The 68,590-nt window shown below is 42.8% G+C and overlaps 4 pseudogenes; 1 reads left to right on the plus strand and 3 right to left on the minus strand.

The window, feature by feature from the left end:
* Window positions 1-9,004: 9,004 nt before the first annotated feature.
* On the minus strand, window positions 9,005-13,386 carry LOC103744632 (annotated as a pseudogene).
* An 8,265-nt stretch (window positions 13,387-21,651) lies between these two features.
* LOC115072589 lies at window positions 21,652-21,750 on the minus strand (annotated as a pseudogene).
* A 9,544-nt stretch (window positions 21,751-31,294) lies between these two features.
* LOC103744633 lies at window positions 31,295-45,938 on the minus strand (annotated as a pseudogene).
* A 2,141-nt stretch (window positions 45,939-48,079) lies between these two features.
* On the plus strand, window positions 48,080-48,773 carry LOC103744634 (annotated as a pseudogene).
* Window positions 48,774-68,590: the final 19,817 nt, after the last annotated feature.

The raw sequence follows: 68,590 nt of genomic DNA on the forward strand, positions 1-68,590 counted from the left end.
TATCTTCTTGTGTCACATGAGACTAAGGCAGAAATGTCAACTGGTAAGCACAGGGTTATTTAATGGAACCCAGATGCCTCTGATATGGATTCTGTAGACTGTTCATTCAACCCTACCAAGAAGTGTATTCATTGGTATATGGCATTGGGGATTTATAACAAGAGTTATAATTCTTTCCTTATGAGTGTAGGGTAAGTAAAATTTTTCTGGGCCTCATGTTCTTAGTATTGGCTCTAGCATGAACCTAGGAATTTAGCTCTAACTTGAATCTGATTGCACCTCTTTGACTTAATCCAGTTTCTTCCTAAGTACAGATCAGCAACATGACCTTACCACCATCTTGGTTAATGCAACCATATAGCATAAACCAAAATGGCAGCACCCACAAAAATTACCAGTATTACTAATTCTCAGGGAATCATGGTACCCTGGAAATTTCCTGAACCACAGGCATTTAGTCATATGTCCCAATCCTCTTGCAATTTTTACCCATTTAGTTTTTCACCTTCTTGGATTCTTAATCGGATCATACAAATAGGAGACCCAGAGGAAACTCCAACATCAGCTCTTTGCCATGTGATCAGCTCAGTGCATTTTTATGTCAGACTGAAGAGTAATGCTAAACCCCCATGATGGGATTTTTGGATTTTGACATTGTTTTGCATGATAGTTATTGGTTTCCTAAGGGAACTTGGAGTTTTCCCAGCCACGAGTTTCTAACACTAGCCAGTTACCAAGAGCTGACAGTTTGAGATGGCTAGACCTAGGAATCTCATGTGAATTTGCAGTGGCCCAGGGCCAAATCTTGGAAGAGCACAGATTCCCAACCAGGTGCCAAAGAATGAATGTCAGATGCTAGACAAGCTGCTTCTGGTGGGCAGCTGCAGCAGCCGGAGCTGCTTGGGCAGGAGGCTGGAGATATGGGCTCCATTGGGTCTTAATGCTTGTTCTCTCTGAATTGCATCTTCAAGCTTATTTTTCTCTGAGAGGGAGGGTATTTATAAATTTTGCAGATTGTCTCCATTTACAGATATAAGCTAAATTACTATGAGTAGAATTACATATACAGATAATATTACTTTATTACATTATCCTATGCATGTAATTTGGATTCAGCTTTTTTTTTTTGGGTCTTTTTGGGACAGGGTCTCCCTGTAGCCCAGCTGTCTTGGAACTCACTATGTAGACCAGGCTGGCCTTGAACTCACAGAGATCCGCCTGCCTCTGCCTCCCAAGTGCTGGGATTAAAGGCGTGTGCCGCTATGCCTGGCTCAAGTTTGTTTTAATTAGACAATGCTGCACAGCACCACCTTCCAAGGAACACTCATCTTCACAGTTTTATCTGGGATTGCTTATAAAAGATCATCACAGCTGACCTTGTTGATGGTTGCTGTTCCTTTCTAGAAAGAATGGGTAAGTAAGGTCACTGGGCCCTCTCCTGGGTATCCATTTGCTCCACCCAGCCAATTATATGCAATTTACCCTAATTTCTGATGGCCTTATAATCCTGGGGAGGAATTAGAACCTTTATAGGCTAGGGAAGACTAGGGAGAGGGGACTCCACTCATAAGACTTTGGAGAAATCATCATTCATGCTGGGTGAAGACTTTGGAATGCAGCTGCTTTTGAGTCATCCATGTACCTCAATAATCCCTTACCCATGCTCTACAAATATCTTAATGGACTCATTAGTTACCCAGTGTTAACTTTAATGGAATCAAACATTCGTTTGTCTGTGGAACCTTATAAAGACGGATAGACATTTTTTAGTGCCCCTAGGCAGAAAATTCTCATAATAGATGAACATTTTATTTGTTAACGTTATGTCTCCTGGTATTAAGAAAGAAAACAAGTAAGTAGAACAAAATGTTTGTAAGGATGTGAAAATGTAAGTATTTTTAGTAAAAAAGAATTTTTGTACGAAAATTAAGGTAAGTGGATGTTTCCAGAATGAAAAGAAAGGTAGAAAGCTTATGCAAGTCATGAAGGTCTGAATAAGTTACTCAAGGTATATAAAAGAAAAAACTTAGAGATGATGTGTGTGTGTGTGTGTATGTGTGTGTCTGTGTAAATATATGATATTAAAATTTCTAAGGCCAAAGTTCAATCAAACCTCTACTTAAAAATATTAATTTTTGAAAAATTTTATGTGTATGAGTGTATTGCATGCTTGTGTGTAAGTGCATCAATGTCATGCAATGCCCACGGAGGTCAGAGGATGGTGTCAGATCCCCTGGAACTGAAGTTACGGGTGGTTGTTAGCTGTCATGTGGGTGCTGGGGATCAAACCTGGGTCTTCTACGAGAGCAGTTGGTGCTCTTAACCACTGAGCCATCTCTCCAGCCCCCAAACTTCTACTTAAATCAATGGAGTTATTATCTACTTTTGAGTATTTTTTTCTTTTTAAAATAATAACAAGAACTGGCTTAAAGAAAAAAAACATGTGTAATCAAGGTTTATTTAAAATTTAGCATTTGGTTTTCACTCAATCTTTAACTGAATGTTACACATTATCAGACTGGTGTATCTGACCAAATGGGTATTAAATAATCATATTTGGAGGCCTATACTAATGTGGTCAGAGAGATTAAAAGGGACAATGTTTTCCCCCCTTGCCCTTCAAGGTCAACTAGGTTCCAAGAAAGTGTGAGTCACTTCCCAAAATGTCCTGTACCTGTGGCGAGTCACCTATCCTATCATTCAGGGAAGCCATGGAGACCCCACCAGGTGGACTCTAAGCAGTGTCCAGTCTACAAAGATGAGGGCCAACACAGGAAGAAATGTCCTCAGTGCTTCCAAACAAAGCCACAGTCAAGTAAAACCTTTGACTTATTCTCACCTAAATGGAACAACTGGTAAAAGGAAGGCTAAGGAATCAGAGGCTCCTCCCAAGCTCAAGTGACCCCTGAGGATCAGATACTCAACTGCATTGACAGTAAAGAGAAAATGGCTAATTTTGGCTATCTACACGGTCTTAAACACCCAACAGGAAAGTATAATTAAAGACCAAAATGATTGTTACAACTCTTTGTCAGTCCAAATGGTCACACTCCCCGGATATTACTAAAATATATGTATATTTAGAAGCCAGGATCCCCATTTAAGATAGAGCATGTGGGGGCTGGAGAGTTGACACAGTGGTTAAGAACACTGGCTGTTCTTCCAGAAGACCCACTTTTGATGCCCAGCACCCACATGGCAGCTAAGAACTCTCTGTAACTCCAGTTCCAGGGGAATCCTTTGCCCTCTTTTGACCTCCATGGGCATTGAACAACATGGGTGCACTTATATAACATGCAGGCAATACACTCACACACATAAAATAAAAATAATAGGCAAAATACTTTTTAAAAGACAAAACAAGCATTTGAAGTTGTTCTGGACTTTTGCTGGCATAACCAACCCATTAGTACTTTACATGGGGCTTCGTGTTCTCTTTGGTTCTGTATTCTCACGTTACAGTATCCTCATGGCGAAAAGTGTCAGAGGCAGTACCACTTCATCACTCCAGCTCCTAGACAACAGGGCCTCAGTTATTATTCTTTTACAGCAGGATGGGGACAAAAGAAGCACCAGTTAATCACTGAAATGAGGATAACATTGGTTACACATCCTCTGTACTTCACAGCTATATGTGGTAGATTTGCAAGTGGACCACCACGTGAAAACACAATCTAGCTATAAACCAATTAACTTGCTTTAAAGGGCACAGTTCTTTTGGGGGGAGACAAGTACTTGCTTTTATCTGGGTTTGGTTTAAAGCCTGCTCATTCTTTAGAAGAAATCACACATACATCCATCCACACTGGCTCAGATTCTGGAGCCACTCATAACAAAGAACAAGGCACACCCAGAAGAGTGGCTGATCCTGTCCCCAGCCCTGCACTCTGGTCCTCACTTCTTATTCCCCAGAATATCTTTATATCTGTAGCCCATATTTTTCTTTAACATTGCTGAAGTTCAGAGGAAAAAAAAAGCTCTGAGATTCAGCAGGCTCTGTGTTGAAGAACCCATCCAAAGAGCATTTGACATTTTACCTGTGTCATTGTAGGTCGCATTTAACTACCTTTCCACAGTTTGAGGCCTAAGGCAGATGACACCCCCAAGAGGTGAAAGGCATGGTGAGACCATTAAAGGTGTTAAGAGTTTTTTCATATTTGAACTTAAAAAAAAAGGAAATTAAGTTGCCATTTGAGATCAAGATGCCAAAAGAATGTCGCCTTTATCAGCTGATTTCCCTCACCATCAGGAGGGCTCTGAGTGGGTTCAACAGCAACTGCCTCTCACTGTTGGGCTTCTAAGTGCACACTTTCTGAAAATCAGCCACCCTGCTGTGCAATCAGCAGTGTTTGCTGAAAACCTTTAATGCCAAAGTCAGGAGAAGGTCCTCAATGGCATGCCAGAATCTAAAGAAAAATAAAACTTTATTTGGATTTGAAAAAAAAAAAGAGAGAACATGCATTATTTGTCTACTTGAGCCTATGTACCTCACTAAATATAATGCTTTCTACGTCTATTCATTTTCCTTCAAATTTTATAATTTCATTTTTCCTTATGACTGAATAAAATTTCATTGTGTATATGTACCACATTTTGATTACCCATTCACCTGTTGATGGACATATCGGCTGGCTCTAGTTCCTTGCTTAATGAAAGAGCTACAATAAACATGGATGTACAAGTTTCTCTGTGGTAGATTTCTTCAAAGAAGATATTAATGCCTAGAATATAGAAACAACTGCAAAAATTAACAATCCCCCTCAAACTGATTATCAGTAAATGGACAAATGAAGTGAACAGACAGTTCTCAAAAAAAGAAGTATAAATTTTCAATACATATTTTTTAAAGTTTTCAACATCCTTCGCTACCAGAGAAATGCAAATTGAAACTATTTTGAGATTTCATCTCATATTGATCAGAATGGCCATCATCAAGAAACAAATGGCAGCAAAAACTGGTGAGGATGTGGGTGTTGGTGGGAGTGTAACTGCAATGTGGAAATCAGTGTGGACGTGGCCTACAAAACTGACAATAGGTTTACCATGTGTCCTCACTATACCACTCCTGAGCATACGCCCAAAGAGCTCCACATCCTGCTTCAAATTCCTTCTTTAAAGCCTAGATTTTCTCAATATATACTTTTTTAAAAAGTATTTTAATGGCTGGAGAGATGACTCCATGCTTAAGAGCTCCGATTGCTCCGGCAGTAGGCCTGGGTTCGATTCCCAGCATCCACATGTTAGTTAACAATCATCCATAACTCCAGATCCAGGGGATCCAGCACCACTTTCTGACTTCCTCGGGCATTGTACAACACAGGTGTACTTACATACACACAAAATAAAAATAAAAAAACTATTTTTTAAAAAGATTATCTTATTTTTAGTCATGTATATTCATGTGTGCTTGTGCATGGTGGGCAAGTGCCTGAGGAGGCAGAGGGTGTTGCATCACCTGGAGCTGGAGTTAAAGGCTTTCTTGAGTGGCCTGACGTGAATGCTGGGAACTGAACTTGGGTCTTCTGCAAGAGCCGTAAGTGCCCTTAACTGCTGAGTTATCTCTCCAGCAATCTCAAAAAATCTTTAAAGTTGTTAAAAATTGTTTCATATCTGTTCAAGTTGAGAATTTTGTTTTTTCAAACTGCAAAGTTTTTAAAAGTTTAATACCCATTTAATGCATGTCATACATTTCTGTCTCCAGTCTGTTGCATAAACTCAGCACCTTCCATTCTCAGCTCCCCTTGGTAGATCTCTGCTTCTTTTGTGATTAGCCTGCTATTAAGTAGCATATGGTCACCATGGTGCTGACAGTGGAAATCATCAATTTTCATTTTAAGCAGTGTTTTTCTATTTTTCACTAACTTCTATCCATCGCTTTGAACATGGGACTTGAAAAAGTTTTCCTTCTGTTTGTTTCTTCAGGTCCTATATTATGGTCACTTCAACACCATATTTATCTGTAAGACATTTCCCAGACCTGCCCACTTTCTACAACTGCAAACTTTTGATTACAGATTAACATATTTTCTCCTTTTCTTTCAGCACTCCACATAGGGATGTCTACAAACCTTATTGACATATTCTTTTTGATTTCTGTGTTTGTTTTGAGAAAGAGTCTTGTTGTGCAGTCCAGGCTGGCCTCAAGTTTACAATTCTCTAGCCTTAGTCTCCTGAATACTGGGATGACAGGATTGTAACACTATGCCTGTCATCTTTGGCATTTTGAGCAATATCTCTACGTAGCACAGAATAAGCAAATGCACATGGTGAATAATGCAGATAAGGGTTGACCTCATGTGGGGCATCATGGGCTACCTGCCAATGCTCTGCCAGATGCTGTTTACTCTCATGTGTGGGCATTCTTGCAATGGGCATGGATGGAAATGATAAATGACAACTGGAAGGGATTGAGAGGGTTTTATATTGAATAAATTGTGTTTTAAACTGGCTATTTGACTATGATATTTACGTGAGATCAGTATGGAGATTTCCACTTTGGGCATCACCTGGGCACTCAAAAAGTTTCAGATTTTGAGCTGGGTGTGGTGACTCATGCCTGTAATCCTAGCACTTTAGAGGCTGATGCAGGAGGATTGCTTCAAGCTCTAGGTCAGTCATTGCTAGAATGAGATATGTCTCCAAACCAAACCAAACCAAACCAAACCAAACTAAACCAAAATGAGACAGGTGTAGTAGAGCATGCCTGTCATCTTAGCACTTGGGAAGTGGAGAGGGGAACAGCAGGAGTTCAGGGTCACCCTGGGCTACATAAGACTTTGAACCTCCATCCTCAGCCAAATTTGGATTAGGAGCATCCAACCTCGAATGTGTAATTCATAACTTATTTAATTTCCCAATTATTGGACATCTGCGTTGTTTCTGTGGGTTTTAAAAAAATAAACATTGCTATGACAAACATTCTTTTGTCTGATGTTTATTGTACATTTCTAGGTTATTTCCCAAAGGCTGTTTCTAAAGCTAACAAGTAGGGGCTGGAGATGGCGCAGTATTTAAGAGCACTGGCTGCTCTTGCTGAAGACCCAGGTTCGATTCCTAGCACCCACATGGTAGCCAACTATCCATAACTCTAGTTCCAGGGGAATCCAACGCCCTCTTCAGATGTCTACGAGTATTGCACGACACAGGTGCACCTACCTACCTTCAGGCAATACACTCATATAAATAAAATGAAAATAATAATTTTTTTTTTTCCGAATTACAATACTTTATTGCAGCATTGGCAAAGGTCAGGTTTCTGAAGTTGGTGAAGACTGGGCAGTATTTCCATGTGAAGTGTTACAACTTTAAAAGTTTTGCTTCTTATTTAAATCTACATGCAGAAACTGAAACATGGTAAAAGAAAAATGCAAAATAGAAAAAAAGATGTAATCAAGTTGTAGCATACAGATGTGTTCTTTAACTAAATTACTATGCCTATTGGAAAGCAAACGAACCGTCCTAATAATGAACAGATTGTCAGAAACAGACTAAGAACCCCCATTTCTATTTAGTGGGGGGAAAGAAAACAAAATAGAACGAAAACAAAAACAAAGTAAAAGCTCTACTTGTTTCCATATTTTGTTTAGAGACAGAGGCTGTAAACCCATGAAAGTCAACAAAATATTCTGATCCACTTCTTGTTGCCCTTCCTTCATTTTCCGTGACATGCTGACTGGCACGTTTTGTTTTCAATAAGACTTACTGATAGGTAAAAAGCTGTCGGAGAACGAGCGAATGGAGGAGGAGGCGGCACCAAGACACAGACAAAACTCTCAGCAGGATAGAGCTTTATTTCACATGGGACATGTTCCCTTCCGAGAAGGGAAAATGTTAGCCCACAGATTGTGAGCTGGGGCTTATATATGGGGGCTTCGGGGTGCAGAAGGCGGGAAGTGTTTTGGGAAAAATCGGGCAGGGGGAAGCAGGAAAAGCAGGGCTTGTAAACCTGGCTCCATTCCATCTGCCAGCCAGGATCTGGGTCAGGAAGTGTTTATTTTTTGTCCTCCTAAGATAAGGGAAAAGCTGCTGTACTAAAATGGCTCCTAAAATCTTTGGTTAACAGGCAGAATCTGCTTATCTTGTCTTCGGAGATCAGAGGAAAGGCAGGTTGCCTCTTAGAAGAGTCTGCTTCCCTTGACTTCAAAGGCCAAGGTGCTTATCAGCTCAATTCCCTTTTTTTCAGACTTGAGAACTCCAAAGTCCGTGGGACCCTGTTGGAGAGGTGGGAGGCTGCTGCTGTTTTGAAACCCTAATACTTACAATGGGCTCAACTATATCCCCGTTCTTAGGCTGGTAACAGACCTTTCTAAACCATCTGAATTAATGCTCTTTGTATACTAATGGTCTTCACATTTTTCTTTCACTCTAATAGGCAGTTTTCTATCACTGACTCTGATGGATAAAACAGACTTTTCTTGCTCATCCCTTGTTCCTCTTGAAACAAATTCCTGAACAAAACCCTTTCTGGTGGAATATCTGGTATTTGGATATCTTTCATCATTTTGTTGTCCTGCATGATAAGTTTTTATTAGATTTTACTGCTTGCTCTATACTTTTCTACTGTAGCCCTGGAGCCCCCAAATGTATCTTCTTCCAACATGGGATGTTTGATTCAGAGACACTGTAACTTAAATCAAGTTTGAAACTCAAGTTATTTCCCCCCGATACCATTCCCATCTCAACCATTTCTTCTCTGGCTCAGTCATCTCAGTGATGCTCTACCTGCTCAGTAGTCAAGTGAACCATCTCTTTTCTTGACTGTCATTCTCAAGAGAAGATAAACCCTCATGTGATTGCCATTACAAAAGGCCTTTCTGCCTTGTCTGGAAGTGTAGCCTTGTTCTGGTGTTGGCAGAGGCTGGTGTTTCTGCCTCATGGCCCCAGCCTGTCCCAGGTTTAGATTCGCAACTCTCTAGACCATCCACTGCTCTTATTAAATTGCTGGAGGACTCCACTATCCACACCATCAGATATAGGACCTAATGAAATGACATGTGCTGCTGGATCAAGGTCTCCTCCCACCAGTTTTAAAGGTTAGATCTGCATTAGGTGCTCCCTTTGGATGTTGGTACCGAGGCCACTCACGATTGGTGTTTGCTGGAGCTGGGTGCTGTGCACGAGACTGCAACATTTCTTGATAACCCTTTCTTGCCATTCATTGATAGCTGATGTGAGCTTTTTCATTCTTATCCTCTCTTGTTCTGCTTATTGCTGGTTCCAATGATTTGCGGCAAGTTGGGATGACATGGGCACATTAAGAATCTTAAACTGCTGTTTTCTTGTTAACATGACAAATGGCATCCTGTCTACAGACTCCGCCTCTCCTTCCCCCCACCAAGTGGGGGCCCTTTCCTCAGCTGGCTTTTGAGATGCAAAGGAATAGCAACATCAAGTTGGTGCACTTTAACAGATTCGCCACTTTGTTGCTGAAGGTTTTCTAGCATCATTTTATCCAGAGCTTGAATGAAGTCCTCATCCTCTACACAAGGAACATGCTTAAGGCCACCTCCTTTAATCATTACCTCAGTATTTTCCTCATCAGTTTCATTCTCCTCATTGGAATCGGTGAGGTAATCTGTATTCTCTTCTTCCTCTTCTTCTCCCTCATCATCGTTATCAGAACCTTCCTCTTCTTCTGGCTCTGTTACGCCCAGATCTCGTGACCCCCAATGACCACCAAGGAGTCCAGAGTGTATGCAGCAGCAAAGAGCCTTTATTCGGGCTTAAGTTCAGGCCCTCAGATTTCACCAACACAATGGATCCATACTGAGAGCCCCGAACCAGGGTGGGGAAAGCTTTTTATAGGGAGTTTTGGTGAAGCCCAGACATGCCAGATGCACTTTAAAATGACTGGATGGTCCTATGTTCTGAGTACAGGGAGGATTCTTATTGGTAGGAGCTGTTTTTAGGGCATTGGAATGTGCTGACTGTTATCTGTAGGGCCAGAAGTTTCTGTTTCTACCTTTTAAGGCTTTTTATATGCCCAGGCTTGCTTAATCTATGGCTTTCTGGGGGAGGCGGGTAGCAACTGGAGATTTACAGCATGCCTGGGCTTGTCCGGGCTTTCCTGAAACAGCTAGCCAAAATGGAGTCAGTGTATTCTGACTCTTGCATTTTGACCCTTCATTCCCTCATAGAGTTATGGCAGGAGTTAAATATTTAAACCAAGCAAATTACAGAAGTAGAAAGAAGCAGTTAGACGAGTCAGAGTCCCACAGCTCATTTACTTCACTTTCATTTCCAGATTGTTCCTCTGTTTCAGCTCCTCCTCCTTCTTCTTCTTCATCCTCCTCGAGATTTTCCCCTTCTGTCATAGTCTTTGGACTCTTTGTCATTTACTAGGCCTAGTTTTATTAAGAATTCTCATTCCAAGTCTTGTACCTGCCTGATGGATTCTTCCAGAGAATTACAGAGTTTGATCTTTGGTCTTAGCAGTTCTAGTGTATCACTGCTCATGTAAGCTCTATCAATAGGAAATGGGCGGTCTTTTCTTCCACCAAACATAACACTGAAAATATACAAGGAAACAGTCAAGTTTTCGTTTACTGGAACCTCTGTTGAAGTATTGCCCCCAGGTATCCAAAATAGTGCACACTAGTCTAATTCTGAACAGATGCTCAGGAGGGTCCAGTGAACTTGGAGAACCATCAGGGTTGACACCAAATGAAGTAAAAGAATAAAGAGTTCTGAAAATAACAGCTGATTCCACCATTCTGTGGTTGTAAAGTTCCCCTAAGAACTTGGCACTACTGATACGTCTCTGGTTAAATTTAGATTGATTAACCTCTATTTCCAATCGAATATCTTCTAAAACTCCATCCACAGCATGGGTCCCAACATCCTCTTGGGAGAGCACCAGTCCTGCTAAGAGGTTGGCTACACAATGAATACTATTATATTTCACATTCCAGATGTTTATCACACAACAAATAACATAGTCTTTCACTTCTTGGTCCTGCCATGGCAACTTTCGCATCTGTCTCAAAACCTTCTCAGTGGTAACCTTAGAGAGATCCTTGTACAAAAGTTTCCAGACATATTCTTGGAGAGGAGGACGCTTCTTTTTTAGTGTCTTTTCAGCTGGAGGCGGATTGCAGTAGCAATATGCATTTTCTACCATTGTAACATATCGTGTATCAAGATGCATTGCTGGCTTCTTTCTCATCATTTGCTCCAAAAGCACACTAGTCCTCAGGTGTGATTCTGGAGCTCTGAAAAGAAACCATCCACAGGTCTCCAGTAGAGTACATGCCATTTCAATACGGTGATGAGAAAAGTCTGATGGAAGCATCTTTAAACAATGAAACGTATCATTTTTTTGTGAACATCTTAAACTTGGTTAGTTCTCCAATAAAACGGACAGTTTTATTCTTTGTTTCAATGTTGATCTGGTCCTTTTTTTTCACATTTGAAATCTGAAATCCCCCTCATCATGGAACAAAGCTCCTCTGCTACATCAGACATGCAGGGGTGCAATGTAACAACCAATCTGGCATAAAGTGGTAGCAAATCCAACGTTTGTCTAGGGACTATGAAGAGTGCCTTACCAGCTTCTTCCTGTTTGCCTTTGTATTCTTGTTCATGGGAAAATCCATTGCTGCCTTGTCAATCAGATCTCGGTTGATACAGTTGGGCAACTGCTGCAGGAACGCATCTCCTATGAGTTTGAGGTGAGATCCAGTGCTGGCTTCTTCATCTTCTTGTTCTTGTTCATCAAGGAGCTTCTTTAGAAGATCTTCAGCTTCATCTCCACCTTCTAATTCCAATGCATCATCATTAACTTCTAGATTCTCCAACTCAAGTTCCAAATCGGGACTTAATACTTCCTTATTATCCTTTGGTTCCTTTGCCTCTCTGGCATCATCTTTGTTAAAATCTTTGTTCTGACAACTTTTTTCATTGTCCTTAAACAAGATGGCTGGAGCAAATGCTTTCAAGTCAATGGGGTTTTCATAAAAATTCTGAGCATCTTCACCTTCCCAGATGCTACCTTCTAAGTCATATTCTCCAGGTTTATATCAAGCTCAGGTCCATGCTCTATAATAAACTAAACTTCTGGTGTTGGTTTGTCCTGAGGAAGATCTGGCATATTTTCATCCAAAAGGTCTGCTGAAGATTGAGAACTTGCCAGCAACTTCTGATAAGACATTGCAAATTCTTCATACGATCTTCACTTAGCTCGCCTTTAGAATGTAGAATATGCCTGTTTTGTCTCTTGGTATTCTGGAGCTCCCTGTAGTCCCTTTTCAGGTGTTTGGTTAAAGACATAAAGTGCTCTTTTAAGAGATTCTGGAAGGGTTGTTGTTTCTCTGGACTAATTATCTCACTAGGAGGGAAACTCAAACTTCTCTGCAGCACTCTTTACTTTTCTTGGTACAAGTCCAGCAATATCACCTCCACAGTGGTGGCAGAAACTAATCACAGAAACATGAGTGTGGGATTCTCGATCAGTATTAATACTTTTTAGCTGTTCATAGATTAAAGAAAGACCTTCCTCTTTAGTGAAAATTCCCACTATTGTCAATTCCACAATGAAACACAAGTCATTTCTTAGCTTGGTAATGTTAGGTGTTTTCTCCTCTCTCCTTGCTTCGAAATGTTTCTTCCACACCTGAAGAAGTGAGGGGGCAAAGCCAGCATATCACTGGTGAAAGAGCGGGCAGAGGTGCACAGCACAGTTCACATCAGAGATTTTAAATTTTGCTTCCACAATGGAAGCTACAGCTTCTGCAATGTATTTGCTTAAATTCAGGCCATTCAAACCATGGGACAAGGAGTCTCTGTTGTTCCGTAATAGTTTTTAGCTTCTTTACAAAAGCAGTGTTTTTCTTTAAGCTCGAGTCTAGGCGGCTAAAGGAATTTTCCTCTGGTCGGTTGTCTGGAGCACTGTGATTTTTGGTACGGAGCTCCTTCCTTAAGGGATGTCGTTCCCAAGCTTCCTGGTGAAGCTGAAGGGATTCTTCTTTCTCTTCAACTGAGCAGCTTTCTCCTGCTGCTGCTGCTTTGCCTGTTCCTCTTGCTTTTTCCGTTCTTCCTCTTCGTGTTTCTTCTTTTCCTCGTCCTCTTTTTTCTTTAGTTCTTCCTCTTCCTTCACCTTTTCTTCTTCGTTGTTCTCGCGCTCCTCGTCTTCCTTTTTTCTCTTATCTTCTTCCAGCTTCTTCTTGTCTTCAGGGACCTTACTGACCTCCTCGGCAGTGATCTTGAGATCGCCTTTTGGTCTTGCTGCTCCCTGGCCGCCTTTCACTGCAGTCTTTTCCCTTGTTGCTTAGGAAGGATTCCTTTTCGTCCATACTTGCTGACTTCTTACTCTCAGCTGGCATCATGGGATCCAGACCAATCTCGGGCCTGTTGTCAACTTTAGCCCCGGGTTTCCCAGCACCAACTCCAGCGCTCAATAAAATGTTTTAATTTAGAAAAGCTGACAGGTAATTTGGTGCATGGAGTTATTTGGGCACTTGAATAAATAGTTCCAAATGCTTCCCCAAAATTTGTTGCAATGATTTTTATTCCCACTGGCAGAGGAGCTGGAGAAAGGATATTGAAGTGGTTAATAAAGCTCTCTCTATTGTTGAGCAAGGGGAGACAGAATATTTTGGCTTCTTTTTTGTGTTTGTTTTGGAGGCTGAATTAAGGGCCTCATACATGCAAGGCAAGCTTTATCACTGAGCTATATTCCCAGCCTATCACAAGGAACAGCTTGGGAAGACAGAACTTGTTTTGGAGCCTGGTGCAGATGTTATCTTTAGGTAAAATAAGGTATCTTAGCATAGACTGTAGGCCATAGGTAGAGCACTTGCCTAGCATGTGAAAGGCCCTGGGCTCTGTTGCTAGGACCTTAAAAAGAAAGAGAAAGATGTTCTTTAAAGGTAGAAGCAATTCTGACAAATGTAAAGCTTAAGTGTAAATTCCAGAAAGGTAAGAGGTTTGTTGTTCAGCATTATAAAAACAAAAAAGTACTCCCTTACCCATCCCACCCCCAGAAAAGCAAAACAGAGAAGGTCTTAAATTAGAGCAGTTTCCAGGTGGGTTGCTGTAGGTGTGCTCAGTTCAGGCCCAAGGAGGAGAGAAGGTATGGGGAAGGAAGCAAGGCTCTTCTCTCCCTGTGAGCAGCGCCTGTTGAAGGGCTGGGGATGTCGTGAAAGGTCCTGGATTCAGTCCTCAGCCTCAGACTCCAGATGTTCAGTGAACAAACAACACTGCCTGGAGGCTAGGGAGCTGGGGTGAAAAATAAATCAGGCCAAGACTGTTCTGATCTGGCTGAAAAATGGCCAGCCCCAGGCACTTGGAATCCTAACTAAAACCCTCTTGTTAGGCTTCAATTACTGTCAGCTCAAAATTTCTGTCTCTTCAAAAATTCTTCTGTGTCTTCTCTTATCCTTGCTAGCTTCTATGAATAGTCTTCTCAGCTATATTTAGTTGAGAAGATCCATCCTTACCTAGGGCTGCATGACTTTCTGTGGCAGTCTAGAAACCAGGTGCTGGTGGCTGTGGCGTCCCGAAGTCTTTGATCAGCACAGCTGCATCTAGCACAGTGCTGCTGTGCTTGATCTTTATCTGCTGTCTTTCCATTTTTCTACTTCTCTAAGAATCAAATAAAAGCAGAAGCAATGTTTTCCTTTCTGACTTTTGTTGCTGTCTGGTCAGGTGCTATTTACATTGGAGATATGCAGTAAATATTGATTACATGAAGAACTTTTCCATGTGTCTCATCTATGCTTGAGTTAAATTCATTTGCTCCTTTTCTTATTAAACATGGGTTTCCTGAATGTTAATAGACACTAAACCTTTATATTAAGTCCTGAATATACTAGTAGACTAAAAATATGGTAGTTGTTAAGGAGTTTATGATTTTGTGTGTTGGGGGGGGCAGTCAAAGAAACATGATTACAGAATAGATTGTGATAGAAAAATAGAGGCTATTACAGGAACACGGAAGGATTTCTTCACTCACTCTGGTGGTGCCAGCTAAGGAATTTTACCTTGTCTTTACTTAGCTTGGCTTCGCTCTTCTATTTTTAAAATAAAGTCAAGTAAGATAATTGGGGCGGGAGACTGGTGAGATGGTTCAGCAGGTAAAGGTTCTTTCCACCTGATAATGCAAGCCTGACGACCTGAGTTTCATCCCGAGAACCCAAGTACAGGTTGAAGTGCACTGATGGCCCCTGACCTCCACATGTGTGCTGTGGTAAAAGTGTGCTGCCCCGCCCACAAAAATATTTTAAGAACTTTTATTACTCCGTGTGTGTGTGTGTGTGTGTGTGTGTGTGTGTATAAGCACATTTTTGCCACAATGTGCATGAGGAAATGAGGGAAACAATTACAAAGAATTCAAAATTTTTCTTTCAAAAATGATCATAGGAATGCAGCATTTGCAATGCTATTTTTGTAATCCCCAGTTATAAAATGTTTATTTAAAGTTTTAGAGAAGAAGAGACTACAGAGTGCATGCCCCTGGACAGGACTCCTATATTACACCTCACCCACCCACGGCTCAGGGACCATTGCAGAAGAGGGGCAGAAAGATTGTAAGAGCAGGGTTGGTACATGACCATAAGGAAACAGAGGCTTTCAGGCCTCTGGAAACTTGTTCATAGGAACTTGCAGCAATGCGGACAGACAGCATGCACAAGATCCATGCTGATTTAATCAACCAAAAATCCAGCATAGAACTGGGGAGATGGGCAGCGGGTCATGACCTGAGCCAGGGAACTATTGGCAAATGATTATTGTGGGTGAGGGAGAGTAGATCACCTTTAAGGGAATGGCTCTAGATAGACTGACTAGATGCCAGTGGATGAAATTGCACCAAGGGACAACTGGATAGACATGCTTGACCAGATAGAACTTAACATATATGACAGAATACCTGAAATCTGGTGGGGGGGTGCTAAGGAGGGTAGGGAGGGAGGAGAGGATCTGAATTTGATTAATATGTATTACATGAAATGCATAAAAGCTCAATAAAGATATTAAAAATGGAAAAAAGGAATTCAAATCTTTAATCTCCCCCACCTTGTAAAATGTTATTTATGCAAAGGCCATGCTGCATGCCTAGAACTTGAACTAAAACACAGGCCATTCAATGAGGGAACTCTAGGGGCAGGCTGGGCTGTCAGGGGTGACTGTTGCTTCCTTAGCAGGGATTCCCTTCCATCTCCCAGGCCTAACACCCTGTCTGACACAGGAAGGTCGTCAAAAACATGCTCACCCGCTTCAGTACTGTGGCTCCTGCTGGAGGTGGCTGGGCACCAGTGAAAATGGGGAGTGTGTTCTTTTCCCTGTGCTCACAAACCAAGTAAATTTGTTTCCAATTAGAGATGATGAAAGGTGTATTTTACATGACCCTTCTCCATGTAGTTCCACAGCTACTGTTATGACTGGCTTCAGTTGTCAACCTGACACACCTGGGAAGGACTCTCAACTGGGAAATTTCTCCTATTGGATTGGCCTGTGGGCATATTTGTTGGGCATTTTCTTGATTGTTGAGTGATGTGGGAGGGCCCAGTCCACTGTGGGTGATGCCAACCCTGACTAGGTGGTCCTGAGTTGTATAGGAAAGCAGACTGAGCGTGAGGCAGAGGAGCAAGCCAGTAATTACTCTTAACTGCTGAGCCAGTTTCTCTTTTTTTAAATATTATTTTTATTTTATGTGTACAAGCATATTTCCTGCATGTATGTGAGTGCACTCATGTCATGCAATGCTATGGAGGTCAGAAGAGGGTGTCAGATTTCCCTGCAACTGGAGTAAAGGATGGTTCTTAGTGCTATGTGGGTGCTGGGAATCAAACCCCAGTCATCTGCAAGAGCAGCCAGTGCTCTTAACCACTGAGCCATCTCTCCAGCCCCAAACCATTTCTCCAGTCGCAGAGTCACAGAGAAGATATTGGGAAGACAACATGCCTGAACCAGAATGATCTGGCTTAAAATCTGTCACATTTCATTTTGACTTTTCCTTCCAGATTTCCTGTGAGAAGGAAGGAGGTATTAGGAAGAACGATAAAGAATATAATACAAACTACACAGTGCTGCATCAATTTAAAATTTAAAGATTCAGTATATGCAGGAGAGGAAGTGCCAGGCTTAAGCACAGGCTGCACTAGAGAACACAGCTTCCGCTTTGAGAGCATAGCCTGCGCTTCCACAAAATAGCCAACCTACAATCTGCCCGGATGAGGGGATCTATCAGGAAGCGACACACCAACTTATTGGACACTGGGGGCAGGGGGAGAGGTATATAAGGCTTGCACTTCCTGGCAATAAATGAATCTGCAGCACCTCGCCTAGTGCCTGCTCTCACCTGACTCCCAGAGTCTGTGTGTTGATTCCGCACCACTCACCCCCACCTCGGCCAGAACCCTTGTTCCCTGCAGTCCCTCGTGGGCTGGACCCGCAAGGAAACCTGCAACAAGCATACTCAAGTATCATGTTAAATATCTTCCGTTTTGAGGGGCTGGAGAGATGGCACAATGTTTAAGAGCAATGGCTGCTCTTGCAGAAGACCTGGGTTCTATTCCCAGTACCCATATGGCAGCTAACAATTCTCTGTAACTCCAGTTCCAGGAGATCAGATGCTCTCTGGCCTTCTGGCCTCCAAGGGCATTGCACAACATGGGTGCACTTACATCCATTGAGGCAAAACACTCAGACACATAAAACAAAAATAATAAAATATTAAAAAAATAAAAATTCATTTTTGAACTCCTCTTACTGGTAGAATCACTTCTTTTTTATTAATTTTTTTTTTAGTTTGCATATGAGGTAAATATTTTTTTCTTTATTTTTAAATTAGCATACAAAACAATTTTACTTACTACATTTTCATATATACTAAGTTTGGGTGGACTCTCTTTGACCTAAGTAGGCTCCCTCCCCACCCTGTCCTCTTTTTAACTCTTCTATCTCCCAAAGCAGGGTTTCATTGAGACATTGTAGGTGCAGGTATCATCACACTGTGTTCTCATTTCCACCCCCAGCCTCTTCCCTCCCCTCCTCTTGTTAGTCCTCTCATCCCCTCCAAGGTCCTCCTGCCTCCATGTCACATACATTCCATTACCCTTCCTGCACCTTCCCCTTCCCTTTGGACCTCCTCCTCCTCCTCTCACAGTCTTCTTTCTACTATCATGTCCTTCATGTATGTAGACATGGATGTGAATTAAAGTTTAGATTCTGCATATGAGAGAAAGCTTGGTATATGTGTCTCTGAGTCTGATTTGCTTCACTTAATGGTCTCTAGCTCCATCCATTTTCCTGCAAATGCCATAATTTCATTCTTTACATCCGAATAGAATTTCACTGTGTATATATACTGCATTCTTTTCATTCATTCATCTGTTCATGGGCATCTAGGCTAGTTCCATATCTTGACTGTTGTGAATAGTGTAGCAGTAAACATGGATGTACAACCACCTCTGTGGTATGCTGACTTAGAACCATTGAGTGGTATAACTGGATCATATATGATATTTCTATTTTTCATTTTTTGTAGATTCTCCATACTGATTTCCATAGTGACTGCACCAGTTTACATTCCTACCAGCAATGTATAAGTGTTCCTCTTTCTCCACATTCTCACCAGCATTTGTTGTCATTTGTTTTCTTGATGGTAGCCACTGTAATTGGGATGAGATGGAATTTCAATATAATTTAAATTTGCACTCCATTATGGGAAGGGAATTTGAATACCTTTTAAAATATCAGTCATTTGCATTTTATCCCTTGAGAACTATCTGTTCAGCTCATTAGCCCTTTTGTTGATTGGCTGTTGCTTGTGAGTATAATATTTGGAGTTCTTAATAGACTAGCTAGCTATAACCCCCTGTTGGATGCATACCTGGCATTGTCTGACATTCTATAAGCTGTCTTTTCACTCGATAGTTTCCTTTGCTCTGTGGAAGCTTTTAGATTCCATGTAATCCCATTTATCAATTATTGGTATTATTTCCTGTGTTATTAGTCTTTTTCAGGAAGTCTTTGCCTTTACCTATATTATTTATTTATTTATGACAGTGTCCTATATATCCTTGGCTTGTCTTGAATTAGATATGTAGCCTAGGATGTCCTTGAACTTTTGATCTCCCTATCTCCATCTCTCAGGTGCTAGGTTTATGGGCATGTGCCACTAAGATCAATGTATGTGGTATTGGGGATTGAACTCAGGACTTGATGCATACTAGGTAAATACTCTACCAACTGAACTATACTCCCAGATTTTTTTAAAGATGAAGTCTCATGTAACTTGGGCTAGTCTCAAACATGATATGTAGTTTAGGATGGCATTGAAATTCTGATTCTGTCTCCACCTCTCAAGTGCTGGGATCACAGGTGTATGCTACCATACCTGTTTATGTGGTGCTGAGGATTGAATTTAGGACTTTGTAAATGCCAGGCTGTGGTAGAGAGATGCCACAATATGGTTGTCTAGTTACTTTCTATTGCTGTGATAAAAGCACTGACCAAAACCAACTTGGGGAGATAAGAGTTTATCTTATTTTACATCTCCCAGGTCACAGTTCACCAGTGAGGGGAAGTCAGAACAGGAACCTGGAGGCAGGAGTTGAAGCACAGACCATGGACGAATGCTACTTATTGGCTTGCTTCCCTGGCCTGTGCTCAGCTTGCTTTCTTACATAACCAAGGACCACCTGCCCAGAAGTGGTACCACCCATAGTCGGCTGAGTCCTCCCACATCACTCAGTAACCAAGAATGCCCCACAGACTGAAAGGCCAATCCAATGGAGGAAATTCCTCAGTCGAGGTTCCCTCTAGCTGATATGTCAAGTCACCTGAAGCTATCCAGCACAGTGGCAGTGCATGAACGAAGATGGCCTTATCCTTGGCATCAGTTTGTACAAAGAATAAGCACCGTCTTGTTCTGAGTACTTGTTCCTTCCAAGCTCTCTTGGAGTTTTTCTCTGGAACGAGGGGGCGCACTCTCTTCATTGAAGCGGTACATCCACATCCAGCATGATATAGGAAAGGAAGGAGGAGCTTGTTTCACCAGGGGATTTCCCCTTTCTGACCCCTACTGACCCAGAACAGCATGCACACCCACAAACAGATGTTATCGGTCTAATCCCACCTGCTGGTTGCAGCACAAATGGGATAATTACTTGCTTTCAACAATATTCACAACATACACTCACGTATATTATTCAGGGTCAGAGTCAAGGAAAGATCGTGAGGGAATAAAGCCACATGTTTAGGTTACAAGAAGAGCCCAAGTCCCAGTAAGCTTGTTTGCAGTGTAAAGAGGGTGAGATCGTGTTAAATGGCCTCAAAACATAAGATTAAGTTCGGCTACAAGGTTAGCTAAGAGTGCTATTTGTAACAGAAGGCATTTCCTTTTTGCTGTGATATAATCATAGTCACAGCATTAATTCTGCCAATCCTTGAGCATGGGAGGCCATTCCATTTTATATTCCTGTGGTGGTTTGAATGAGGTGTACCCCCTAGGCTCAAGTATTTGAACACTTAGTCAATTGATGGCACTGTTTGGCGAAGGTCATGTGGACTCCTTAGGCTGTGTGGACTTTCTGGATGAAGCACATCACTGGGGGTGGGGTTTTGAGTGTTCATAACCTCATTCCATTCTCTCTCTTTTTGTCCCTCTCTTTCTCTCTCTCCTATGCCTGCTTGAAGATATGGCTGCTCAGCTTCTTGCTCAGTTGCCTCTGCCACCATACCTCCCTCACCACGATGGACTCTTATCCCTCTGGGACCATAAACCCAGTAAACTTTTCCCTCTATAAGTTGACTTGATCATGATGTTTTATCACAGAAACAGAGAAGTAACTAATACAACTGTCTAATTCAGTTTCTTCAGCGTCTGAAGTTTTCATTGAGAAGTCTTTCTCATCCTCAAGTTTATTCATAAGCATTTAAAAATATTTATTATTTTTACTTTGTGTGTATGAGTGTATTGCTTGCATGTGTGTGAGTGCACCCATGTCATGCAATGCCAAGGTGGTCAGAAGAGGGCTTTGGATTCCCCTGGAACTGGGGTTAAGGACAGTTTGTAGCTGCCATGTGGGTGCTGGGAATTGAACCCAGGTCCTCTGCAAGAGTATCCAGTGCTCTTAACCACTGAGTCATCTCTCCAGCCCCTCATAAGCATTTTTTGAATCTATTGTGAATGTGATTTCCCCCCTCTGGTATCTTTCTCAGAAAGTTAAGGTTGCTGGGTTTGTGTGCTGATTTTATCTGGGCACTTTGCTGAAAGTGCTTATCAGATCAAGAGCTTTCTGTTGGGATCTTCGGGGTCTTCTAACTACAGGACCATGTCATTTGCAAGTAGAGATGCATTTCTTTCTGCCTTTCCTACTTCTTTTTCTTGTCTTGTTGCTTTAACTCAGGCTTCAAACACTATTCTGAACACGAGTAAAGGGAGTGGGCACCCTTGTCTTGTTTGAGATTTCAGGGTCAAAGCTCTAGTTTTCCCCATGTAGCATAATGCTGGCCGTATAATTGTCACATGGCACCTTTATTATGGTGAGTCACATTCCTTCTGTTCCTAGTGTTTTCTGTGCTTTCATCATAAAGAGATGTTGAACTTTGCTGAAGGCTTTGCTGCATGTTTTGAGATGATCATGTGATTTCTTTCCTTATATTGATTTATGTGCTGTATTACATTTATTGATTTGCATACATTGAACTGAATAGATGAGGCGCTTTACAAATCTGCACGTCATCCTTGCTCAGAGGCCATGCTAATCTTCTCTGCATCATCCCAGTTGGTATATGAGCTGTGAAAGCAAGGACCACTTTCTTCCTTTTTATAGGTCAACTCCTAAGAGAGCTTAGAGTCACCACCTCCATTCCTGACCCCCATCTACCCTTTAGCATCCTGGAGATTTTTCCCTGTTGTGCAACAGAAACTGTTTGCAAGAAGATCACCAGTGGTGAAGCTGTCCACAGTACGGTGAACCCTCCTCACCCTCATTTCACCCGAGGTCACAGAGCCCGTGACATGGAGACCACTGCTCCCCTCTGCAGCAGCTGCTCTGCCCTCTGTCGGCTTCTCTTCTGCCTCCCTGGTCACTCCCTTTCAGGGTCTTTGCTGCTTTCTCTGTTTCCATCCCTTTATCAGCGGTCTCAGGGTTCCGTCCCACATCCTCTTCTTTTCCTTCTTTGTGTGCTTACTGATCCCTCCGTAGCTTCTGTTTCCAGCGGCACCTGGTGGATGGCTCATCTCTGGTGTGTGTGCTTCTGTCTGTTGGGAATCTACATTAAACATGCAGTATGTCAAAAAATTTACTTTTTCGGAAGACTGAGTCTTATTGTGTTGTTCAGATTATTTTTTAACTCTTGATCCTCCTGCCCCAGCCTCTATGTTTACCATGATTCTCAGCACCCAAAACACCTTCTTCATATCTTACTTTCAAACTTGGTTACTTAAAACAATTTTTTAAACCTCAGTCTATGGTACCCACAGCAATACATGCTGTAAACCTGGCTACTATCCTTGGTGCCTTCCTTACCCTCTTATCTACCCAATCATTATTTTTAAATTTTTTATTTATTTTTATTATTGGGTGTATGTGTATGCCTGGGCATGTATGCATTCATCAGCTGATAGACATTTGATTTGTTTCCATTTGGAGGTATTACAAATAGTACTATTTATAAACATTTGTATACAAGTTTTGTATTAACATGTTTGCATTTCTTTTGGCTCTATACCTAGTTTCAGAATCACTGGGTCATTTGGAGACTTTCAGGTTCTTAAGAACAGAGACCTCTCAACTTTAATTTTTATTTATTTATTTTTATTTTTATATGTATGAGTATTATGCCTGCATATGTGTAAGTGCACCATGTCATATGTGTAAGTGCACTATGTCATATGTGTAAGTGCACCATGTCGTGCAGTGCCCAAGGAGGCCAGAAAAGGGGGTCGGATCCCCTGGAACTGGAGTTATGGACAGTTGTTAGCTGCCTGTGGGTGCTGGGAATTGAACCTAGGTCCTCTGCGAGAGCCATTTCTTCATGCCTCGCCTCTCAACTTTAGAGAATAAGTTCACAAACATATGAAGCTCTAGTACCTTTTGCTACTAATTATGCTAATTTAGTTATGAGATTTGCATTGGTTCTTTGAATAATTTCTGCCTAATATGAAGTAGCCAGTGAACGAGCAAACTCTAACTGTCCTGTGTAGGACAATAAAGTTATGACGTTGCCTCTGGTTCATGTCAATGTGGGAAGAGTTAATGCCTGTTTCTGCACATTTCCACTCCCATCTCCAAATCCCTTGAACCAAAAAGGGCTCTTGAAAGAAGTTACACAGAAAAGTTCCCTTTGAGGGTGCTGGCCTCCTCAAATTCCTGTGAATATTGGTTCTTCCTCAACCCTATGGAAATTCACATAAGGAAGTTGAGACTAATGTGAGGTATAGATGAGCTCCTATAGGATTCCTTTTATAAGTATATCATATCCTGATAAATATGGGCATCCTGAAAGTAGTTTTCCTGAATTAAATATACATCTATTTAACAGTTTTTATTACACTGACTGATATATATTTACATGTGTGTGTGTGTGTGTGTGTGTGTGTATGTGTGTGTAGAGTTCAGTGGATAACCTTGGAGAGTTGGTTATCTCCCTTTACCATTTGGGACCTAGGGATCAAACTCACATGCTCAGGCTTGGTGGCAAGTACTTTTACACTGTGACCCATCTTAGGCACCTATTTAAAAAAATTTCCATCACTTAAAGTATTTTGGTCAAATATCATGTAGGGTTGCCGGTCTGATACCTTTAATAAAACCACTTTCATTTCATTTTAATCATGATTTATCATTTGGGGTGCCTAACGGTCTGTATTTATTGGTCTTTTTGTTCTTTCTTATAGTCCTAAGCATGGAAAACTATGGGTTCTTCTTGGGCTCCAAATATGGGGCAAAACTTATATAACACAGAGCCCAGGGGATGCAGGGAGGCTGGCATGCTTCACAAGACTTTAACTTTTAACCAAAATGTGCCAAGGCTGGCCTTTTAGCACACTTTCTCCAGTGTTCCAGCTTTGCTTTGTGACCCCCCCCCACCTTTCTCATTCAGAGCTCTTAAACCAGAGCTGAGAATATACCCTTGATCTGTCTTCTCAGAGGTAACTTGGGGAAAATGGGTTGGGAGAGAAGCACCTTAGAGGTCTCTGTTTCCTTCTGTTCCTGGGCAGTTAGTTAATGATCTACTAATAATCCCCACTCTTGGGAAGACCAAGATCATGTTCCAGCCCATGTCAAGGCTCAGGGCAAAGAGCACTTTGTACACAGGGGAATTTGCCTCCCAGTTCTCAGGCTCAGGATCTTCCTGTTTCTCTGAGTCTACTCTTGAGGAGGAAGAGTGTTTTCTAGCAGGAAGAATCTCTCAAGTTTATAAAGCAAAAATGCACAGAAAGCTGCCCCCCACTCATCTCACCTTCATCTTCCCCTCCATAGCCATTTCTCAACTCCCAGAATACCACAGTGTGGTGTGAGCTGATTACACAAACATTTTCAGGATTCCCTCAGAGCTGCAGCTACATTTGAAAACTTCACCCTCTGGCCGACATCTTCCTGCTTTTACCTTCTGTGGAGCTATCTCTATCTTCTAAATATTTTTAGACCAATGATCTAAAAATCCAGCCTGTCTTCAGCCTTTGTTAATTGTAGACTAAGTGATACAGAGGTTTTTTCAGATAGCATTGTATATATGAAGAGCCTTACATGAGAAGGAGCAGAGACCCACTGGTCAGTGAGCATCCCTGGTGCACACTAGGTGGAAATAGGAAGTGAGAAGAAGCCCAAGAATTGCAGGAGTGGAGGCTTACGTGGCAAGAAAGAGGCAGTTAGTCAGGCTGTTGATGGTCTCTACCCTGCCACCTGGAAGAAGAGTTACCATCAAGGGTTGTTATGGGCATGGACTTAAGCTAGGTTCTGGGGCTATAGAGGCAAATTAAAATATAGTCTCTATAGGGTTAGCAAGATGGCTTAGTGGGTAAAGGTTCTTGCCATACAAGATGGCAGCCTGAGTTTGATCCCTGGAATGTAAAGGTGGAGGGATAGAACTATCTCCAGAAAGTTGTCCTTTGACTTGCAGCTAGGTGTTTAGCATGTGCCCATGTCTCAATAAAAATGTCTTCTTAAACAAATATAATTTCTACACATTTTTAGTCTAACAAGAAAGAAATATGTAACAAATATAAATCAGCAGAGATTAAAAATATGTGTGGTAGATTTTCTGGGTAGGGATACCACTATCATTGCTGATAACTAACATTTATTCTTCACCCACTATCTTACAAGTGTTTACACAGAGATTAAAGTCTTGATTTATGATGGCAGGAACTAAGAATGTGATCAGATACCACCATGTCCATGATTGCATCATCTTGTATAGCAATCAGGATTTAGAATGTGTAATTATGGTTTTAAACCAGTTGATTTTGAATTAATAAAGCAGGGATTATCTGAGTGGATGTGATCTAACCATATTAGCATTTTAAGGGCAGAGAGTTTTTGATAGCTGGTCTCAGGTGGGGAAATAAAAAAACATTAGAAATGTGGGAGGGAAATTCTCATTAGCTGTAAAGGAGAGATTAAGGTCAAGACCCTGAATGTCCTCTAAGAGCTAAGATTGGTCCTCCTCTGTCATCTGCGCAGTGACAATCTATGACTGCAAAGAATTGAATTGTGTGAACTAACAGATGTTATGTTAAGCTTCCAGATATGGTAATTTAGTGCTGGTGATGTAGCTCAGTGAGTAGAGGGCCAGCCGGGCATCCCAGAGATCCAGGGTTTTATCCCTAGGACTGCTTAAAATAGGGTGGTGGAGGCACACAGACATGTAAGTTACTCCAGAGTGGGAAGCTGGAGGAGAAGGGCATCAAGCTCACATACCCTGAGCCTTAGCCAGTCTAGGCCTACCTGGCCTACATTAGACTCTCTCTAAATAGCAACAACAAAACTCTGATCTAAATGTGGTCACTTTCTCCTAACATGGAATGTATATGAGAATCACCTGGAAGTGTTTCAAAATATACAAGACCAGATCTCATTCCACACAGACTGCCTCTGCCTCCTAAGGGACAGAGTATAGGTTTATATTAGACCTATGCATGTTAAGAATATGGGACTGGAGAGATGGCTCAGCATTAAGAGCACTGATTGCTCTTGCAGAGGACCGGGTTCAATTCTCAGGACCCACATGGTGGCTAACAACCATCTTTAACTCCAGTTCCAGGGGACCTGATGCCTTCTTTTGACCTCCGAGGGCACTGCAGGATACAGACATGGATGCACTTACACACATGCAGCAATATACTCATACACATAAAATAAAAATAATGGAGATCTTAGCAGACAGCCTGAGAGAGTGGGTTCATAGTGCCATCTGTGTAGTGGCTGGGATCTCAGGAGACCACCAGAGAGTGCCTGTTCCTGCCTCCCTCTGGCATAGGGGCTGAGAACTCAGAAGACCGACTGAGAGTCCCCAAATCAGCTCCCCCTTAGGGATCTTCCCAAATTTTGCTCTGAGTTCCCTCTAGTAGGGGTCCAATCCTTAGAAGGAAGCCTGAGTGTACCTGACTGGAACCTGACTTGGGCTTCTGTGGGTGCTCCTGAGTAGCTGATCTGAAGCCATCATTTCCCTCCAAAATAAAACCCGAGAGAACCTGAAACCTGGATGAACTAACCAATAAGAAACTAACCAATAAGAAAAGGACCAAGGCACACCAATAATACAAACAGAAGCATACTTCAACTTAATTCTCATATCAGAATCACAAACAACAAAAGAAATTTACATGCCAAAATCACAACGAAAGAATAATAAAATGGAAAGCCAAAACACTATGTCCCCACCAAACTCCACCAGTCCTGTAGAAGAGTTCTACAAGGAGAACCCTTAGAGATAACCTAGGACACAGAATTTAAATGAACAATCATAAACCTGATCAAGGAATTCAATGAATTTAAAGAACACACCAACAAACAAATCAAAGAACTGAAGATAGGGATAAACTTTTGAATGAATTCACGAAAGAGGTAGAAACACTGAAGAAAACTCAGGCGGAAATGAAGAAGGAAGTGCAAAATGCAATAAGCCAACTTGAAACAACAGGGGACAGCCTCACCTCTAGAATGAATGAAATGGAAAACAGAATATCAACACTAGAGGATAAAGTTGAAGAACTGGACCACTTAAGCAAAGATCATGAAAAAAACAAAAACAAAACACAGGACTGGAATATGCAAGATGTGGGACACCGTGAAAAGACCAAATCTATGTACCATAGTCATAGAGGAAGGAGAAGAATTTCAGATTTAATGGTATTGACCATATCTTAAACAGGATTCTAGAAGAGAATTTCCCCAAAATTAAGGAAAGACATCCCCATAGAAATACAGGAAGCACATAGAACACTAAATAGGATCAGAAAAAAAATGCCCCATGACATATCATGGAAAAACACTAAATGTACAGAATGAAGAGAGAATACTGAAAGCAGCAAAAGAAAAACAACAAGTCACATACAAAGGAAAGCCCATCAGAATTACAGCTGACTTATCAATGCAAACTATGAAAGTCAGAAGAGCCTGGACCAAGGTATTTCCAGTTCTAAATGACAATTGATGCCAAGCTAAAATACTTTACCCAGCCAAAAATGTCTATTATAGTTGAGGGGGAAAGAAAAATCTTCCATGACATGAAAAGCCTGAAACAATGCATGTCCACAAAACCAGCCCTTCAAAGAATCCTTGAAGCAATTCAAAGAGAGGAGAAAGGAACAATTACACCCCAGGAGCAATGAAAGAAAATAAATAGAGGTATAATTGAGGAAACACAAAATTAGAGAACACAAACAGCAATCAAAATGATGGCAACCAATACACACCTTTCAATAATAACCTTAAATATCAATGGACTGAACTCCACAGTCAGGAGACACAGGCTAAGTGAATGGATTAAGAAACAAAATCCATCTCTTTGCTGTCTGCAGGAAACCCATCTCATCTTCAAGGACAGGCACTACCTTAAGGTAAAAAAAAAAATATACCAAGCAAATGGCACAAAGAAAAAAGCAGGTATAGCAATTCTAATATCTGACAAAATAAACTAATCAGAAGTAAAACTAATCAGAAGAGATAAGGAGGGTCACTTCATTCTGGTCAAAGGAATAGTTAACCAAAAAGATACTACAATCCTTAACATAAATGCACAAAACTCTGGTGCACCTAAATTTATAAAAACAACACTACAGGACTTTAAGACACAGATCAACCCCAACTCAGTAATAGAATGGGACTTCAGTAACCCACTGTATCCATTAGACAGGTTATCTGGACAAAGAATAAACAGAGAGAAATCTGAATTAAATGATACCATACATCAAATGGACCTAACATACATCTTTTGAATATTCCACTGAAGCACCAAAGAACACACTTTCTACTCATCACCCCATGGAACTTTTTCAAAAATTGACCACATACTGGGCCATAAAACAAACCTCACCAAATACAAAAAATCAAAATAATTCCATGCATTCTATTGGACCACAATGCAATAAAGCTCAAAATCAACACTGGATGAAACCCTAGTCACTACATGAACTCATGGCAATTAAATAATACACTCCTAAACAATGAGTGGGTCAAAAGAGAAATTAAGAAAGAAATAAAAGAATTCCTGGAATTCAACAAAAGGGCCATACAACAAACACAACCTCTGGGACATTTAAAAAGCAGTCCTAAAAGGGACGTTTATAGCTCTAAGTGCCTACATTAAAAAATAAGAAGACCAAATAAATGACCTAACACTGAAACTCAAGAAACTGGAAAGGCAAGAACAAATGAAACCCAAACCCAGCAAAAGAGAAGAAATAACAAAAATCAGAGCAGAAGTTAGTGAAATAGAAACAGAGAAACCTTGCAATCAAGTCCAGGTCAACTGACCACTGAATCCTGCTTCAGGATCTGTCCACTCAAAAGCAAATATGGGTTGGCTCACAGGGGCCAAAGGTAAAGAGAAGAACACATCCTTCAAGTCTAAAACCGTATATACAGTCTTTTCTGGATTTAGCAGGCTAAGCAGAGTGTAAGGATTTGGCACAGTTGGGTGAATGGTTTCCGCTCTTTTACTGACTTCTTGAACAGGGCGATAATCTCTGGTCAGGCTTAACAATAGGGAGCAGTGGGGTATTCAGGGAGATTGACAAGGAACCAAAATCTCTGCATCTCTGAGGCGGCAGATACGTTTCCTAATTCCAGCCTTGGCATCACTTGAGATTGGGTACTGTTTCACTCTCACAGGGAATGCAGAACTTAAGAGCTGGACAGTAATTGGTGGCTGATGAGAAGCCAGCCTGGAAGAATTAGTCTCTGCCCACACTTCAGGAAACTTCTGCATTAATTCTATTAGTAGGGGGTTGTCTGGCTTCAGTCCCCCTTAGTTTTGATCCAATATTGTGTATTCATCTGATAAGGAACGAGTTACCGAGATGGTATGTGGTGGACGTATGAACTCCAGAGTGGCTTCATTTTCATTAAACATGGTAGTAGCACCTAGTTTCCTCGAGTCTCTGCCAATAAAGGGATAAGGACAATCTGGCACAACAAGAAAGGAATGAGTCCCAGTACCTTGCCCGAGGTTTACTTCTCACTTAGTAGTCCAAGCATAGGTCCTGGTCCCCATGGCTCCCTGTATAGTAGTTCTTTTCTTGGTGAGTGGGCCAAGAAGTTGAGTGAGCACTCAATGAGCTGCACCCGTGTCTACTAGAAACTGAAGAGTTTTGCCCCCAACTTTTCCCGTCACCCTGGCCTCCTGGGGGTTTATCAGTATGGAGCCCAGACCCCTTCATTCAGCATCAGCACTTCCCAGTTGAGGACCTGCTTTTCTTTCTTCTGCTTGAGCAGTGGACACCCATTCTTCCAGGGCCCTTTCTCCTTAGAGTATGCACACTGATCTTTCTCTAGCTTGATTCTGGACCAATTCTGCCGTCTAGGGTATTCTTGTTTCCTGTCTCCTTCTTCTTTGAAAACAGCCACCATTATCCTGGCTAGCCTCTTGTCTCTTTCTTCATCTGGATTGCTATTATTGTAGGTTTTCTGGGCTATCTCTAATAACGGAGACCTGTTCATTCTCTCAAATCCTTCCAGCTTCTGTAGCTTCTTACGAATGTCTGGGGCCGACTGAGCCACAAAGGTGATGTTAATAGCCCTCTGGGTTTTTGGAGCATCAGGGTCTAGGAGGGCGAATTCCCGATAGGCCTCCCTGAGGTGCTTCAGAAAACCAGCAGGGGACTCCTGACTCCCCTGAATAACCTCAGTTACCTTTGAAAGACTGCTTGGCTTCCTGGCTGCTGCTCTCATTTATGTCAGTAGAGCCTGATGATAGGTGTCTAGGGCTCCCTTACCTTGGTCAGTGTTGGGGTCCCAGTCTGGTAGAGTCGAAGGCAGGATTCTTTCAACTCTAGCGTCATTATCCCCCTGCCCCAGCCCTGCAAGACCTACTATGGCCTTGCTAGCCTCAGCCAGAATTTGATCTCTCTCTTCAGCTGTGAAAAGAGCACCTAAAAGTTGTTTACAATCTGCCCAAGTTAGCTGATGGGTGGAGAAAACAGTCTCCAGCAAGCTAATAAGGGCTTGCGGTTTCTCAGAAAATGGAGGGTTCTGAGTCTTCCAATTGTTCAAATCACTGGTAGAAAAAGGAACATAGACCATAAAAGGGTCCCTGGATGTGTCAGCCTCCCCATCCCTGGTATCATGGGTCTGCTTGGGGTGCTTCCCTGAGAGGTAACACTGCTGGGGGAGAAACCTGACTCAGTTGGGGCAGGGCATAGTTCAACCCACTACAAGTGTGTGGAGGTAAGGGCAGATCGGGATAGAGTCTCAGAGCTGGAGCATCAGGAGCAGGATCTCCCTCAGACACAGTCAGATCCTGGACTGGCCAAGAGTGTGGATTGTAAGGTGGAGGTATGTCCTCCTTCTCCCCAGGGACCAAAACTGATAGGCCAGGTATCCTGCTAAGGTTCTTACTCTCTGGCACAGTGATCTAGTGACTAAAATAGAGGAACCCTGTTTAAGGGCACAGCACTTAAGCCAAGGAGGGGGTTGGAGGAGGAGGGAGAGCCAGTGGTTGATGTAAGGGAACTGGTCGGGATGATCAGGGTCTCTGGTAACTATTCATAAGACTCTTTGGGCAGCCTTGGGGTCAAAGGACCCTGAATCCTGCCATTTCACGTTAAAGGAAGGCCATTCCAGAATGTTCACATAAGGTGCGGAGCTTTCCAGGTGGCATCTTAACTCTGTAGTCCTCTGCTTCACGGAAGGCCTGGAAGTGACACAGCCTGCAGTTCAAAGGAGCCTTGGCCGTGCTCCATCTGGCTCACATGTCTGCAACAAAACTCACAAGCACACCAGAAAACACAAATCCACCAGGCAAAGACAAAAAGCACAAAGAGGCAAAACACCTAAGTTCTCTCGGGGTCTCTTGTGATATCAGACAAACCATATGACATATTTTTGTGTGAATTTATTATAGTTTATACCGTGGCGGGGGTGGGGGGTGGGGTGTAACTTACAAAGAGACAAACACCGGGTGCCCAGCTCTGCCCTGCGGCTCTGACCCCGCCACTCCAGATTGATTGCGAGCCCCGCCACTCCAGATCACTCCCACAGCCCACCCATAGTAACCTCTAGCTTTTGCCCATGCCTCAGCCGTAGTCTTGCCCCAGGTCGGTAAATGCCAGGCCTTTCATTCTTGTAGGCTCCAGTCAAGGCTCCTGACCAAGATGGCACCCAGAAGCCCCCCTCCATGGCTAACTCTCCGCAGTCAATTCTCTGCAGCAGGCCCTGCCCCTTGGAAGAAACAGGCCCCTAGAACACAAGGCAAAACACCCCAAAAGACAGAGAAGATGAGATAATTACAGACATGTGATGGCCACCTTCATTCATACATCCAAATCCTAACCAGAGAGGACAGGAGGACGTCTCCTGCTGTCCCTGAAGACTGGGTTACAATTGCATCCAATCTACCCTAAGTCTCTTCAGACGTCTGGACTCCAAAACACCCACCAAATCCCGTCCTTAGCATGCATACAATAGGTGGCAGCTTTGCTTTCAGTCTGATGAAATTTTAGCAGTCACAACCACTGGCTCCCACAGGTTCCCAAATCGGGCTTGTCCCTGGTTAGTGACTCTTTAACTTAGGGCAGCTGCGGTTTGGACTCCCGCAGATCCTTGTACTCACTAGTGAGTAGTACCCACATCAGGCCTGTCCCAAACAAACAGCCCTGAGTCTGGGGTCCCCAAGAATCCTGGACAAGCCCCCAAATATTATGGAACCAGGGGCTACTGAGGAAAGGCCACCAGACTCAATTCAGATCAGGATAAAAGATTTTATTCAAGCTAGCTTGGACTGCAGTCACGTATGGGATCAGAGTGCTGCAGTGGGGAGGGAGAGGGGAAGGGGACTTTTAGAAGCTAAAAACCACAAAAATAATTTGGCAAGGTGGTCCCTGAATAATGGGGGGTCATGGTTTACATGTCAAGGTGCCCTAAAATAGCAAACCAAGCAACTCACAGAAGCCCAAATCAGCAGTCAGTCATGCCATAATAATTTTGTTTTCTATATGTCTAGGAAGCAAGTGGCTGTGGCAGCATTTTCCTGGGAGGTAAGGGAGAAGGGGGGGTCCGGCTTTCTCAAAAACAATCCTTGAACTAGAAATGGACTATGGCTAAGCTTCTAAGATGGTTGCTTTATCCAAAATGGAGTCAGTTTGGTCAGTACAGTGAAAACCTGTTTGCACAAAGGAGCAAGCAAACAAACCAAACAGCAGCTACTGCATTCTCTCCAGTGACTTTTGTGTGTGAAAATAGCCAAAGTGCTTACCGTGTTAGGACAGTTGTCAGAAGGGCCCAGACCTGGGGGAGCAAGAGAACAGTTAACAATGCATGGAAATGCAAGGCTAACTGAGGCTTTCTGATTTCTAGCTAAAGGAGGTACCAGGTGGAGGTAGTTGGGGTGCTGGGGGGAGGTGGCCCTTGCTCCTACAGAATCTCTGGTCCAGACCCACTGCATTAGTGTCAGAGAAGGAGCAGAGGGGAGCCATCTGTGGTTTCTCCCAGTTCACAGGGCCTTGATTTTTTTTTTCCCAGATATAATTTTCAGCCATATTCTCCAACGGAAAGGAGAAGCACAGAGGCCCACAGCATTCAGATCATCCACAGGATAGGGAAAGTTTCCCCAGAAGAGTGCCCACACCTGCAGTAGATAGAGGAGGGAAGTGGTCAGGATGACTTCTAGAAACTTGGTTCCCTGCGACCTGCCTGGCCTAGGTGGAGTGAGCCTCTCTCCAGGGATGTCTTGGGGGACTTTTCTATAGCTAAAAAGTGAGTGGGAACTAATGGGACCCTTAGAGTGGAAAGGGGAGATCCCTTCTGTAAAAGTTCAGAAGGGAGGGAGTGGTTTATGAACCCAGGATCGCCTGGCATAACAAACCATGTGGTGGAACACATGAATTCTCACTGGGTGAGTGGCTTCCCTTACTCGGGTAGGAAGCTGAGGATGTGTGTTTTGTGAGGTTATGTTGGTCAATTCCCATAAATAAATATCAGATAGTGACTATTATTTCCATGTGCAGGATCTTTGCTCCCTGAGTTGGGAGGTCACTGGGGGCCTGGGAGCTCCTTGGTGTCGGTGCTGTCTACACAGTGCTTGGTGCTGCCTCTCCTCTTTCCTCAGTCCTTCGTCTAAGCGCGATCCCTCCTAGCGTTTGCTCCTTCCTGGTTGCTGGATGCCCATATTTGGTCTATTTTGTGTCTCTTTTGCCCTCTAGGGCTAGGGGTTATGCCCAGGGCAAGTACATTACTACTGAACTACATCCCCAATGCTGATGGTGTATTATCCTTTGACTGTTTCTGCACCTGTTCCATCTTAACTCATCTGTTTTGTTTCTCCAAGTAGATTCTGTTCTTTTTCTCCTCACTTTATTGTTCGAAGGGACTTGATGCATCCGCTGTGTCCTAGATTCTCTTCATGTCCTGTCCCTCCCTCCTCCTGTTGCTGTGGTCAGCGGGACATGCAACTTGATTTCTCTTGATGCTCTATTGATCTCTACATATATTTTTCTCTTGGACTGGCTCCTAACAAGGGAGTAGAGGAACACAATTGGATCCTTTTCTCTAAATTAGATGGGGATGGTGGGGGAGAGAGAGAGAGAGAGAGAGAGAGAGAGAGAGAGAGAGAGAGAGAGAGAGAGAGAACAGAAATCATAAAGACATGGAGGCTGTACCCAGAGGAATTAGGGTTGCCTGATAAGGGGGAGGAGAGCCAGCTCAGCGGCAGAAGTAAAAGCAGTCCTTGCCTTCTCCCAAGCATGGCACTTGGGCTTGAAGAAATCAGAAGACAAAAGACCATCCTACCTGTCAGTCTTTTTGAAGTATAATATATATATATAATATATATATACCATAACTGCCATCAGAGCCACCCCAGCCACAACTCCAACCACAGTGCTGGCAATGGCCTCAGCTGAGAGGACAGAGCTTCCTTGTTCTGGGTCAGCTGTCATAGAAAGAAAAGAGAGCAGGCAATGAAGGTGAACCTATTTTACCCTGGCGTGCCCTAGAGAAGAATTCTCAGTCTGAACTAATCTCTATTTGTTCCTCCAGGGAATATATTTTCTACAGGAAGGTTATTTTGGTGAGTTGTATTAGGTGATTAGCAAATTTTTCCCACTCGTTGTGTTTTTAAGTTGGTCATCTGTCTTCATTCAGATCCCTGGAGTCCGTCAGTTTCATCCTACCAGTCATTTGAATGATTTGGAAATGTGAGAAAGGGTAGAGGCTATTTCCTATGTTAAAACTTCCACTGTTTTCATGGCTGTGTCTTTTCTGAGAGCATTAAAAAATAAAATACTTAGAATTAACTACACCAAGGCAGAGAAAGACATATACCTAGAAAACTACCAAGTACTGCTGGCTAAAAGACTTGATTAGGCTTCTAAGTGCAATGGTGAAAGAATAATCTTTTCAACAAGTGATGCTGAGAAAATGGGATATCCAGGCAAAAGAATGAAATTAAGCCTTCACCTAGCATCATATAAGAAATTAACTCTACATAGATGAAAGGCTTAAATACCAGTGCTAACAACCATAGAACTTTTAGGAAAAAAAGGAAGAAAACTTCATGAAATTGGATTTAGCAATGATTTCTTTTACTGTATCACCAGATGTATAGGCAACAACAAAACAGATAAATGGGACCTTAGCAAAATTCAAAACATTTATGTATCAAAGGATATTATCAGCCACAAGACCATAAGTGGTTCCTTTTCTGGACATACACAAACACACAAGTATGAATTTAAAGACTGTTGAAGAGATAGCTAAACTGCTATGGTCATTGTGGCATTTTTCACAATAGCTAAGGCAAGAAGGCTAAATGTCTACCGGTGAACAAATGGTAAAGGAAATGTGGCTTATGTACATACTGCAGTGCAGCTGAAGCTTTAAAAAGAAGGCAGTTCTGGGGGCTGGAGAGCTGGCTTGGTGGTTAAGAGCACTGGCTGCTCTTGCAGAGGACACTGGTTCAATTCCCAGCACCCACACTACAGCTAACAACCATCCTTAACTCTAGTTCCAGGGAATCCGATGCCCTCTTCTGGTCTCTGAGGGCATTGCATCACATGGGTGCATTTACACACATGCAGGGAATAGACTCATACACACAAATTTAAAAAGAGAGCAGTTCTGTCACTGGGATTAAGTGACTGAACCTGGAAGATACAATGCTAAGTGAAATCAGCCATGCACAGGGAGGGAACACTGCAGGATCTCTCTCACATGTGGAATCTAAAAGTTTCTATGAAGAAGAGAGCAGAATGTGGTTACCAGAGACTGAGTGTCAGGCAGGAGGGAGTGGGGACAGTAGTCACAGGGTGGAGTAGTCCAGATAGACAAGGAGGACAAGTTTTGAGAGAGAAGATGCAGCAGGAGATTATAGTCAATGATGATGTAGATTTCGGAGTAACTAAAAGTAAATTTAAAACATTTTACCATAAAAAGATAGATAAGGGAAGCAATGGCTATGTTAATTAGCTTGATTTAATAATTTATTTCTATATAGATATCGAACATTATATTCAACCTTCCAAATGCATACAAATATGATATCAGCTTAAAAACTATTAATAATAACAAACAAAGGATTTACCAAGAAAGCAAAAAGACCACTTGAACTGAGGACATCTGGGGACACTAATCTGACACAACAGGCCTTAAGACAAATGACAGAATGTATGAATTCCAGTGGCGGGGCTATGGGAGGGTACCAGTGGAGGAGGAGGTATAAAGATGGTTAAGACTGATTGGAATGTTCTGTATGAAATACACAAAAATTCAATAAAAATAATATACAAATTGTTTGAAAAAGAAAAGAACATTTCTAGAATGGCAGAAAATATTTGCAAATGAAACATCTACTAAGAGATTAACGTTCAGAATATAGAAGAAACTATTGCAACTCAACAACAAGTAGCAAAAACAAACACAAAATACAAACAATCTTATGAAAAAAAGGACTCAAATAGGTATTTTCCAAGTGTGTGTGTGTGTGTGTGTGTGTGTGTGTATGTGTGTGTGTGTCTAATAAATGCATGAAAAGATGTTCACCATCACTTACCATTCATTAAGGAAATAGGAATCAAAATCACAGTAAGATACCATCTCACATCTAATAGGATAAATAAGTATTTTGGAGATATAAAGAAATTATAATTATTTTGCATTGCTAAATGAGAGGTAAAATGTAAGTGTGAAACATGGTATTGTGGGTCCTCAAAAAATTGAAGGCTTATATTTCACCCAATAATTCTGCATCTGCGTGTGTGTTCAGAAGAGCTGAAACCAGGGCTTTGAACAGACACTTGCTTACCTGTCATCATAGCAGCACTGCTATGCAAGGTAGAAACAACCCAAAGCCCACTGAGAGGATGAATGAATGAGCATGTGATGCATGGCCACAGTGGTGGAGGCATGCAATAGGATACCATAGACTAATACAGTCTTAAAAGATTAAGGGGGTGAAACTCTGATCTACAACAACAAAGAACCTCTGAAGGTGTGCTAGCTGAAGTAGTCGTGATAAAGAACACATGTACAGTGTGATTCCGCTTGTACGTGAGGTCTAGAACGGTCACAAGCACAGAGACAGAAGTAGCAAGGTGGTTACATAGCAGGTGGAATTGTTTTAGAAAAGGTTTGGAAGTAGATAATGGTGATGGATACACAGTGTGAATGTGATTTATGCCACTGAACTGTACACTCCAAAATGGCTAAAACTGGAAGTCATGTACTATTTTGCCACACAGCTATACAAATGTTAACAGAAAAAAGAATCTTATCACACTGTAAGTGCTGGTCTCACCTAGAGAAACTCAGTATATTTGGCACTTTATATTCATGGGTTTTACATCTGGATCAAAAGTATTCAGACAAAAATTATGTACATGGTGGGAGGGGGCAGCTGGGGAGATGGCTCAATGGTTAAGTGCACTTGGCTGCTCTTGTAGAGGGTCTGGTTTTAGTTCCAGTTTAGTTAGCACCCACACAGTGGCTAACAACTGTAACTCCAATTCCAGGGGATCGATACTGTCTTCTGGCCTCTGCAAACATTGCACACACTGGTGCGCCTACATACGTGCAGGTAAAAAAACACCCATGTGCATAAAATTTTTAAAAACTATGTGCACAGTGAAAAAGCACAGCCCTCTGTCATTGTTTCTTATGTAAGTAGTCTGGCCAGCATATATGCAGTATATCTGTTAATTATTAAAAATAGTCTAAAGATGATTTAATGTCTGGGAGGATATGCACATACTTGCAAATACTGTGCCATTTTTAGTAGGGGACTGAGAGCATTCATAGATTTGGGTGTCTTTGAGACTCTTGGAGCCAAGTCATCATGGGTTCTGAGGGTTGATTCAGGGCCCAAGCTCTTGACCACTTCGCATTTCTGTTTACTGTACTGATGCTTTATTTTTGAGACAGGACCTCATGGTGTAACCCAGGCTGGCTTCATGCTTAGGTTCCCCTTTGCCCCATGTGTATCCTCAGACGATATGCATTCATCACCATTTTGGCTATATTTGCCTTCTGTATATATCTCCTTTTGTAATTTTTAATCCATCTTTTACACAATTGCTAAAGAAATCGCCCGTTCTGCTGCAGAAAGAGAGGGGCGGTCACTCACTGTTCATTGCCAGGTGGACTGACTGACTGTTCACTTCCAGGTGGACTGGGTGACTCTTCTTGGAACTGACTGGGTTGGAGACCTCACACTGATAGTCTCTGGCATCCTCCCTCTTGACAGGGCCTATATATTGAGCCTTCTGTTGTTCCGAGACAGCGTCATCCTCTCCTTGAGTTGCAGACTGTGTTCATTGAAGATCCACTGGATGGAGATTCCAGGGTCACCTGAGACACAGGTGAAGACCACAGCACCCTTTTCTCTGACTGTGGTGTTGGTGGCTTGGATACAGGGCTGTGTCACTGACTCTGTGGACAGAGGAGAAAATCATCTCAGAGCAGTTCTTCCTCTGAAATCTCAGGCAGCTCTCAGGACCCACAGTATAAGGTGCCAGGTGACCCAAACCCTCTGCAAAGTCACATGTCTAGTTCAGGATGCAATTTGTAGGGAGAGAGCTGCATCTCACTGTGACCCAAATCACCCAGCATGACCCCTGACCCAGGGGATATTTCTAGATTCCACACGAAGAACTTCTTCTCAGCCCGTATTTCCAGAACCTTATCATCAAGTAGAATATTTTTCCCATAGACTTGTGTGAAAACTCTTTCTGGTGCTTTCTATGAGTACGATCGGGCCCCCTTTGTTGTGAAGTAGCTTTCTGTTTCTTTGTCATTAATTTGTCATGGAATTGAGATGACCCAGCTGTCCTAACATACTCAGGCCTAGACTTTAGGATTGGGAGAAATTCCAAACCAAACAATTTCTATTTGCAGAGGAATTTTATTTCCAAGCCCATGGATTAAATATTACATTTACATAATTTGAAGAGGTGAATGGTCACAGTGTTAACAGAAGCCAAGCACTTTAGTCCTCGCTACAGACATCCTTTGGCACTTCCCTCCCCCTTCTTCCACAAAGACTTACTCCACTGCTTAGTTGAGCTCCCTAGTCTCCAAGGACCATCCCTCACTGTTCTGTGGTCAGCTACATGCTGCTGTCCATGGCTTCACACTGCTGGGTCTGCAGAGCCAGGACTTAGGTCAGAGGCCTCTACCCCGAGGCTCACTTTTCCAGCTTCATTGATTCTGACCCTAGGGACCCTCTGCTGTCTCAATGACATATGAGTTAAAACAAAACAAAACAAAACAAAAACGAGACGAGTAAGCAAAATAGCTACTTCAAATAATTAGTAACATGCTCGATCCGGATTCTGGAAAGTCCTCCAGACACATCCTCCACCAGGTCCTTCTGACCTTAATGGAGTCAGAGCAAAGACAGTCACCCAGGGAAACAGGAGCAGGGCTCTGAGACGCTTGTCCCCATCTGCAGAGTTTTCTCCTCTCATTTGGAGAAAAAGAGTGTGAGCATAGTTCAAAGCCCTGGGTGTTCCTTCTGGGACAAAGAAGTCCTAAAAAGAAAATGAAGGGGACAGGAAAGTGTGAGAGAGAGAGAGAGAGAGAGAGAGAGAGAGAGAGAGAGAGAGAGAGAGAGAGAGAAAGAGAGAGAGAAAGAGAGAGATATCTACTTAACTTTAAGGAACATCCCTCCCCTGTGAAGTCTCACCCACAACCTGAGGCTTTCCAGGGCTAGGAGAACCCCTGTTCCTATTCCAGGCTCATCCCTGGTAAGCCAGGACAGATCAGAGTAGCAGGAAAGGAAGACACTCAGGGATGGACGGAGAAGCCGAGGAAGATTGGACTCCAGCCTTCATCCATGACTATAAGCTGGAAACTGGCTCGTGGATCTTCCCGAAAACCAGGTCTCCATCCAAAACTGGGTGCTGATATTTTCAGGGATCCACCTACCAAGGACTGTAATTTTCGTGACTGTGGTCCTATTGAGGTCAGAAGCAGAGTTATGGTGAGACAGATGTAGGATCTGCTATGGGTGGTGATGTGGGGATAAAGATCTCTTAAGGGTGGCTTGGGATTCCCATTGATAAGCCAACAATACTGTGCAGGTTGGTTAGAGACTACATAGCAGGAGAGGTTTTCTGGATGGAAATAAGAGTCTGGGGATGCGGATATGATGGGGACAACCAGGCCATCTGCAGCAAACAGAGTAAAGCCACAGAAAGTATCATCAGAGAGCAGGGAAGCTCCTTCTCTGTAGATGCCATCATTTCTCGCTGAGCTATGCTATCACTTTGATTAAATAGGTCCCAGAGACAGAGATGTAGCTCAGAGGGACAGCACTTCCTTAGAATCAGCAAGACCCTGAACTCCAGCACCAGCACAACACACACACTAAAAAGTTCTGTCACACATGTTCACTGAACCTAAGTCTGAGATGTGTTCCGTTTCTCTATGACAGTGTGGTAACTAACCCCAAATTTATCCAGACAGGCAAAGTCCTTCCGCTGCACTCTTAGCTCTAGGCTGGGCCTGCCTAGATGGTCTTGGGCTAGGACAAGACACCATGGCCCTCCTAAGTGTTCATGTGGTTGCATCTGTGTCATGAACCCACGAGGGACTGGGTTGCTTGGCTGTAACCCTGTGTGTTAAGGTATTTGCAGCCACAAACTACTAGAAGTTACACATAGATAACACTCAGGTAGACTGGATCACCCTGGTTGGGCCTCATTGAGTTCCAGATTCTACACTCATGGGTCCCGTGTCATTCCTCATGATACTGAGTAAACTGATAGTCCTGTTGCCCTCAAACAGCTCCAGCCTGTCACCATCTGAGAGGCTCTGACTTCTCACAGGTAGGTTGCATTCTGAGTCCCAGGTTCACACGTTAATGGTACAGAGTCCTCACCCTCCATGGGGTTGAAGTTGTTGCTTGTGGTAAGGCTTGGGTAACAGTGCTGTGCAGACAAGAGAGAGAAGGTTGTCCAGTGTGGTACCTTTGATCCTTGTATAACCTCTTTCCAGAGTTGGTCTTTCTCACCTCTCTGTCAACTTGAGTCCTTAAAGAACCAGGAAGGAGGTGAATCACAGACAGATATGAGAGGGTCTGAGTGCTCAGAGATGAAGGACTGCCTGTGCTGTGTGGAAGAAGCACAGACTTTCTCATCTGTGAACTGAGTTATAGTGTTTGCTGATAAACAGACCCAAGAACTACCCCAGGACTTCTGATTCTCACTGACCTATTGCAATGCCTTGCACGTGAGGTGCAGAGTCCCTCCAGCCGCACCTCCCTCTGCTGCCCAGCCTATGAGGGTGTCCTTCAAGATTTACGTTTCCAGGCTATGCACTGATGGGTCATGCTACTTTCCATTGTGCACCCCTGAGAAGCCGCCACAGTCTGTCCTTAGGACTTTCTGTGTAAACAGAAACCACACCCATGAGGCCAGGAGCAGGCCTGCCTGATGTTCAGATTAGTGGTCAGGCTGGGCCACAATACAGGTAATTCTACTCAGGTGTTTGACAATGACTAAAATGAGCCTGAGACCTCTGAAAGATAATGCAAGAGTCCTAGGAATGATCAAGGAGAGTGAAGGGTACAGACAGGGTTTGAAGAAACAGGTTTTCGTCCTTGAGCTTTAATGTCCCTTCTCCCACAGGTGAGGATCATGTAGAGATCTTTGCTGATATATAAGTGACTTTTTAAAAATTTATGTATTTATATTGTACATGTATGAGTGCTTTGCTTGCATGTGAGTATACTATGTGCATGCATGCACTGCCCACAGAGGTCAAAAGAGGGTGTCAGATCCCCTGGAACTGGAGTTATAGACAGGTTACCAGGTGGGTGTTAGGAACTAAACCCTGGTCATCTGCAAGGGGATAGGGATGGGTTATGTTAACTTTCTTCCATTTGGGAAAACTGTTATTAATAGGCAGGACCTAAAGTCAATTCCTGAATGGAATATATCTCTAGAGAGCACAATAAGATCTTATATTGAGACCTGAGTGTACAGAGGCAAATTATGGTCAAAGGCAGATGCTAAAGTTGGTTTGAAACCAGAGACTCCTGAGCTGAGAGACCTGTAAGTCTTTCTGGGGACAGAACTGGTTGGAAGGTGGGTGGGGATTCTTTATTGTACAAAGGAGGAACTGTGTGTGGTGGTAGATGCCTCTAATCCCAGCACTTGGGAGGTAGAGGTAGACAGATATATCTGTGAGCTCAACAGTAGGTTCCAAGCCAGCTGGAGTTACATAGTGAGACTCTGTTTCAAAACAAAAAGGGGGGTTACAATCCCAAATTTGTAGTCGCATTATATGTCATGTGAATACATTTAAGAGAAATCTATGAGCAGGCAGGTAAAGTGGGAAGGAGCACAGCACAGGTGTGTGAGCTGCTCTCTTCCTTTTCTTTGGATCCCAAGAATCACAAAGTGAGTTTTATTAAATACTTCCAATTTGTCAAATTGGGCAGCCTACTTGATTTGAGGATGACTGGGGTTTGTCATTATTTGAGAGGACATACCTTGTGACAATGTGAGACACAGGTGGGAGTCGAAAAGGCCTTAGCCCATCAGACAGCCCTGGTTGGGTCACATCTCCCTTGGGTAAGGTTGAAGGAACCACTGGAGGAATGTGAGCCCACACTGGGAGGAGGATGATGTCACAAGTGAAATGTGGGGGCTGGGGAGAGAATCAGATACTTTGGGGCTGGCAGGCCTGTGCTATTGCCTCTAGTCCCTGGAGACTCAGCATAGACAGCATAAGTAGTTGCTTCTCCAGCACTGCAGAAGCAAAGAGCCCCGGACAGGGACACAGTGCAGACTCCCTCACAGTGGCGAAAGATGGTACATTATGGAGACTTTTCTCCTTATTTCTGTGTCCTTTACTAATGTTTGTGAAAGAGGACCTGACACCAGGTGCTAGCGGGGTGAACACAGGATGAGCAGCCATTCATATGGGAAATGTTAGAGGAACAACAAGCTCTACAGGGCAAGGCCAGACCTTCCTGGAATAAAATCAGGAGATGAAGGGCAGAGGAAGTTTAGAAAAAGCCAGAGATGTGCATGACAGTAACAATGGGGGTTAAAGTGACTTCCAGTACCCAGAGACTAAGATCCAAATGGCTGCCTCAGAACTAAACCAGTGTCAACCTGAGAATACTTACACATCCCAGCAGCCCCAGGTCATCATGCTCTGGGGTTCTTCAGGTGCCTGTAGGCAGGTGGTAGAAAGACTGAACAGGAGTCTCAGCTTCCTGAAGGACAAGGAGTAGGAGAGGCCAGACCTCCTACTTACATACAGGACTCTGTATGTAAGTCTCAATAGCTAGGTTCTAGGTCAGTCATCCATCCAACCATCTACTCTCTCACTCACTCATACTTTATATTACTGTCTTCCGTCATCAAAATAGTATTAGAAGTTGGCTACCTGCTGTTCCCTGTGATGGATGCAGTGTCTAGTGGGAGAGAGGCAAGTTTTCTTTTTTATTCTCCAGTAGGAGTGTCACTAGCACACTAGGAAAAATTAATTCAAGTCCAGTGAGAGACGATGTATGATGAGAGGCCTAGAATGCTGTTGAGACAGGTGAATTTGTTTTAGAGTAAAAACTAATCATGCATTTTCTCTTACTTCCTGGACTAGAACCCACTTCTGAGCTTCTGATGCCTAAAATTAATGTATCTGAACCCACAACTTTTCTCTGATCCATAGACACCTAATAAGGCCTCCAGGGTGGAGAGCTTGGGGCTGTGGCTATAGACAGACATCTTCTGCTCTGCATCTGCCACCCATGGCCTGTGTGAGTCTAATTCAGCATCTATATTTCCTGCCTATGTCCCTTTAATGGGATATATGGCAAGTGATAATTATCATGTTTGTAAGCTAACTTTACTAAGAGTGACCTGCCCTGTTGACAGAGGAACTGCCTGAATCAGCATCATCGACTACTATTTGTCCATGAGAGAGAATTCCCTGGGCTGGATACCCAAGGACACTGAGCTACAGTTTACCTATATTCTCTTTTCCTCTCCTTGTGGACACTGACCTTCCTGTGGTATCTCAGAAGCCCATCAGAGCAGTTGGCCAAATGGCTGGGCTCCTGTGTTCTCTGTGCTGAGACTCAGCAGAAGGAGATGTCCGGGAGACCAAGACTAGATGTGGCTCTCATGGCAATACCCTGTCTAGCTGCATAGAAAATTATAAGACTTGCACACTCAGTAAAGCATTAATCCCTATCAGCTATAATAGGAGATCAAATTCCAACCCTGGCTCCAAGCTTCCTTAGAGTCTCTTGGAGTCAGGAATCGGGAGCAGCAGTCTGGAGCCAGATCCCTGCCTCTCAGTGATAATCCCTCTTCTCCTCAGCCAGACCCTACCTGAGTCCCACGGGGTCTTTCTCAGGACCATGTTCATGGAGGGGGCCCAGGAACGTGGTCAGAGGCTGAGCCCCCAGTATGATTTATCCGAGCACACATCCTCTTCTCTGAAGTTTAGACTCAGGTGAGGGATTCTGATCTATCTCAGTTTATCTGCACTCTGTATGTCCTGCAGTCCATGCTCAAATCCTAGGGACACAATGCAGAGGGGAGGTAGGCATAGTCCAGGCCCAACATTAGTTCCATGTATGTGAGGTGGAATTGGCCCTACCTACCAGTCACAGCCAGTCACTCACCGTATACATGGAACTGCACAGATGTGTGTTCCTTGTCAGTGTCTGTGGTTAAGGTCTGTAGCGTATAGAATCCTGTGTCCTTCTGGGCAACGTTCTGGAACAGCAGGGATCCGTTGCGGTATATTGTCTCCTGCCACTGTGCGCAGGTCCTGGCTTACTTGAATTACGGGTTATTATATATCGTGCAATTTCTCGGTCATTGAGTGAAAATTTCCCTTTATACCAGTAAAAGGTTTGAGGATTCTCTGGCAGATTGTGGACAAGTAGAAGAACACTCTTCCCTTCAGCCACGTGGGGTGGGACTGCTTCAATAGTGAGTTGGGCAGTGCTGGGAGAGTTCCAGAAGGTTAACAGTGAGGCTGGGAGGGAAAAAGAGAAACTCGTTAGTATTGGGACCTTTGTACTTGTGAAAAGATTGGGTCCTGTGTTCTGAGCATGTAGGTTTATCCCTCTGCCTTGGTGTGTGTGTGTGTGTGTGTGTGTGTGTGTGTGTGAGAGAGAGAGAGAGAGAGAGAGAGAGAGAGAGAGAGAGAGAGATTGGGGGATGCTTTCTGCTCTCACCTCCTCCTCTAGAGACCCTTTGTGAGTCTTTCTTTGTGACCTTTCCTTGCTATTCCCTCCGTGGTTCTTGACAACCTCTGTCCTTGTCTTCTAAATATGCTTGCTGGTCTGTCTTCCTGTCCATTTTGTGAGGAGGATTTGTCTGATCTTTATGGAAGCCCCACTGCTTGGAACAGGCTCAGATACCTGTGGATGAATGAAAGAGTGTCCCTAGACCCTGCATGTCTAGGGGGTTATTTACAAATTTCTTAGGTTGGTAGCTAAGGACAATGTTTAATGTCCCAGTTTGATTTTTATTTGGAGAGTCACTCTGACACAGTTGTGAACATCAGTCTTCAGAATCTGGTGGCCAATACCGATTAACTTAGAATAGAAATAATTGAGCTTTCCTCCCCATAACGAGTTCCTATTCCCCAGGAGCTTCCTATTGCTGAGCCCTATCCTTCTGTGTGTCCTGTCCCTCAAGGGTCCAAGCAGAAGCCCTGTGTCCATTCTCAGCTCTTTACTCCATAGGAGACCCCAGCCAGTCTCTGCCTCTCTCTTCCCACCCACTCCCAGGTCCACTCACCTGTGAGCAGGAGTCCCTGCCAGGGGACACTCCCTGTGCCTGGAGGGGTTACCAGGGAATCCATGGTCTCAACTGTCTGCTCTGGCCTCCCTCTGTGGAGAAGAGCTATGGCTCCAAGCACTGCTCCCAAGCCCTGCTGCTCAGCTGTCAGCAATGCCTTCCCACCTCCTTCTGGTTTCAGCCTTCTCCCAGGCAGGAGCACTTCCCAGAGTCACAAGGGCTAGGGGCGGGTCTGTGTCCAGGACACAGTTCTGTTCCCTCCTTTTTCTGTGCTGCCTTCTTCCAGATCTCTTTTTTGTGTGTCTTTATTGGTTGGTCCTCCAGAACACAGTTTCATCAGCTCATCCCTGAGAGAACAACAACTCATCCCCATGCTCACCTGTGCTGTGTCCTGGACTTGGGTCTGACAGCACCAAAGAAGGAGCCCCTGTGCTTCCTAAATCCAATGGCACTGAAACCCAGCTGAGCACCCAGTCTTCCCTGTGTTCTCAGTGTTCTGGGAAGGTGTCATAGATGTCTCTGAGGTCTTGAAAGGAGCCAGCTGAGTGATGACTGGGGACGGGAATGACCATCCATGATCACTGGTATAACAGGTCAGGAGCAATTGTCTCAGGAGTTTCATGCTCTGGGTGTACAGTGGGAGGTGACCTGTGTGTCCTAGGAAGAGGATCGTGGGCGCCATCACCCTATGAAGGGTTTCAGGGTGACCCTCCATCTTCCTGTATTGGCTCAGCTGTGGGTTTGATCTGCCGTGTCCTTCCTGTCCTTTATGGGATGTGTTTGTCCTCTGCCTCAGCAATTCTTCTGTGGTTATTCTGACTTTACCCAATGGTGATGCCAGGAGGGAAGGACGTGCACAGGGTCTCCTGGCAGAGTTGTGCGCTGAGAGACATATAGGTCAGAGAAGGATTATTGGAGGGACTTCGATTTACTTGAACAGGGATGGAAACCAGGCTGCAAGATGAGTTCATGTCTCAGGGAAATTAGTTTCTGAGTTTTGGTTTTGTATCCTGATGTCTCCCCCTGGAGATTAATAGAAGACCCACAGCTTGTGTTTGGGGCTATGGCAGTGATGATGCCCAGGCTCTAATGCCCATCTAAGTTGCCCAGGTGGTTTCCCAGTGTTGTAGTTACTCAAGCTCCTGTATCTCACCTCAGTAAACTCACTGATTCACTAAACTAGACTTGCACCGAATCCTTTTTAGTGTCTGTCAGCGCCCTTTCTATCTGGGGTAAATAGATGTTCGTTTATGTCTCCTTAAGGAAAGTCACATGACAACTTCTTAACTGTTGCTTTAACATTCTTGTAGTCATAGAATGAGATGCCATTGTGATTTTGATCTCATTTCCTAATGACCAATGAGAGGGAACATTTTAAAATGCTTTCTGGCCATTTGTGCATCTTTCAAAGGCATTTTTGTTGATTCTTTGAGAATTTCATATGATATATTTTGATCATATTCAGATCCCGTCTTCATCTCTACCTCCACCCTACCATCCTCCCCGCCCCTCCACTTCATGCCCTCTACTGTTCATACATCTTGTTTGGATGCGTGATGCATGTCTATTCAACTCCACTGCCCACTTGTGGGGCTATACCAGTTCTCTATATAGTCTAAACATGACATCATTGTCTTTTTTACCTAACCCCTTAATTTCCTAAGTAATTTTGACAAATATGGGTATATGGGTCAATTTTTACTTAAAAAAGCAAATTAGTCCTTTGGAAAAAAATAATTTTCCACATCTGAATATCTTTTAAAGTACCCAAAGATTCCTAATCTTTTTATTTCTGCTTCTGGAAAGTATTCTGGAGAAAAATCTGTTATGGATACGTTTTCCCCCAAGGTATCAAAGGAGGCGTCTGGGAAGACGATCTTATGCCACGTGTATTTTTCTTTTTCTTCAACAGCAAAAAAGATTGGCTCCACTTACTTTCTTGCACTTTTTTCTTAATATCTGTTCATGGCTGTTCTAACCCTGTTCTCTTGGAGTTGTGTGTACTGCATAACTCATAAACTAGAGCAGCACAGCACTCTGCAGGCAACAATTCTAGGACAGGTTTGTGCAAAACTCTAGCGTTCTAAAACAAGGATTACAGACTCAGCCTCCCTCCCTCCCTTTCTTTTTTCTCTCTCTTCATTTCTTTTTAAAAATGATTTATTTTCATTATGTGTATAGATGTGTGTCTGTGTGAACTTGCACATGTGCAGGTACCAGCAGAATGCAAAAGAAAATAAGGAAACAACAGAACAGATATTTGTATTGATAAAGCTGTAAAGGATCTTAAGAGTGACAGTGATGCTCAGGAGCCAGCTGAACCAGGCATGACCTTGACATCATGCCTGGCAAGGAAAGAAAAGAAGAATGTCAAATTTCCAGATGAAGATGGACTACTAGAAAAAGATGAAGCTTTAGAAGATAAAGATGGCAAAAAGATGATGGTATTTCATTCAGTAACCAGTCAGGACCCACCTGGGCAGGCTTGGAAAGAGACTACACACACAGGAGCTACTGAATCAAGGATTCAACATCACGAGAGAAAACAGTCCAGATATGGTTGCTGGAGAAAACAGAAATTTGTTATGAAACCTCCCTAAGTCGTCCGAGTAGGAATCAAGAAAACATCTTTTGTCAATTTTACAGAAATATGCAAACTATTACATCATCAGCCCAAACATCTTGCATTTTTATTGGCAGAATTGGGTACAGGTGGTTCTATAGATGGCAGTAACCAGCTTGTAATCAAAGACTCCAACAGAAACAGATAGAAAATATCTTGAGAAGACACATCAAGGAACACATCACTTGTTACACGTGCTGATCACCAGATACAATCCTGCAAGACACCTGACTCTATTTCTTACAGTGTGAAACTTGTCATTTTCAATGCCAGTAGCAAAACTGGCTTCCAGGCAAGCGAGTGCAGTTCTGTGCCAAAGCAAACTAATTTGCTAATCACCATTGATTTTCCAAAATGTGTGGTGGAGATTCAACTGGACAGATTTACCATGAGAGTGGGTAAACCATTGTGCTGAAACAAGACAGCAAAGCTGCCAAGGTCTTTGGTGAGTGATCTGAAGTCCTCACAGGATGCCAGTGCTCGAGCTGTTAAGATACTCATTGACTACTTTAACAACTGTCAGAAATGGTAAGGAGGTGCTTTTTTAAAACGTTCATAAACATCCGTAAAAAGCAAGATAAAGTTATTATAACAGTGGTTCTTTCCATTTGATTTGTCCTTCAGTTTTCTTTTCTATGAAAAAGTGTTAAATTTAGAAAACAATACAAAATTTGGTGGCTGAGTTCTGGTGATTTCCCTTTGTCCTCAGAAACCAGATTGTTGGCAGGCACTTGAGCTGGGCAGGCATTTTTCTCTTCAGCATCTCTTGAGTACATGGCTAAAGTAGACACAACTTCCCATGAGAGAGTGGTTGGAACCTAAGGTATGGGGTGTCCAGGGAATGACTGTTGAGTTCTTGTCTTCTGTGAGGAATGTTGCTACTACCTCACTGCCAAGTTCTCATTTCTCATGTGACAACAGCTAAAGCTTTAGCTGTTGTCCCATGAGGAAAAAAACGAGGTGCTAGGTATCCTCCTTGGAATTCTGTTCTAGGACGTATATCTTTATATATATAATGTTTATTTTATGTGTATGAGTGTATGGCCTGCATGTATGTGAGTGCACCAATGTCCATGCAATGCCCCGGAGGTCAGAAGAGGGCTTCGGATTCCCCTGGAACTGGAGTTAAGGACGGTTTGTAGCCACTATGTAGGTGCTGGAAATCTAACCTGGGTCCTCTGCAAGAGCAGTCAGTGCTCTTAACCACTGAGCCATCTCTACAGCCCCCTAGGATGTATATCTTATATCTGCACTAACGCTAGCAAACAGTGTGGTACTGTTTAGTAGAGACGTCTTCTGAGAGTCTATACAGTGGCATTTAAAGGAAGCTTTTTATCACCCCGACCTATGTTTGAAGTCAGTAAAAGACCTCTTGTAGGGCCTGGAGAGATGGCTCAGCGATTAAGAACACTGGCTGTTCTTGCAGAAGACCCGGGTTCAAATCCCAGCACCCACATGACAGCTAACAACTGTTCTAACTCCAGTTCCAGGCAATCCGACAGCCTCTTCTGTCCTCCACGGGCTTTACACAATACAGGTGCACTTACCTACATGAAGACAGTACACGCATACACATAAAATAAAAAATAATAAATAAAAAAGCCCAAAAGACCTCTTGTGCAAAGAGAGGGGGGCGGGGGGGGGCGGATTGGATCTTCCAGAGCTGGAGTTACAGGCAGCTGTGAGGAGCCCAACATGGGTTTGCAGAACTATACTTGGTCTTCTGTAAAAGCAGCAAGTGCTCTTAGCTGCTGAACCAGGCCTTTACTTTCACAGACAAATTCTGATTCTATGTTTCCACAAAATAGTGATGGGAATTTCTTCCTTCAACCACAGAAGGTGGACATTAAGATCCAATCACTGCATTCTTTTTTTAAAAAATTTATTTATTGTTATGTGTATGAGCATTTTGCCTTAATGTACATAAGTGCACCCATGTCATGCAATGCCTGCAGAGATCAGAAATGGGTGCTGGATCCCCTGGAACTGGAGTTACAGATGGTTGTTAGTCACCATGTGGGTGCTGGGAATTGAACCCTGGTCCTCTGCAAGAGCAGCCAGTGCTTTTAAATGCTGAGTTATCTTTTCAGCCCCGAAATCCCACTTTCTTGATCATATTATTTACAATAGAAAATTTTAATATTGATAAAGACACTGTGTCTATTTTCCTTTAGTTCATAATTTTGTGTTTTACTTAAGAATTCATCGACAAATACAAGGCCCTGAAGAAAAACCCGTGTTTTCTTCTAAAAGTTTTTCCCTAATGAACTTAACACTGGAACGAAGCTGTGGTATCAAAAATTCTTCTTTGATGTGGTTATTCAACTGTCCCGTCAACATTATTTGAAAATCACTCTCTTCTCACTGCCTTATCTTGACACCCCTTACAAAAATGATGTGACAGAAATTGTGAAAGTTTATTTCTAGACTTGTGAATTGTTCTGGGAGTCTACTGTGAATCCTATGCAGACTCTGTAACGTGATAAATGCCGTCACATTGGAGTTAACTTCAAATAACAAAATATGAGTCTCCAACCTTATTTTTCTTAATGTTTAAGGTTAATTTTAAGCTAGTATAAAAATAGTGGGCTTCGTTGTGACTGTGTAATGCATTGTACTTGGCTCATTTTCTCCCTCACCTGCCACTCTGTCTCTCACCCCTACTGGTCCCCCTCCTCTCAAAAGATCCTCCTGTGTTCATGTCACATGCAATAAACTCCACACAGACAGAAAACGTGCTGCATGTGGCTTTCTTTTCAATCCGACTGCCCTCCTGTCCTCTTTTTCCCCTCTTTGTCCTCCTTTTAGAGCTCCTTCTCCTCACATATTCCCTCTTCTACTTTCATGCCATCAACACACACACACACACGCACACACACACACACACATGCTTATATATTTAATTTTAGATACTGCATGTTGAGAGAAAACATTCAATCTTTGTCTTTCTGAGTCCAGCTCACTTTGCTAAGTTTCATGTTCCCCAGACATTCCATTTTCCTACAAATGATGTCATTTCACTCTTTATGGATGAATCAAACTCCACTGTGCATACACAGCACTTTTTTTGGTCTTTTTGAGTGTCTCAGAAAGATACATATTTTTTATCTATTCAGGTCTTGATAGGCACTAAAGCTGGTTCCATATCCCGGCTACTGTGCACAGGGCTTAATAAACCTGGATGTGCGAATGTCTCTGTGTTATGCTGACTTAGCATTGTTCCGTGTATACCCAGAAATGGTATAACTGGACCATAGTGTAGCTCTACTGTGAGTTCTTTAAAGGAATCTCCATACTGATGCCCATATTGGTTTAGCTAGTTTAAATTCTTTCCAGCAGTATATAAGGTTCCTTTTTCCTTGAGAGCATTTTCGTTACCTTGAGAATAGGTATTCTGATGGGGGGTGGGAGGAATGGAATGGGGAATGGAATCCTAATGCATTTTTAATTTTCATTCTCCTGATGGCTAAGAATGCTGGGCATTGTTTCACACATTAATTGGCAGTATGGACTTCTGTTGAGCACTGTCTTCTCACTTCTTTTCCCTGTTTATTGAGTGGATAGCTGTGGTTTGTTTTGCTTTTTAATTTTTTGACTTTATATCTTGTTGATATTAATCTCCTGTGAGAGGAATAGTTGTCCAGATTTTCTCATATGCTGAGGTCTGTTTCTTTGTTGAAAATTTTCTTTGCTGTGCAAGAAGAATTTAAATTTCGGGCAACTTCATTTGTCCTTTATTGCTAATGTTCCTTAAGGCACTGGGGCTTTCTTCAGGAAAGCCCTGTCTCTGCCTACATCTCCAAGTTCTTCCTCTGGTAGTTTCAGGGTTTTGGGACTTACGCGAAGGCTTTGATCCCTTTTTAATTGTTTTTAAAATTTTAATTTTATTATTAATATTGTGTGTATAAGGTTCAGGGGTGTACGATGTGAGCGTGTGAGTATGTTTGCCTCAGCACATGTGTGTAGGTCAAAATACAGCTTTGTGGAGTTGTTTTCTCATTGCACCTTTACGTGGGTTCTGAGGATCGAACTCATTTCATCAGGTGGCCCAGTGCGTGCTTTTATTCTCTGAGCTATCTTGCCCGCCAATTTTCAATTGATTTTTGTCCAGGATGAAAAATAAGGATCTACTTTTATTCCTTTATTTTGTTATTTATTTGTGTTTATGTGCACGTGGGTGCAGATACCCACAGAGGCCAGAAGGTTTTGGATCTCCATAGTGGAGTTACAAGTGATTGTGGTGCTGTGAACTGAACTTAGTTCCCTGGAAGAGGAGCAAACACTCTTCACTGCTGAGCCATTTCCCCAGCCCTTGGTTTCATTCTCTTATTTGTAGACACCCTGTTTTCCCAGCAGCATTTGTTGAAGAGGTTGTCTTTTCTCCAATGAGTGTTTTGGTGCCTACGTTGAAAATCAGGTGCTGTAGTTGCACATTTTATTTCCGAATTCTCTATTGTATTCAATTTGTCTGAATGTCTGTTTTTATACAACACCACGTTGTTATGCTCTGTAGTTGAGGAGGTTTCATGTGCCTCTGAGAAGAATGTATATTCCCCATCTCTTGATGGAATAGTCTGTAGATATTGGTTTAATCCAGTTTTGTCTGTGTTTATAATTTTTCTCTGAAGTTTCTTTGCTCATTTTAATTTGGAAGCTTTATCTACATATGCAAATAGGATACTCTCACTCTCTGAATATCTTTGCCTTGCTAAGTGTGTTTCTTAGTTTTTTTTTTTTAAGATTCATTTAGTTTTATTTTATGCATATGAATGTTTTGCCTGCATGTGTGTTTGCACCATGTGCATGCCTGGTGCCCCTGGAGGACAGAAGAGGTTGTTAGATCCCCTGGAACTGGAGTTACAGATGGTTGTGAGCCAACTTGTGGGTCCTCTGCAAGAACAGCATGTACTCTTGACTGCTGAGCCCTTTCTGCAGTCCCAGATCTTGGTTTGTAATCTAGTCAGTTAAGCTGCACTGTTTTTGTTGGTAAGTTGCGATCACTGGCATTTGAGAGGGGTTTGCTATTACCTGTGCTTTTGTCAGTTGGTTCTGATTGACTGGATCGTTGGTGTTTCTGTTCTTCTCCCCTGTTTGAATTAGGGATTCGCTCATTTCCTGTACTGGAAATGGCGATTCCAGTTTTCCTTTGTCCTTATGCTCCTCTCACATGATGTATCCTTTCCTGCACAACCTAAATGTCCCTCAGCTGGCAAATGGATAATGAAAATGTGGTACATTTACACAATGGAGTTTTACTCGGTGGTAAGGACAGACAAAACTATGAAATTTGAAGGTAAATGGATGGAACTAGAAACTGTTATACTGAGTGAAGTAACACAGACTCAGAAAAGAAGTGACATTTGTTCTCTCTTATTTGCAGATCTTAGCACCAATTTCTCATATACAAGTATACCATACACCACTCATCAAAGAAGCTTCTGTTGGCAACAGATGGAGACTATTATAGAGTTCCACAACTGATCACTCATAGAAAATATATATCTGAGAGATGTCCAGCCCTAAGTGACACATCTACAGTGGAACCTCTACATGTAAGGTTCAAGGACACAGTGGAACAGAGGGTGGAGAGAATACTAATACATCAACTGTCACCAGTAAAGTTTCTTCATACAACAAAGCTGATGCACACAGAAGGCCACAACTGGCTGTTTTAGAGATCAAGAGTCTGCAGGGTGTGCGTCCCTGGATAGAACTCCTGTATTAAACCTCACTCACCCACGGCTCAGGGACCATTGTGGAAGGGGGTGCAAAGATTTTTTTTTTTCATTTTTAATTTAAAAAAATTTAATTTTTTAATTTTTAAAATTTTTACAAAAGCTTTATTGAGAATTTCATACATGTATATAAGGTGTTTTGATCAAACCCAGAGGGGTGGAAAGATTTTAAGAATCAGGGTTGATGCATGAACATAAGGAAACAGAGGCTTCCAGAACAATGGAAACTTGCTCATATGAACCTGCAACAATTGTGACAGCATGCACTCAGTCCATGCTAACTCAGTCCCAGCATAGAATGAGGGAAATGGGCAACAGGCCCCAACTCTAGCCAAAGAACTATTGACAACTGATTACTGTTGGGTGAGGGAGAGTAGATCTCCTTTAAGGGAGGAGCTCTACATAGGCTGACTAGACTCCAGTGGATGAACTTGCAGCGCTAGATTGGTTTTCATGAATTGCCTTAGTTTCTGTTTGGAAATGTCCTTATTTTTCCACCAATACTGAGAGATAAATTTGCTAAACTTTTGTCTTATAGCAAAGGCTTTTGAGGGAGCCTCTGATGGCCTAGCTATTGTCCTGTGCTAGCTACAACCAGGGAGGGTAGGGCCTGGGAGAAGAGTGTGTGGTCCTAGAAATGTATTTGATTTTCTTTCCCTACCTCTCTCTCTTCCGCACCTCCTTGGCCAGTGTCTAAGCCCCTCCTACCTGCCCTTGCAATATATGCCTGGAGGCTGGAGGCAGCTACTTTGGGGGCTCACAACAATAGTGGGGAAAGAGGAAGGGGAAGGGGAAAAAGGGGGCTGTGCTCAGGCTACACATTGTGCCTTATGCCTGAGATAGCCCCCCCGTGGCTGGTGTGCCTTGGGGAGTCATGACGTAGGTGGCTGCTACATGGGGGTGGTGGCTTCAGTGATGACCCTTGTGATGATGAGAAGGATCATGGAGCTGGGAATGTCGGGTGTCCACGGGTCTGGCACAGAGATCGATGGGATGCTGGGGGATTCCAGGGTGGGTTAGGAGGAGGCAGGGGTGAAGAGGTGGGTATCTGGGGCAGGTGGTACAGATGTCCCTTGGGTGAGGCCCTATAGCCCGGTGGGGCCAGGGCCGATGTGTTGCCGTCCTGGGGCATCCTGGGCCATCCTGTCCTGCCCTCTTAAGGATGAGTGCAAATGGGTGCCATGACTGCAATGGGACCCAGAAATTCTACCACCATCCCCACGGCTTTAAGTGCAGCTGCAAGACTGGTTACACCATGGCAGGTGAGGGCTGTGGATGGGTATGGACAGGGCAAGGGGCTGGGCAGACAAGTAGTAGAGCATCTGAGAAGCAGTGAGGATGGATGAATAATGAGAATGGAAGGAAAGGGAGCCCAAGGTGAGCAGATGGTAGAATTGGTCTAGGAGAGGAGAGGGCAGTTGGCTGAGTCACAGAGGGAACAAAATGGTGAGGATGGGAATGACTGAATCTTACGGGAGTCCCAGAGGAGGAGGGATACTGGATCAGTTTCTAGTGTGGGTGGTGGGCTGCACTCTGAAAGAGGAGAGAGATGAGAGGGGCAGACCAGGGATAGACACTCCCTTGCCACTGCACACATGTGGAGGTCAGAAGACAACTTTCAGGAGTCTATTTTCTCCTTCCACACCATGTTGGTCCCCAAAATTGACTTTTTTTTTTTTTTTAGGTTTGGTGGCAGGTGTCTTTACCCTCTGCGTCATCTTGACAACCCTCCATCTTCTTTTTTGAGACAGGATTTCTCATTGATCCTATTCCTTGGCTATTTTGGGTAAACTGGCTGGTGAGGGAGCCCTGGAGCTCTGCCTGGCTCTGACTCTCAGTGCTGGTGTTTCCAACATGCACTGCCACATCCATCTTTTGCATAGGTGGACCAAAATTCTGATCCTCATGCCAATATAGTAAGCATGTTTCCCACTGATCAATCTCCCCAGCTCTTCACCTTGTGTTTTGAGACAGAATCTCTTACTGACTGAGAGCTTTCCAGGTAGACTAGGCTGGCTGGTCAGGGAACCCCAGGGATCTGCTATTCTTGACCTCCTCTGCACTGAGATTACAAGTATACCCCACTATGCTCAGCTTTAAAAAAAAAAGGCGGGGGGCGGCTACCTGAGATGATAAATGTTATCTGCACATAATCAGTGGAACAGGAAGCTCCCAGTCTTCCTTCTACTTAAGTGCCTATATCACTCTGCCCTCTCCATAAGGTTGACTTAATTGACTGGTAAGATTGAGAAGAGGGTCTTGATCGGCACTTCACTGTGTATCCCCTTCCTCCCCTGGTGATGTCCACATACTATGAAGAAGCATGCATTTTTCTCTGGGCTCCTCAGATGGGGTGCATGACCTTGGTTTGCTTGAATTTCAGAGCCATGTCCCAGGCCCAGACCTCTGCATACCCAGCTCCTGCAGCCTGATAGGTGTGAAGGGATTGTGGATACCTATTGCTGCTTTGCTTCCATAACTCTTTTTAGCAAGACCATCTTAATCTGAAACTTGAAGAATCGATTATGATCAGATGAAGCTGCATTCTTCAATCCAAATTTACCTACCAATAACAAAACTGTCATTTTGACAATGTCTAAAGTTTGAGTGGATGGGCATCTGCCTGATCGTGTGTCTGTTCTCAGTCACCTCAACACATGGAGGGGAATGTTAAGTTGTACAAATGATGGTCTCATGTTAAAAGAATAGGTGGAATTCTGGAGGGGGATATAAGGAAGGAGGCACTCTGTCCAGAAGCCCCCTGCTGCACTGTAGGTGTGTGAATGGCAAGACTTTTATAGGTGGAGCTTACTATGCTTTTTGGAGATTTAATGGAGAAAATACTGAATTAAGTAGGGTGAGGGGAGCGGGTCAAATAAGTTTATTGCTTTTCTGTGTAGTATGTGGTTATTAAATAGTTTTTTAAAATTTATTATTTTTATTTTATGTGTATGTGTGTATTGCCTGCATGTAGGTAAGTGCACCTGTGTCGTTCAATGGCTGAGGACAGTGGGTGCTGGGATTCAAACCCCGGTCTTCTGCAAGAACAACCAGTGTTCTTAACCGCTGAGCCATCTCTCCAGCCCATATGCTCAGCTTTTTTATATGGGTTCAGAGGATGGAACTCAGGTCCTCGTGATTGCACAGCAAGCATTTTACTGACTGAGCTATCTTCCCAGCCCACACTGACAATATCTTACAGCCCATTTCAGGAACATGATTTGTGTCAAGAGTCTAGTCTCTCTGACTTGTCTCGGCCCTCCCCCCAGGAAGGAGGTAAGGAGAAAACACCATTCTAATTTGATTATTTGCTCTATGAACTCTATAGTACCTGCCAGATTGCAACTGCCTGGTTGATTCCATGCTTCACGTTACTATCACGATAGTCATGTCCTTATGCATGAATTCGTTGAACACTGGAATTGCTACCTCGTGCCAGTAGTAGTGTGCTAGATGGCAGATTACCACCCACGGACCTGCAGAGATCTAGTCCATGTATCACTACTTTAAAGAACTGGAAGTGAAGTGCAGAGAATTAATATGATTCATTCAAACCCACCAGTCCGTCAGCCTCAAAGCCACAGATGTAAACACAGGTTTCCTGACTAGCAAGATTTGCTATCAGTGTGAAGGTATCTAGCTGGCATGCACGTAAATATGCTGAGTCCTAGTAGGGGAGAGCACATCCAGGATGACAGGGGAGACCACCACTTGACACTTGATTAGCCGGAAGGAAATGCCCATCCAGCCACGATCGTGAAAGAGACCATCCTTGGTCATTTACTCTGTGTTTTCTTATTGATCTTGAACACTTGGACCCCCAAGTTGTAGTACTTTTTAAATTGAGACAGGGCCTCACTATGTAGCCCCAGCTTACCTGGAACTCCCTATGTGGATCAGGCTGGCCTCAGACTCACAGAGATCCACTTGCTTCTGCCTCCAAAGTGATGGGATTAAAGACATGCGCCATACTGCCTAGCTCACTTTGAACTTGAAATGAGAACTGAGATGAGGAAGGAAAAAAAAAAAAAGAGCTGAGGGCTGAGGAGGCGACACGTTCATTACATCTGCTGCCTGATAAATGTGGGGACCTGACTTTGAATTCAGAGAACCTATGTTGAAACAAAGGCGAACATGGTGGCACATACTTATAATCCCCACAAAGGGGAGATATGAGCAGACGTGGGTGAATCCTTGGAGCTTGCTAGCCATCTAGCCCAGCCCATGTGGCAAAATTCCAGGCCAGTGAGAGACTATCTTTAAAAAAAGGTCAAAGGCATCTGAAGAGTGACACACAAGACTGTCACTTTATATCCACTACACACACACACACACACACGCACACATGCATGTACCATATCCATCCATGCATAATGTGTACGTGCACCCATCCACACATATTATCCCCCCCACACAAAGAAAGGCAAGAGATGAAGATTTTCCACAGGGAATTGTTGAGATGGATTCCCCCACAAAAGTCTGTGTGTATATTACTTAAGGTATTTCACAGTGAACTGTAGTACTCTAACTTGGAATTGGGTTCTTTCCATAGACAGCAGGTCTGTGGGCAGAAATAGGCCTGGTTTCATTGCTCCAGTGTCCAGTGGACTGTGAATTCAAATCCAGCCTGTGATGCATAGTGAGTTCTAGGTCAGCCTGAGCTACAATATGAGAATTTGCCAAAAGAGGAAGAGGGGGAGGAGGAGGAAGAGGAGGGAGAGGGAGAGGAGGAGGAAGACAGACTAGAAAATGCAGTGGATGTGGGATTCAGATTCTTAGTATGAATATGGTGGCAGGATGGGGAGCAGGTCCTTCTGTAGCACTGCTGCTCCTGTTAGAAATTGCTAGAATTCAGCTTCTGCTGTGGTTTCTGCAGCTCACACGACCTTAGGAAAGTGACCGGAGAGTGTAGGGGCTTCAGATTGTGTCACTGGAAAGTGGCTGTTGGAATAAGTGGGCTGGGCTTATGGCAGGTGTTTTCAAGTATTTGAAGACTTGTTGTATGAAAGTATCATTTCAGTGATGTGGGTATGAAGGCTAATTTCAATGCCTGTTGAGAGCAGGACCTGTGTTTCAGAGTAGGCACCAGACACGTTCTGTACAAGATGAAAACAGAGTTAAGGCAAAGTTCAGTGTCTGAAAATGCCTGTTATGGCAATTGTAGATGCTGTATCGGCAGAGGCTGGCTTGGAACCCAGGTTTTCCACTAATACCACTTTGTTCAGAATTATAAAAAAAACTTTACCTTCAGGGTCAGCAACATTGTTCAGCAGGTAAAGGTGCCTGTCACCAAGCCTAGTGACCTGATTTTGATCCCCAGAATCCTCACAGTGGAAGGAAAGAACAAACTCCAGCAAGTTGTTGTCCGACCACCATAAGCGCATTGTGATGTACACATATGTGCATGGAATAAAAAACTATAAAGAAAAATTTAAAACCTTCACTGTGAAATGTGGCACTGCTCCATGCTGCAGGCTGAGCCATTTCTGACACTCAGCTGAGTTAATGAGCATGGTTGTGATTCTCTTACCACTTCTGTGTCTTGGACCTCACCCTCCTCCTAGTCCTCCCCACTCCTTTTCTGGCCAGAATGATTGAGTTCATTTGGTTACCAGTCATGACACAAGGTGGCAGCAATGGTGTTAGTAAACAAATCACATAGGCTGTTAGGATGAAAAGGGTACAAAGGAGGTGAACAGGTCAGTGGCCTCTCCCTTCTGTGAAGTGACAGACTTGCGATTGTGAAACCCTGGAAGACACTTTAGAGAAGGGCTTGTCAAACTTTAATGTGCTTATAGACCACACAAGGTAATTGTTTAAATAATGTAGATTCTGAGTCTTCTGCTGGTGGGGCCTGAGAGCTGTCTCTCCCTTCTTCCCTTCCAGCTGCCTCCTTCCTTCCCTCCCAACCCATCTGGCCTCACTTCACAGTTCTGGCCTTGCTGTGTTCCCTAGACTGACCCAGAACACCCTTCACTCCGCTGCTAAGATTTGAACAATGTATTGTACTGGCTGCTATTTCCCATTCTGAGCAATGAGGCTTTAGAGATCACTTAAAGTGAATTCTCATGGCATCTGATTCTGATTTGACTTGTGGATGGAGTGAGAATGGAGTCCAGAAGGAGACCCTAACTCGCCTGATGTAGGCATGACTTTAACATATGACTTTCAGTTTTTCACATCCAGAGCTTTAGCTCCTTTGTCCATCCTCCTTCCGCGACATCCTGAGGCCTCCTCTGTGGTTTCAGTGGCATCTCTTGTTTAGGAACTCAGAACACCCTATTTTACCACCTCCTTTGTCTTTGCTCGAGGTGTCAAAATCTTTAATGGTTCTTTCCTGATCACAGATCTGGTTCATATGTCTCTGCCTAGTTTTCATGGCCTTGCAACATATGATTCCACTTTAGGAGACTCACCTAGCTTCCCGATTTCCTAAACGGTGTTCAGTCTTCACTGGTAATGATAATGACTTGGGCTGTAGAGTTAGACGTGTAGTTTCTAATTCCAGATGCACCACTAACCTTGGCAAATCACTTCAGTTTCGTAAACATCCTCCTCCTCCTCTGAAATAACCCTATGTGGTGGTTGAGATGTAAATAAGATAACATACTGACAGGCTCATTCCGGAGAAAGCCTTTTACAGCAGCATCTTTAATGGTGATCAACAACCGATTCCCTTTGCTTCTGTTTCTCCTTGTGCTTCTTTCCCCAAGTCTTGCTATTCAAAGGCCTTGCCCAAATCTCAGCCGTTCCTGACCCATTTGACCCCACACTTCTGTGGCATTTTACCCATGGGTTAGCATTTTTAGTTTGTATCAGCCCACTCAGTAAGAACCTGTAGAGGCTGTTGAATGATATTAACTCTGTGTTAATTGAGAAATAATTGAGCTAATCTTTTTTTTTTTTACTTTGTGTTAAAAAGCTATTGCCTGCACCTGCTCCTGGCAATTACAGTGTCATGTGTGGTAGTCATGGGAACCCTTAGGGCTAGCTCTCATCAGGTCCTTCCTCCTTCTAGAATTTGGTGCTGCCTTTTGTTGCCTTTTGTATGTCATTAGATGTTGTTTTTAATTGTGTGTGTGCATGTGTGTCTGTGTGTGTCTGTGTTTTCACATGAATGCAGGTGTCCACAAATGCCAGAGACATTGGATCCCCTAGAACTGGAGTTAGAGGCAGCTGTGAGCCGCGTCTTGTGAGTGCTGGGAGCTGAACTTGGGTTTACTGCAGGAGAAGTAAGTACATGCTCTTATCTCCTGGGACGCCTCTCCAGCCCTGGTGAAATTTTTAAACGGAATTTCTTTAAGAAACTTGAGCATGGTATCCTACTCCTTCAATAGTATGGTGAGGGGAGATGTAAACCCTTTCCTATTTCATGAACTTAAAACAGGATCCTTACCCTCTTGTGTCACAAGGGACTAAGGAAAAAATGTCAACTGGTGAGCACAAGGTTGCTTAAATAGACCAGGTGCCTCTGACCTGGATTCTGTAGATTGTTCATTTGGCCCTACCCAGACCTGTGCTCCTTGGTATGTGAAGTAGGGAGTTTTTTTTTTTTTTTAATTCAGCCAGTAAATATTTATTGCATGCTAAAAATTATTCCAGGCACTGGGGATACATCAAGAAACCAAACAAATGAAGTTCTTTCCCATATACAGTTTACAGTCTATTAGGAAAACTAACAATGAATAAATAAATAAATAAGTAAAACATCCAGTAAGAGATGGTAACATGTTACAGAGAGAAAATAAGCAGGGCAAGAAGACAAGGTGTAGGGGACATTTCCTAGGGTTGAAGGTGACACTTGAAAATGTAAAGGAAGTAAAGGAGTCAATTTTTAAGAAGAGTTTTAACTTGCTCCTTGTAAATTCTGTGATGGTAAGGTGAGTAAAATGTTTCTGTGCCTCGGGTTCCTAGTGTTTCTCCATCTCTAGAATGACCTCGGTTTCAGCTCTAATCTGAGCCTGATTGTAGACCTTTGACCAGCCAAGTTGCCCCTTAATTATGGCTCAGCCTGGGGAAGGTAGGAGGCACAAACACTGTGTGTTGATGGCCTTGAGAGTCGGGTAGACTGCATCTGGATTTAAATTCACTTTGGGCAATTGATGTAAGTCTCAGAGGCTCAGTTCCAGCATCTGTAACATGGAGAAGAAACCCACAGAACAGTTCCAATAGCTAACTTGCAGTGAGCACTTGACACTGAGTTCATCATCTTCTAGAGATTAATTATTATGTAGTTGTCATTTTCAGACAGAGAAAATGTAAGTAGCATGCTTACATGAGTGTAACTCCTAACTGACAGAATGGATATTCTGAACAGGCACAGCCCACCCCCAGAGCTTGTTTCCGTAACTACTGTACTAGATTGTGTGATCCAGTATGTTAACAAGGATTGAGAAAAACATTTAAAGCAAAGGATGCAGTGCTTGTCAAACAGTAGTCACTCCTTAGTGGTAGCGATTGCCACCAGGGCAGAGAAGCCTGTCTTCCCGGGTGTGCTGCGTCTCTCCACTGCGTGCAGAAGATGCTGCCCTGGGACAGGGTGAAGCCGGACAGAGATGAATCCTTCCACTGACCTGGGGTTGCACGGTGCCAGGGCTTCCTCTAATCCTGCTGGGTTAGCACTGTATGCGGAAGATGCTGCCCTGGGACAGGGTGAAGCCGGACAGAGATGAATCCTTCCACTGACCTGGGGTTGCACGGTGCCAGGGCTTCCTCTAATCCTGCTCTGTAGATAAAATTGAACGTGGGGAAGTGGGTAAGACACTCCAACACTATCTGAGGACCTATTGGCAACTGATGGTTGCTGGGAAGGCAGATTCAGTCTCATTAAAGGGTGAGATTCTTTTGACCAGGCTCCAGTGGATGAACCCACACCAAAGGGGTTTGGGGAACAAACCTGACTCCATAGAATATATACATATATATATATATGTACATATACCTAGAGTATATGGAAAAATATTTATTTATATATTACAGAAATGTGGTGGGGCTTAGTAAGCAGGGTACAGATACAGGAAGGGATCTACTATGATAAAATATTGTAATGAGATACTGTTTACAGTGGTAACTGCTGGATAAGTAAGACATCTACACACATTCAAATATTGTTCTTAAGTCCAAGGAAAGGTCATGAAGAATTAAACCCATATGTTTTAAGTTATAAGAGGAACTCAAGTCCTACTAGGCTTGTTTACATTAAAAACAAGCTAAGAGAGATGAACATTTTGGTTCCAAGATTAAATAAAAATAATTTTCCAGAGTCTGTCTATACTGTAAAAGTATCATCAAAGGAAAAGCATGTCCATCAGGGCAGTCACTGGTTGTGTGATGGTTAGGGCTCAGTGAGTGCTGAGGGAGCAGCAGGAGCCAGCATGACATCATCTTGGGCAAATCCCTAGAAAAGTTGGCACATTGGCACAGGCAGGGAAGCACAGTGAGGGGAAGGCAAATGGACAAGATAGCTATTCATGTGATCAAACGTTAGGAGAGGGTCTCTCTTCTGTTACCAGGATGTTGTCATCTGGTGCCAGCTCATGGTACAGCCTTACCATTTACACTGAGATACAGAGAACTGTGGCTCCTATTAATGAGGGTAACAGGATCCAGCCATTCATTGAGCCTTAAGAGAACTTATATAAAACCATGGATGTGAGTCATGTGAGTCAAAACTTGTTACTTAAGATACTTTTCTCCTCAGGTGTTAGGTGGAGAAAATTGGGAGGAACAATTTAAAGAATTTAAAGCACAAGTTGCTGTTAGAAAATTTAAAGTATAATTTGCTTTGCAAGTTGTTCTTAAAAGGATAAGCTACTTTTCCAAGTTGTTCCTGAACAATTAATTCTTTATTTCCCCTTCTTTGCTTATATATTTGAGTTTTAAATAATAAATGAGTTAATTTAATTGTGTCTTGTCTTTGGAGGTTCTCTAGGGAGTGTCATGAGAAACATGAACTTCCCAAAGTTGGAACAAATGTAAAATCACCAAAGGAATTTATGTGAGTTACTTCCATTCTCCAAAGGTCACTGGGATAAAGACCTTGGGGGTTGATGCCTCTTGGAGTGGTGGGGTCCAATGATTGGCACTAAGGACAGGATGGGATAATTTTCTGAGCTTGCATCTGCAATCTTTGAAATTGGTTTTGTAAAGTCTTAGTTCCTTGAATAAAGAAAGAATGGAGGGAGCTGCCTGTTGAAAAAAGATAAAGCTAGTTATCAGCATGACAATTTCCTTCTGTGAGGGAGGCCAGGTAACTTTGTATGGGATCCAATGTGTTGAATAGAAACAGGATGAGTTCTTTTAGGAAGGAGGCTTTGAATATATGTGAAAACTGAAAACAAGGAGCCCAAGGAATGAGCCAAGGTGGCTTGAAACAATAGAGGGCTGGCTTGAGCCACATGGTGACAGTTCATAAATATAAGTGTTGATTAGGGGATTGTTTGAAAGGAGAAAGAGTAGCTAAAGGTTCTGCCTGCTGGGTGATGGTAGCTCCAAGGGTTACAAGAGAATTCCATATTCCAGAATTAACATACCACATAATGGCTCCTTTGCCTGATTTGTTGACTCCATGTGAAAATATTGTTAGTGTGTTAGGACTAGGATGTGAATGTATCGGATAAAATATTTGTCTAGGAAGTAGTGAAATCCCACACAGAATTTTTAAAGAAAGAGGTGAAAGGAAACTGGTCCATAAAAGTCCAACAAAGGTGGTCTGCCATTCTTCTGAAGTCTGTAAAAGAAAGTTGAAATCATCTTGAGATATGGAAGGATAAATAATATCAGGATCTTGTCTGATAGGTTGGATAGTTCTGGTATGGCACTGTTGAAAAAGAAGATTCTTTGTTGATTCGGGGTAAAAACTTTTGATTAGATGTATTGAGAAGAAATAACCATTCTAAAATTACTAAAGAGGGTGTTAACTGTCCAAAGGCTGCTGTGAGAGAAAGAGTAGTATTCAAAACAAATAAACAAAGGGGCAACTCTAAGTGTCCATGAAAAAGTTGTCTTTGTTCTAAAGTTCTAACTATAATTTCTCCAGTGCAAGAGGAGTCAGGGGAGTACCACAATGTGGCAGGGCAAATTTAAACCAGTGCCTCCTATAAGAGAAGACAAAAGCTCTAGAGAAAGCTGTGTTGGGAATTTCCAGGGAAGATCAAAGTCAACTGATAGCACTTAAAAGATGTTGAAGTGAATTTAATGTTATCTTATTTGGATAAGATAATTGTAACTTATGATACCTAATTGAAAAAAAATGATGACAATATATTCAAGATAGTAGTATAGAACATTTAGCTGAATTTTGTCTGGGGTTAACTGTCAATAAAAGGATTTGCATGAGGCATGTAAATCTTTCAAAACAGATCTATATCTTTAGTAGAGAAGGCTAATAAGATATAATCCATATGATGAAATATTTTAATATTAATAAATTTTTTCTAGTGCAGTGTATTGCCTTATTTGGCCACTACTGACAGAAATGGAGGTATTGGATTATGCCTTGAGGGAGAACTTTCCATTGATAATGAGACCTAGGTACCTGATTATTGAGACTAGGAACAGAAAAAGTGAATCTTTATTATCAGGGTGTAAAAGAATAGTAAAAAGATAATCTTTTAAATGAATGACAATAACATGGTAGTTTTGAGGTTCTTCAGCAAGAGATGGCACTTTAGGTTGGAGTGCTCAAACAAAGAACAATCATTAGCACAGAGATCATACGAAAATCTCCATTTACCAGATCTGGGGGAATACAGAAGGTATGAATAGGCACATCCCAGTTGCTAAAAGATGATCCTATATAGTCATCCTGAAGATGTTCTTGGATTAGCTGATGTGAATATTAAGTTTTCCCCCCTTAATCGATCATTTATATACCCAAACTTAGGTCCTTTTTATCCAGGAAATTTTGGGTATGTGTTTTTCAGTGGCTCTTAAAGAAACAAAGATATTCAATTGTAGAGAGGCCATAGTCCCATTCAAACAGGAGGTCTTTTCCTCAAATGGAAAAAGGTAAAAGTAAAATACAGGGTTAAAAACTGGCAGTTTGAGTTTGGAAAATGGCACATAAAATTTTGTCAGTTCGAAAGGGATTAATTTTGCCACCAACCCCTTGAATGTCTAAATGTGCCAATTAGAGGGCCACCATTGCTTACCTATCATAGAAACATCAGGAACTGTGTCTCTAATGCCCTCCATGGAGATCTAATTGACTAAAACTGTAATATAAGGTTTATGAAAAGGCATCAGTTGAGTCCAGTATGGATCTGTAGAGTCAAGTATTTGATTTTGGCAATCTTGGCAGTCAGCACCAGGGTTTGTAAAGTTGGATAAGGAATAAAAATTAATTGTGCCAATTGAATTAAAGCCAGAATTTCTTGGAGTGGCTGACAATAAATATGAATTTGACCAGTATAATTTGAATTGATAGCATCTAGGGAAACAAAAACACCTTTCATAGTCCGAATTGCATTACCTTAAATTAATCTACAATATTTTGTTGGGAGGGGGTCTCCATAAGTCTGTGGGAATCTTTATTTACTTTTTCATGTCTCCTGTTACATCTAATTGTGTATCTTTAGTTATAGATAACTCTAATTTTATGTTGCTTTCAGTAGTGATAAACAAATCTTTTATTATCTTAGCACTTGGGAGGGAGTTGATTAGAATGCCAGAGCATTGGATTTGGAGCTGGAGTGTAAGAGGGCTGGTTTGTATTATCCTGCTGCCCTGGACAAGCATGTCCCCATTTCCTGATATTGGACTTCCTTATCAAATTTGGATTGACATTGATTAGCCCAGTGAAAACCCTTTTTACATTTCGGGCATATTTTAGAGAGGATTTTATTAGACTGAAATTTATTAGTATTCTTTGTAGTGACTTGACTGGTCTGTTCACTAACAATGAGGGCTGGCAAGTTGTTGAACCATGTCGGATCGCTCCGACAGGTATGGCACAGGGGGAGAGGCCAGGACCAGCCTGGGTCCCTCTCTTAGGGGCTGAGCAGGATGGTGAGTGTCGGCGACTCAAAAACCACACCAAGTCGGGAGTCTTGTTGAGGCAGGAACTCACTTTATTGCGTCAGGCATCAACTTATATAGTTTAAGCAAAAGGGGTGTGGAAAAGGGGGTGGGTATAGGAATGTGTCATCTGGGGCGAAGACTGTGGGCCACTGGGAATTTACCATGCCAGTTGTTGCTGGGCAGAGGCAGTCTTAGATAGGGCTCTGCTGAGTCACCTTCATGCAGAAGTGACAGGCCAGAGACAGGTCGCTAAACTTTAGCCTGGCTTAGGAAATTATATTGAGCCTCATTTTTTTTCCATGCCATGTGTATGAGGGTCCCGAAGGCCCAACAGAACCACTGTTCCAAAAACTCTTTGTTCAATTAATTGATATAAGTAATATTTACAGGAGGTTGCTGCCTTTGGTTATGAGCAGAAGTGGACCTACATTCACCCATCCATTCTTGGAGTCACAGACTATATTGAGCAGTAGTAAGAATTGTTTAGGGGCTGGAGAGATGGCTCAGGGGTTAAGAGCACTGGATGCTCTCGTAGAAATCAGGCTTTGATTTCCAGCACCTACAGAGTGGCTAACAACTGTGTCAGTTCCAGGCGATCTGGCATCCTCTTCTGACCTCTGATGGCATTGTACGACATGGGTGCACTTACATACATGCAGGCAATAAACTCATGCACATAAAATAAAAATAAATAAATATAAAAACAAATAGACATGTAAGAATTATTCAGGAAGACAGAAACTTTCAGCTGGCAACAACTGAAGCCTAACCAGAGGCTTGTAGTGAACTCCATGTGCCTAGGGCTGATTGTTCTTGAGCCAGATCCAGATCCTCAGGACCCTAATCTCTCGGACTTGGCCTAATTTCCATTTCTCCCAGCTCCCTAGCCCTCAGGAAATGTTTTTCATAAACTGAAGAGAGGTCTTTTATGGAGGGTGGTGCTGGGGATTGAAGTTAGGGCCTTTCCCTCCCCAACTGCCCCAGCCCCTCAACAGGTGCTGCTCACAGGGAGAGAAGAGCCCTTTCTTCCCCATAGGTTTTCTCCTCCTAAAGCCTGAACTGAGCACACCCTACAGCAACCCACCTAGAAACTGCTCTAATTTAAGAGTTCTAGAATTTTCTTGCTGACTGAAACTCGCCTTTTCTCTGTTTCCTTTTTCTTTTCTTTTTCTTGGGAGGTGGAGAGAAGGCAGTGCTTTTTGTTTTGTTTTTACACTGTTGGGAAACAGGAACTGCTTACCTTTCTTCTATCTGTAGGGAATGTTTTTGTCCTTTTAAAAAATTATTTATTTAATAACCATATAATTAGAAGAAGCATTTCATTACAACAGTATTGAC

Source organism: Nannospalax galili, unplaced genomic scaffold (genome assembly GCF_000622305.1).
Source record: "Nannospalax galili isolate Female #2095 unplaced genomic scaffold, S.galili_v1.0 scaffold1623, whole genome shotgun sequence".
Lineage (NCBI taxonomy): Eukaryota > Metazoa > Chordata > Mammalia > Rodentia > Spalacidae > Nannospalax > Nannospalax galili.